The sequence below is a fragment of the Amblyraja radiata genome, chromosome 8, assembly GCF_010909765.2.
Source record: "Amblyraja radiata isolate CabotCenter1 chromosome 8, sAmbRad1.1.pri, whole genome shotgun sequence".
Taxonomy (NCBI): Eukaryota; Metazoa; Chordata; class Chondrichthyes; order Rajiformes; family Rajidae; genus Amblyraja; species Amblyraja radiata.
The window spans coordinates 57,782,258-57,854,346 of NC_045963.1; positions in this window are offsets into that span (position 1 = coordinate 57,782,258).

The window sequence follows — 72,089 nt, forward strand, 5'->3', positions numbered from 1 at the left end:
GGGTGGTGTGGGTCTTTGATGATACTGCCAGCCTTTTTGAGGCAGCGACTGCGATAAATCCCCTCGATGGAAGGAAGGTCAGAGCCGATGATGGACTGGGCAGTGTTTACTACTTTTTGTAGTCTTTTCCTCTCCAGGGCGCTCAAATTGCCGAACCAAGCCACGATGCAACCGGTCAGCATGCTCTCGACTGTGCACCTGTAGAAGTTAGAGAGAGTCTTCCTTGACAATCCGACTCTCCGTAATCTTCTCAGGAAGTAGAGGCGCTGATGTGCTTTTTTGATAATTGCGTTAGTGTTCTCGGACCAGGAAAGATCTTCAGAGATGTGCACGCCCAGGAATTTGAAGTTCTTGACCCTTTCAACCATCGACCTGTTGATATAAATGGGGCTGTGGGTCCCCCTCCTACTTCTTCCAAAGTCCACAATCAGTTCCTTGGTTTTGCTGGTGTTGAGGGCCAGGTTATTGCGCTGGCACCATATGGACAGTTGCTCGATCTCTCTTCTATATTCTGACTCATCCCTCATGTGGGAGGAAACTGAATATCTCGGGGAAAACCCAAACTCGGGGAGAATGTAAAACTACGTACAGACAGCACCCATAGTTGGGATCGAACCCAGGTCTCCGGCGCGGAGACTGACTTCCCCACCCCCCCTCCCACCCCACCTCCAGCAACTCCACCACTGAGCGACCGTGCCACCCTGCTTACTACAGCTTTTTGTTTATATCTTTGGTGTAAATCAGCATCTGCAGTTGCTTCCTACACATTAACTATTCTGAGAATGTATTCATAGATAACCACTCAGAATAATCAAGGTGAGACTCGTCGGGCCCTGTAAAGCAATAGAGTGGGCTGCTGAAGAATTGAGATAACCCCCCCATTCACCACATACCAAAGCAAATAGAATAGGTTTGATAAGATTAGTTTACTGTCATATACACATGGGTGCAATAAAATTCCTTGCTCACATGAAGCTCACAGAGTAAATAGTACACATACAGTAATGACAAATAAATACAACAATGAGTACAAAATACCAAAACGGTACAAGATTGTAGTGCAATAGCATATTAAAGTACAATAACGGAATAACCAAATGACGTACAGTTAAGAGTATGTGATAGTATCTTGGGGAATTAGATGTAAAAGAGTTGATTGATTCAGATAGCAGTGGGAAAGAAGTTGTTCTTAAACTGAGCTTTCAAGCTCCTGCATCTTCTCTCAGAAGGTAGAAGAGAGAAAAGGAAATGGCCAGGGTGGCAGGCATCCTTGGAGATAACCATATAACCATATAACCATATAACAATTACAGCACGGAAACAGGCCATCTCGACCCTTCTAGTCCGTGCCGAACACATAATCTCCCATAGTCCCATATACCTGCGCTCAGACCATAACCCTCCATTCCTTTCCCATCCATATAACTATCCAATTTATTTTTAAATGATAAAAACGAACCTGCCTCCACCACCTTCACTGGAAGCTCATTCCACACAGCTACCACTCTCTGAGTAAAGAAGTGACAATTTAGTATATTGTCACGTGTACCAAGGTACAGTGAAAGGCTTTTGGTGCATGCTGTCCAGTTAGCGGAAAGACAATACATAATCAGGAATACTTCCAGCCTTCCTGAAGCAACGCTCCATAAAGATGGACTGGGATGGAAGGCAGTGACAAGCCTTTGCTGGTTTGTGCTGTGTTCACCACTCTCTGCAAGTTCAGGTGGTGAGGTGCAGAGCAGTTGCCAGTCCAGGCTGATGCATCCCTCCAGCATATTTATATGGAGCCTCTGTGGAGAATCAAAAGAATCCCCATGGACATATTAAATCTTCCCAGACCAAAGAAAGCAAGTACGCTCATGCACTTGATCACTACTTCATTGGGAAGGAACCCGATTAGGTTGCGGGTGATATGGATGCCCAAGAACCTGAAGCTGTCGACCAATTTCTACTGAAGATAGACACAAAGTGCTGGAGTAACCTAACGGGTCAGGCAGCATCTCTGGAGAAAAGGAAGAGGTGACGTTTCAGGTCGAGACCCTTCTTCAGACAGTCATGGGAGAGAGAAACTAGAGGTATGAAAAGGTACAAAGAACAAATGAATGAAAGGTATGAAAAAAACAAATTAAAGCCAGCACTGATGGCCAAGGAAAGGTGGAGCCCACAATGGTCCATTGTTGGCTGTGGAAAAGGTGGTAACGAGGGGATATGAACAATGAAACTAAGCAGGATGACAGTGAAACTAGTGGTATGACTGGGGTGGGGGAAGGGACGGAGACAGAAGGAATACGAGGATTACATGAAATTAGAGAAATCAATATGCATACCTCTGGGTTGTAAACTGCCCAAGCAAAATATGAGGTGCTGTTCCTCCAATTTGCATTTGGCCTCACTCTGATAGTGGAAGAGGCCCAGGACAGAAAGGTCAGTATGGAATTGGAAGGGGGAGTTCCAGCAGCTCTGTCGATGAGGACAGGGTTACCTTTGCTTCCTAGAATAAAAAACAACTCTTCTGAGAGCTAGATTTTTATCCTGATGCCATGACACAAGGTGCTTGATATATTGTATTTTTTAGATAATTTAGTTTAATTTACTTTAGAGATACAGCATGGAAACAGGCCCTTCAGCCGACCGAGTCTGTGCTGACCAGCGATCCCCGCACACTAGCACTATCCTACACACTCCAGGGACAATTTACAATTTTACCGAAACCAATTAACCTACAAACTTGTATGGCTTTGGAGAGTGGGAGGAAACCAGAGCATCGGGAAAAAACCCGTGGTTGGGATTGAACCTGGGTCTCTGGCAACAACTCTGTAAGGCGACAACTCTGCCGCTGCGCCAAGTTCTCAGTTCCGTTCTATTTGAGCAGTTTATGAAACAGACGCTTTTCATCATTTAATCCTGTGTCAAACAGCGCAGCAGAGAGACCAGCGAGCTTCATCAAAGAAGCATTGAAGAAACCATAATTACAAGGATGCTTAAGTTTAACGATGAGGAATTGATTAGGAAGATGTTTCTGCTGAACTACAGAACGACAGCCACAACAGGCTACACTCCTGCTGAATTCCTAATGCACGAGAAACAAGGAGGATTGAGTTTAGCTCAGATAAATCTTATATGAGGGAGAGATGGTTGTGGGTGGGGAGGGGGCAGAGGGGAGTGAAAGAGATGCAGTTGAAACGAAACTTAAATTATTTTTCAAAGCCATGAATAGAAACGTGAAAAACCCGGTGATAGAGTTTGTGGATTAACGTCACCTTGTAAAGCTACCCTTCAGGAATGGAATGTTGGTGTGACAGTCCCAGTGGAGATGGTGGGAAAAACAACACTAAATCAAATCAAGAAGCAAATCCTTCATCAAGCCAAGGGAGAATGTCATGACAATCACTCAAGTTCCTTTGAGACCGAAACCTGTTGGTAGGATAGAACAGTATGCAAGTATGAATCAATTTTTATTTTCAAGCTGGGTTAAGCATTGTAGTGTAGGTAAATGTACTACACTTATGTATCATGAATATACTTATGGGATGCTTATAGTAGACGTTAGAGATAGAGTGTGGAAACAGGCCCTTCGATCCACTGAGGCCGCGCCGACCAGCAATCGCCCCGTACACTAGCACTATCCCACACTAGGGCCAATTTACAATTTATGGAAGCCAATTAGCCAACATATCTACGTTTTTGGAGTGTGGGAGGTAAGCAGAGCACCTGGAGAAAACCTATGCCTTCACAGTGAGAACGTACAAACTCCGTACAGAGAGCACCTGTAGTCAGGATCGAACCTGGGTCTCTGGTGCCGTCAGGCAGCAACGCCGTGCCACGGTGCCAGAATATATATTTTTTCCCTTTTATATCTTTCAGAATTCTCACCTTCCATCTGAAGAAGGGTCCCTACCCGTAACGTCACCTATCCATGTTCTCCAGGGATGTTGTCCGACCTGCCAAGTTACTCCAGCATTTGGTGTTTTTTTTTGTAAACCAGCATCTGCGGTTCCTTGTTCCTAAATATTCGTTAGGATGAATAAATTTGTTGTACAAAATCCCCTTGACATCCTGCATATGTCTGCATTTCTTGAGCTCAGAAGGGGAATGTGTTCTCACTCACATATATTGCGATCCCGCAAACAGCTTGTCAGCTCATTATCAAGTTAAGATTTATGGGATCTTACTGCATTGAGATCTGTTGGCATGTCTTCCTATATTATGTCGCTAATTCTAAAGACTTACAGGTTTGTAGGTAATATGGCTTGGTATAAATGTAAATTGTCCCTGGTGTGTGTAAAATAGTGTTAATGTGCGGGGATCGCTGGTGGGTGCGGACCAAATTTTGGTCTCCAAATTTGAGGAAGGACATTCTTGCTATTGAGGGAGTGTAGCGTAGGTTCACAAGGTTAAATCCCGGGATGGCGGGACTGTTGAAAGAATGTTGAAAGAATGGAGCAACTGGGCTTGTATACACTGGAATTTAGAAGGATGAGAGGGCATCATTGAAACATACAAGATTATTAAGGGATTGGACACACTAGAGGCAGGAAACATGTTCCCGATGTTGGGGGAGTCCAGAGCCAGTGGCCACCGTTTAAGAATGAGGGGTAGGCCATTTAGAACGGAGATGAGGAAAAACCTTTTCACCCAGAGTTGTGAATCTGTGGAATTCTCTGCCTCAGAAGGCAGTGGAGGCCGATTCTCTGGATGCTTTCAAGAGAGAGTTAGATAGAGCTCTGAAAGATAGCGGAGTCAAGGGATATGGGGAGAAGGCAAGGATGGGGTACTGATTATGGATGATCAGCCATGATCACATTGAATGGTGGTGCTGGCTCGAAGGACCGAATGGCCTACTCCTGCACCTATTGTCTATTGTCTATTGTCTATTGACTCGGTGGGCCGCGCTCTATCTCTAAACTAAACTAAACTAAATTAGATGTCAGTGCATTTATGGCTTCAGATCACAAAAGTTGCTATAAAGATGCATGGCCGTTTTCTTTCACTTTCAGTGTGGGAAACTAATTGCTGATTATGCTGAGCCTGTTCACATAATAGAGACATTAACAGCACAAACAAGGCCATTCAGCCCACTCCCGTACACATGTATGCCCATGTTCATCAGCATCTTCTCAGAAGGGTTGGGCAGCAACTGTTCATTGAGTTATACAGCACAGAAATGGGCCCTTTGGTCCATCAAGTTGACATTGACCATCAAACACCCATTCACACTCAACCCATTTTATCCAGTCTATATTCCTATTAACTCCCTCCAGATTCTACCATTTGTTCCATACTGAGGGAAATTACCAGTGGCTCATCAACCTACAAACCCGTGTGTCATCGAGAGGAAGCTAGATTACCTACGCAATCACAGGGGTAAAATGCAATCTCCAGACTGCATCCGAGGTCAGGATTGAACCAGGTCCCTGGAGTTGACGCAGCTGCTCTAAGACCTGTGCCACTCTATCACCATTTATATGCAGAGGAGGCAACTGGTACTGGAATCCTTCCTTGGCTGGTGTTTGCAAGGGATTGTGCTCGAGTGGAACGCCCCAAGGTTTTGGAGAGTGGATGTTCTTCTTGCTTCTTCCTGTTCCTTCTCTGCCCTCCCCCCTCCAACAATGGCTCCACATTTGCACGTTCCCCCTGTGGCTGCGTGGGTTTCCTCCACATACTCTGGTTCCGTCCCACATCCCAAAGATGTACCAGTTGGTAGCGCAATTGGCTGTAGTGAATTTCCCTTCATGTGTTGGTGAGCAGGAAAATAATCAGAGAGGATTTGATAGATATGTAGTGGAGAGTAAGCTGCAGAGCATAGTGAAATAAGGAGAGAAGTCATGGGACTGATGGAAATCTGCTGTTTGGAGACAGCTCAGACGAGATGGGCTGAATGGCCTTCTTCTGCACTGACAGAAGTCAATAAGCTCCGGGGATGAAGCCAACCTATTCCAGTGAAAAGGAACTGATCGATGCAACAAGAAAACCTAGGCAACCTCAATAACTTGCATTTGTGGAACGAGCTTATCCATTGTGGCAAAACGTCCTCAAAGTAGAAACATAGAAACATAGAAAAATAGGCGCAGGATTAGGCCATTCGGCCCTTCAAGCCAGCACCACCATTCAATATAATCATGGCTGTCCATCTAAAATCAGTACCTCGTTCCTGCTTTTTCTCCATATCCCTTGGTTCCTTTAGCCCTAAGAGCTAAATCTAACCCCCTCTTCAAAACTGAGAAGAAAGTACTTCTCAGAAGAGTTTGCAAAAAAATCCTCATTTGGTAATATGAGTGAAAATGTCAAATATATCATTTTGATGAGCTAGTCAATTAGGGAGTAGGAAGGGACAGGATTTGGGAGGCTTAGATAAGGGATTATTTGGAGCCAGGCATGGCCACTGGTGGAGGTGTTGTTAGATTTAGTGATGTTAAGGCTATGGTAAGAGGAATGGAAAATATCAGAGGAAACCCTACTTTTTAAATGAAGGTCTATTGATAAATTAAAAACATGAGATTAGTAGATGAAACATTGAAATCCCATGTCGATGACTACAGGCTGGTGACAACTGCAGTGAACTATTTTTTAAGAATGGTTTAGAAATGCTGCCTTCGCTGTTATAGTCATAGAGTGATACAGCGTGGAAACAAGCTCTTCGGCTCAACTTGCCCACACCGGCCAACACGTCCCAACTACACTAGTGCCACCTGCCTGCACTTTGTCCATAATCCCTCCAAACTTGTCCTATCCATGTACCTGTCTAACTGTTTTTTAAACGTTGGGATAGTCCCAGCCTCAACTATCTCCTTTGGCAGCTTGTTCCATACACCCACCAACCTTTGTCTGAAGAGAGTTCAACACAACTTGTGTGAAGCTGTGTTCTTTGCATACACGGATGGACAGCAGTGAAATGCAGGATGGCAGAAAGTGAGAGCTTCCTCCACCACCACCTCAGCCTTGGGGCAGCACACCTGGTAGAATATCTGCAGTCAGGTCTTTATATTTGCGTTTTGTGGGCCGAGGACTTCACTCGTTTGCCATCAGACATCATCTGCTTCAAGCAAAGTTAACAGAAAACAGTGTTCTCCACTCTATCATTCCAATTGCATTGAAATTAGTCATAGTCATAGAGTATACAGTGTGGAAACAGGCCCTTTAGCCCAAATTGCCCATATCGGCCAACACGTCCCAGCTACACTAGTCCCACCTGCCTGCACTTGGTCCATATCTCTCCAAACCTGTCCTATCCATGCATCTGTCTAACTGTTTCTAAAGCATTGTGGTAGTCCCAGCCTCAACTACCCCCTCTGGCAGCTAGTTCCAGACACATGAGAAATGAAAACAGTCAGCATTCTTTTATTTATTCATAGAACAGAAATGACCGTGAAAGCTGAACACTTAACAGCATTGAAGTACAAAGGAATATTGGGATGCACGATAGCTCCCTGAAAGCAGCAATTCAAGTAGATAGACTGGTAAAGAAGGCGTATGATATGCCTGCCATCATCTGTTGGGATATTGAGTTGAAGAGCCAGGAAGTCATCTTACAGCTGTATAAAACTTTGGACAGACATAAAAAGCTGGAGGAACTCAGCGGGACAGGCAGCATCTCTGGAGAGAAGGGAATGGGTGACGTTTCAGGTCAAGACCCTTCTTCAGACTGAAAGTCACAGGAAAGGGAAAGCGTGAAATATAGTAGATGATGTAGAGAGATAAAGAACAATGAATGAAAGATGTGCAAAAAAGTAGCAATGATAAAGGAAACAGACCATTGTTAGCTGTTTGTTGGGTGAAAATAAGAGGCTGGTGCGACGGGTGGGGGAAGGATAGAGAGCGTGGAAATGCCGGGGTTACTTGAAGTTAGATAAATCAATATTCATACCACTGGCTGTAAGCTGCCCATGTGAAATATGAGATGCTGTATAAAACTTTGGTTAGGCTGCATTTGGAGTATTGTGTGCAATTCTGGATGCCCCATTGCAGGGTGGATGAGGAGGCTTCGGAGAGGGTGCAGGAGGGTTTTACCAGAAAGCTGCCTGGATTAGACAGCATTCCTTATAATGGGAGGATGCACAAGCTTGGATTGTTTTCTCTAGAGTGCCAGAGGCTGAGGATCTTATAGGTTTATAGAATTATGAGAGGCATAGATAGGGTAAACAGTCAGAACCTTTTACCCAAGGTGGAAATGTCAAATACTAGATGCCATAGTTTTATAGTAAAAGGTGCAAAGTTTAAAAAAGATGTACAGGGCAAGGTTTTAGACTAAGAGTGGTGACTGCCTTGAATGTGCTGTCAGGGGAGTTGGTGGAAACATACATTGGGGGGCAGAGGAGCACAGCTAGTAGAGCTGCTGCCTCACAGTGTCGGTGACCTGGGTTTGATTCTAACCGCGAGTGCTGTCTGTGTGGAGTTTAAACACGGGAAGGGGGCGCTGCACTGCAGCAGCCTGTCGGCAGCGTGTCCGGCTGCGGCACGGCAGGTACTTTAAAACTTTGAAGCCGCGGTCTCTGGTTGGGAAGAGCCGATCCTGGACTCACCTTGACTTTGGCTTTGTCCCTTACCATCTGGACGCCCGCATCAACGGCTGTGGAGGGTGGAGGTCCCGACCACGGGGGAAAATGGAGGAGGACTGGCCAAGTTCTGTGCCTTCCACCACAGTGATGAATGCTGTGGTGGATGTTTGTGTCAAATTTTTATTGTGGTTGTGTGTTCTTCATTACTGTACCGCTGCTGGCAACCCAAATTCCACCGACCTTGGTTGTGTGGCAATTAAATTATATCTATCTATCTATCTAAACGTTCCTCCTGCGTTGTGAGATTACCCAGGTGGCTTCAGTCTACCCGCAACGTCCCAAAGACGTGCGGGATGGTAGGTTAATTGGCTGTTGTAATTTTCCCCTCGAGTGTAGATATGTCATAGTATTTGAGGGAAGTTGATGGGGATTTGGGTGGAATTAAAAAGTAGGATTAATGTAGGAATGGCGTAACTGAATGGTTGATGGTTAATGTGTATTTGCTAGGCAAAAGGGCCTGTTTCCGTGCTGCATCTCGTTTTGCCCTTTCCCGTTAGTTAGTGATATGTGTGCGGTAAAGTGATGCACCAGATAGTGCTGTTGCTTCACAGGGCACAAACCTGACCTTGGGTACTTTCTTTGTGGAGTTTGCACATTTTCCCTTTGATCACATGGGTCTCTCCCACATGCTCTGGCTTCCTTCCACATCCCCAAAATATGCGGTTTAGCAAGTTAATTGGTTACTCTTGTGCCGCTGGTGTGTATGAAGTCTGGGAGGAGAGGAGAAGGTGCAGAGAATAAATATGAGATTAATGTAGGATTAGAGTAAATGGGTGTTTGATGGCTGGCCTGTTTCTGTTCTATTTGTTTCTGTGACCCACACACCACCTTGTGTCCTTCAATTAGAGATCACGATGAAGGTAGATAAAGAGCAGGCAGTGCTCTGCCTCAACCCATCACTGAGAAACAATCTAGATTCATGGAGTCACAGAGCATGGAAACAGGGCCTTCAACCCAATCTGCCCACGCCAACCAAGATGCCCCATCTACACTATTCCCACCTGCCCGAGTATGACCCATAGCCTAAATCTTTCCTATCCTTGTACCTGTCCAAATGCCTTTTAAATGTTGTTCCTTATACATAATCTTACAGAGATGAACATTTAAAAATGACCGATTTGTATCTCTAGAATACTTTTCATCGAGACCACATACACATCCTGTGAAATAGAAGCGGGGACTAATTGCATATAACTGCAAAGTTCAAAGTCACCTTGCAACCAGAGAAAAGTGCAGCAATCCTCACCACTTTAGGCACCATTATAATGTGTTGCCCATCTGTCTGGGCTTGTTTATACCAGAACTCCATTTTTAATTCTAATTTATCTGAATCTTCCACTGCCTGGCACTTAAGGAACTATGGGGCTGCTCAAGGCTCATAGTCAGTGGTTCTACACCTGTCTGGAAATGGATATGGACATTATAATGACAGACTGTAGTGTGTGTATTCTTGAATCTATCCGAGTTCTTTTATGTCCAAGCGTGACATTAAAGCATTCATTCGGAACTCCATTTTCCAGTCGAAGTTAAATCTTAGCCAATCCCCCACCATTAGTATTGATCTATCAGTCTGGTCAATGATACCTATTGTTCATTCTATTATGAGCCATAGAGTCATACAGCATGAAAACCGGCCCTTTGGCCCTGCTCCTGCATGACGGCTGAGATGCCCCATCTGAGGCAGGTCCATTTTACTGTTTTTGGCCAATATCCCTCTAACCCTTTCCCATCCATGTAACGGTCCAAATAACTTTTAAATGTTGTTGTTGTACCTTCCGCAACTCTGCTGACCATTGAACATTTCCTTCCCCTTCCAGCTTTGGTCCAGCCACATGGGGAAGGGTCACCTATGCATGTCCTCCTGGGATGCTGCCTACTCGTTGAGTTACTCCAGCACTTTGCGTCTTTTATTGAACATTTCATCGGGTCTAAGCTCTTCTATAGTCCAGACGAACATGTTTCAAAGTTCACTCTAACCTTCGTCAATGGTACCTGACTCAATGGTAGTAAAGAAAGCAAACGCAATGCTTTTGAGAGGGCTTATATATAAAAACAGGGATGTAATGCTGAGGCTTTATAAAGCAGTGGTCAGGCCGCATTTGGGATATTGTGAGGAATTTTGGGCACCATATCTGAGGAACGATGTGCTGCATCTGGAGAGGGTCCAGAAGAGGGTTACAAGAATTATCCTAGGAATGATTAGGTTAACATATAAGGAGTGTTTGACAGCACTATGCCTATATTTGTTGGAGTTTAGAAGAATGAGGGGGGGGACCTCATTGAAATGTACAGGATAGTGAAAGGCTTGGATAGAGTGGATGTGGAGAGGATGTTTCCACTAGTTGGAGCGTCTAGGACTAGAAATCATACTCAGAATTAAATGATCTTCTTTTATGAAGGAGATGGGGAGGAATTTCTTTAGTCAGAGGGTGGTAAATTTGTGGAATTATTTGCCACAGAAGGCTGTGGAAGCAAAGTCAGTGGATATATTTAAGGCAGAGATAGATAGATTCTTGATTAGTATGGGTGTCAGAGGTTATGGGGAGAAGGCAGGAGAATGGGGTTAGGAGGGAGAGGCAGATCAGCCATGAATGAATGGCCTCATTCTACTACAATCTCTTATGTTTTTATGAGCTTATGATCAACAGACTTGGTAATACAGTACACATAAACTGTAGGAAGAACTCAGCAGTCCATGCAGCATCAGTTGAGGGAAATGAACAAACTACGTTTTGGGTTGGGACTTTCTTCATGGAGTAGAAGGGGGGGTGAGGTGAGTGGAGCTGGTAGAAGGAGGTGAGGGGGCATGGGGCAAAACTGCCGATAGCTGGATCGCGGTGAGGAGAGGTAAGTGGCAGATAAGAGTCTGGTGTGAGAGAGAATGATGGAGATCGTAACCGAGGCTGAAAGTGAAAAGAAGAGAGAAGGGTGTCGGGGTGTGGAACCTGATAAGGAAGGAAGGTGGGGAATTAAATGTTGAACCAAGGGAGGGGTAATGGGTGAAAGGGCGTGGAGGAGAGGAAAGGAAAATGGGGAGTACGGAAAGGTGAAAAATGAGTGGGTGGAGGAAGGTAAAAGGACCGGGTGATGGGGGCAAAGGAAGTGGAAAGAAAAATGTGCATGGGGGGGTGGGAACCTGGGTAGATGAGAAAGAGTGATTGTACCTGAAATGGGAACATTCAATGCCCATGTCTTTTGTTTCTGGCTATCCAAGTCGAATATGAGGCGCTGGTCTTCCTGTTTGTGTGTGGCCTCACTCAGGCAGTGGAAAACACCGAGGACAGGCAGGTTAGTATGGGAATGGGAAGGGGAATTAAAATGGCTAGCGACCAGTAGTTCCCCCCTTCCTTGAAGAAATCGCTCTATTTTGACTCTATCTTTGACTCTATCCCTTAGCCTCAGACTTGCATGCTGAAGGGATGTGTCCTTAAACTGGCAAGTTATTATATTGCTGTTTTAAATTGACACTTATGGACTGGATAGCTCTAAGCACATTTATACAACTGTTTGCTGCTGTCTGTCACCCATGCGCTTTGGATACTGAGTTAGAACTGGATACTAACACTCCATAGATAGACACAATGCTGGAGTAACTCAGCAGGTCAAGCGGCCTTTTCACGGGGCGACTTGACGCAAGAATTAACCGGAGTTTAACATCGTGGGAACCTCGTGCGATAACAGTACGGCATTCGTGGACCACCGTGGACCACCGTAGCGCTAACGGCAGGTCATCGTGTAACTTGGTCACTCGGGAGAAAATTCAAGAAAGTTTGAATTTCTCCAAGATTGACTTGTACACTTGTGGTTGAGTATTGCAACATTATATGAACGTAGTGGCCAGTGCGATATCCGTAATGACTCTTGCGGGTTTCGTGGGAACTCCTGCGAACGGTGAACCCGGAAGCTGGACAGAGGGGACAGAAGGTGAGTAAAAATGATCTTCTGTGGGATTGAATTTAAAAAATAAATAAAAATAAAGATTTGCATCCGCATATGGACATCAACTTATTCATGAGTTATGTTAATGAGATTCAAGAAAATAACTATAATCTTTAAAAGGGACTTTAAAAGGGACTTTACTGAAAGGTTACGCATTTTTATGGTCCGTGAGAAATTTTTCACATGTACTTCTTTGAGAGATACAGGTCGGAGTCCTCGGGTCCAGGGGTCCGGAACGCTACCAATCAATGTTGTACAGAGACCCGTGTAAGGAGTGAACTGCACATGCTGGTTTAAACCGAAGACAGACCCAAAAAGCTGGAGTAACTCAGCGAGTCAAGCAGCATCTCTGGAGAAAAAAAGCTGATGTTTCGGGACGAGACACATCTTCAGACTCAATTCCGATTAGGCTGTCTGAAGAAGGGCTCCGATTCGAATCGTCACCTATTCTTTTTCTCCAGAGATGCTGCCTGACCCGCTGACTTACTCCAGCTTTTTATGTTTTTCTTCCCAGATCTGACTTACCTGCTGAGTTACACCAACATTTTGTGTCCTTCTGTGCGTATTAACCAGCATTAACCAGCGTCTGCAGTTCCTTTAGACATTACCTAACTTCAGATTTTAGAGATATAGCGCATGGGAACTCCTGCGAACGGTAAACCTGGAAGCTGGACAGAGGGGACAGAAGGTGAGTAAAAAACGTGGTCTCAATATCAACAAGGGAACATGTGTCCTTCGAGGACGTCCCACCTAATTGTCATTGTTGGATAATATTTTTAACAGGAACACTTGCAGAGATGGCTCACAGAAAATCTCAAAGAAAGGGGGTAAAGCGTGTCAGAGATGTTTTTGCCATGTTGCGCTATTCAGTTTCTATATTGTTTCAGTTTCTATATCTATATTGTTGCTCTATTCAGTTTCCCAGGGGGTCGGGACGGGACTGGAGTTGGGAGGGAAAGGTGGGGGAGTCGAGGGAGAGGAGGGGGAGACAGATGGGGGTGTCTTCATTTACTGGCGGCGGGTGTCTGTCACTGAAACAGGCAGGTGAGATTTCACATCCACCTTGTGTGTGCCTCTCTCTCTCTCTCCCTCCCTCTTACACAGGCTGAGAGACTCTGCCTCTGTGAGTGTACGTCTCTTTCTCCCCCTCTCCCACACACAGTAAGACCGAGGTACTGTGCTCAGTCCATCTGTGTCTCCCACATACACAGTAAAATATGTCTCCAAATGAGCCAATTCAACCAAGGGAGGATATATATAGTGTGTGAAAAAAAAAGTTACATCATTTGTGTCAAGTGTAGTTCACGATGTTCATTCAAGATTTAACGCGAAAGCTCGGGAAACGGACAAGTCACTCGCACAAATAACAGAAATGCCGAGTACCGTGGGAACTCTTTATCTACCCCCGTTATATCGTGCGAGACTCGTGCTGGACCACGACCTCTTCACTCTGGTGACATCTTGCGTCAACTCGCCCCGTGAAAAAGCCCCATCAGGCAGCATCTCTGAAGAAAAGGAATAGGTGACGTTTCGAGTCGAGACCTTTCCTCAGACCGAGAGTCATGGTAGAGGGAAACTAGGGGCATGAAAAGGTACAGAACAAAATCACAGCCAGCACTGATGACTCAAGGTGAGGTTTCAATGTTAGTTTATTGTCACATGCACCAATAAAGGTGCAGTGAAATTCGAATTACTATACAGCCATACTAAAAAAAAAGCAACGTCACGCAACTACATAAAAGTTAACATAAACATCCACCACAGCAGATTCCCCACGTTCCTCACTGTGATGGAAGGCAATAAAATCTAATATAATTTCTCTTTATTCTCCCGTGGTCAGGGCAGTCGAACCATCCACAGTCGAGGTGATCAAAGCTCCCGCACCCGGCGGCTGAAGCCACCTCGTCGGGGTGATCGCAGCTTCTGCATCGGGTCGATCGAAGCTCCCGTGTCGGGCGATTGAAGCCCCCGCGTCAGGGTGGTCGAAGCTCCATTGGCTTGGAGTTCCCGAAGTCGGTCTCTAACCAGAAACCGCGAGCTCGGCAGGCTCCCGCGGTTGGAGCCCCAAATTCGATCCCAGACCGAGATCACTGGCTCCGTGATGTTGTCCGCAGGCTCCTGCGGGGAGCCCTCGAAGTCGGTCTCCAGCAAAGGCAGCCGTGCGGAAGGAGGTACGATACGACAATAAATCGCATCTCCGTCGAGGTAAGAGATTAGAAAAAGTTTCCTCCAAATCCCCCTCCTCCACCCCCCACATAAAAAATGCTAAAGAACACTAAACCATTCATTTAACACATACAAACAAACAACTAAGAAGGAAGGGACAGACAGACTGTTGGCGAGGCAGCCATTACTGGCGCCACCTGGCTGTTGGCTGTGGAAGAGGTGATAACAATGGGATACAAACAGTTAAACTAGAAAGATGACTGGGGTGGGGGAGAGACGGAGAGAGAGGGAATAGAAACATAGAAACATAGAAACATAGAAAATAGGTGCAGGAGTAGGCCATTCGGCCGAGCCTGCACCGCCATTCAATATGATCATGGCTGATCATCCAACTCAGTATCCTGTACATGCAAGGAATGCAAGGGCAACTTAAAATTAGACAAATCAAAATTCATACCGTTGGGTTGTAAGCTGCCCAGGCGAAATATGAGGTGCTGTTCCTCTAATTTGTGTGTGGCCTTACTCTGAGAGTGAAGGAGGTCCAGAACAAGAAAGGTCAGAGTGGGAATGGTAAGGGAAGTTGAAATGTTTGGCAACCCGGTGATGCCAGGGTGGTTCAGCGAAACGATTGCCCTGTCCGCACTTGGTCTCGCCGATATATAGGAGTCCACACCGAGAGCAATGGATACAGTAGATGAGGTTGGAGGAAGACTCTATGATGGGTTACCGTGTTACATAGAGTATGTAGAGTATGTAGCCTGCTCTAGGCTACATTCATTCGAGTCATGGTGGTCTCCATAGCAGACAGTTTTGCGCACAAGCTCAAGGGATATGGACCAAACGCAGGCAGGTGGGACTACTGTACCTGGGACATGTTGGCCGGTGTGGGCAAGTTGGGCCGAAGGGCCTGTTTCCACACTGTATCACTCTATGACTCAATGACTCTATTGCTGAATATGTTTGCTCATTGATATAATCCAAAAACAAGCTTATAGGCTCATCTATCTATACATAACTAAAACTTTGATGTTGTTATTTTCCGGTTTGTGCGGTCTTTCTAATTGCGCAAAAACATTTCGCGACAGCGCTACGATTTTTCGCCAGTTCACTCACCGTTCTCCTATGCTGCGATTGCACCAAGTTTCATTCCGATCGGTTGAATGTCGTAAAGTTAGCGAGGTTTAAAAAATCTTCAAAACCGTGTGCGCGCAGATCGATCTCTTCTCATGCCATTCAGCGCCACGCAGATTAGTCTCTTCCCATATTACTCACCGGGACTGTCCGCCCCTTTCTGCACCATTGCGGCTTTACTGGAGCTGAGGATAGCCGGCGGAGGTTTCCAACCGGACATAATGAAGCAGCCCAGCCCAGCACAGGCCCCAGCATCCCAGCCCCAAGCAGCCCAGAGTCGAAGACCCAGCGTCGGAGACCTAGCCCAGCGTCGGAGTCCAGACCCAGCCCAGCGATGGAGACCCTGCCCAGCCCAGCCCGGCGTGGGAGATCCAGCCCAGCCCAGAGTCGGAGACCCAGCCCAGCCCAACCCAGCCCAGCATCGGGGACCCAGCCCAGCCCAGCATCGGAGACCCAGCCCAGCCCAGTGTCGGAGACCCAGCCCAGCCCAGAGTCGGAGACCCAGCCCAGCCCAGTGTCGGAGACCCAGCCCAGCCCAGCCCAGCCCAGCATCGGGGACCCAGCCCAGCCCAGCATCGGAGACCCAGCCCAGCCCAGTGTCGGAGACCCAGCCCAGCCCAGAGTCGGAGACCCAGCCCAGCCCAGCCCAGCATCGGGGACCCAGCCCAGCCCAGCATTGGGGACCCAGCCCAGCCCAACCTAGTGTCGGAGATGTCACCGATGCCGCCAAATGGAAAGCGGAGACTCTGATCCCAGCAGAGGAGAATGACCAGCGACCAGCACTCGCTGTGAGTCCCCATCGCACCGCCAATTCCAGCCACCGTTCCCCCTCGTTGGCTCCTCCCCCCCTCCCCCGTGATACCCCACTGTCGCCCATGGCTCTTTCCCGTCTTTTCTCTGAGCTCACTCCCCCCCGCCCATGCACCCCTCTGCCCCCACAACTCACCCCCCCCAGTCCACACCCCCGTCCCCTTCAACTCCCCCCCCTCGCACACACACCCCCCTTCCCCCATAACTCCCCCCCTACACCTCTCCATCCAGACACACCTCTCCTCCCCTCCCACCCCACGCCCTTCCTCCCCTCCCACCCCCCCCCCCCCCCCCCCCCCCCACCACACACCCCACTTCCTTCCCCCACTCCCCTCCCACACATGAAGAGGAGGGGGACGGAGTACTCGGGGATGATGGGAAATGAGCCGCACCTGCGCAGTTAGGGGCTATGGGTGAGTGTTGGAATATTGCGTTGGGAGAACGGTTTGCGTTGGGGGAACGGTTGAGTGGTGGAATATTGCATTGGGGAATGGGTTGCGTTGGGGGACCGGGCCTCCCATGTGACTGGGTTCCAAGGGGTCCCACTGCGTCATGGATGGACACAAAATGTTGGAGTCAGCAGGACAGGCAGCATCTCTGGATAAAAGCAACGGGTTCTTCATACCCATCTGAATACCCATTCCTTCTATCCAGAGATCTTGCCTGTCCCGCTGAGTTGCTCCAGCATTTTGTTTCTTTTTTTGGTTTAAACCAGAATCTGCAGTTCCTTCCTACAACTATTTAAAACCATGACTTCTTCCAGTGGGCTGAGTCATGGTGTACAATTTTGGGGCCCATTTAATTTGGAAGGTCAACTTTGTTGTGCTCACAAAGCTTAGTTCAGTGCAGACTCATTCTCCCCATCAATTTCCACTGTTATTCGGTGTGATAAAGCATCTCTTTGTGTTCTGTGTGTAAACAGAAAGGCTCACATGCCCAATCGAACACACCAATCTAGCTCAGCTTGAGGCTGAGTAGACGTTTGTTCTGTTTGCACTCGAACATTGACAGGGTTTCTGCTTGAGGATCATTACACAACAGGTATTTGTGTCACCTCTGCCCTTTTTGTAACTGGCTGCCATTGTTTCCTGCCCTGTGATGTTTGTCATCTGTTTAAGCCGAAACTTGCAGTAAGTCAATGCTTAAACAAATCTTCACAGCCTTCCAGGTTCATCCAAAGCATTGCTCGTCAAAGGACTTGCAAACTTCACTTTGGTTTTACCTTCTCACCTTGTCACCAGTTTCTAATGCACATGCGGCCATCTGGACCTTAAACTCAGGCAGTGCGGAGAGCTGCAAAACCATTGCAACAGGTATATTCAGCTCCGTGCACCTTACTTTAAAGAGAAACAAAGCCATATGTATGGAAACAGGTCCTTTGCACCAACTCATCCATGCCGATGAAGTTGCCTCCCAGAGCTAGTACCATTTGCCTGCATTTAGTCCATATCCCTCAAGATCGTCCTATCGATGAGCCCGTCCTAATGCCTTTTAATCGTTGTAATTACACCCGTCCTTACCACATCCTCTAGCATCTCCTTCGATATAGCTAGCACTCTCTGCATGATAAAACTTGCTCTTCAGATGCCCTTTGAATCTCCCCTGCCTCAACTTAAACTTATACCCTCTAGTTTTAGAGTCCTGAAAAATAGGTATTTGACCATCCTCCTTAAGACCATGACTATCCACCTTTAGTATCAACCTACATATAGGAAGGAACAGCAGATACTGATTTACACCGAAGGTAAATGCAAATAGCTGGAGTAAAGGAGTGGGTGATGTTCCAGGTTGACTCAGATTCTGAAGAAGGGTCTTGACCCGAAACGTCACCTTTTGACCAGAGATGCTGCCTGAGCTGCTGAGTTATTCCAGCATTTTGTGTTGATCTTAAGCAGGCACCTACATTGGCATACACTGTATAGAGTCATAGAGTGATACAGTGTGGAAACTGGCCCTTCAGCACAATTTGCCCACAACGACCAATATGTCACAGCTACTCTATTCCAACCTGCCTACGCTTGGTCCATATCCCTCCAAACTATCCATGTACCTGTCTAAATGTTTCTTAAACATTGGGATAGTCCCAGCCTCAACTACCTCTTCTGGCAGCTTGTTCCATACCCCAACCACCCTTTGTGTAGCAATGTTACAATATTTTGAGATTTAAAAAATCAAGTCTGCAATTTATCCCATCAGATAAAGAAGTTTAATTTGACACCTAATTCACTTTCATATCTTCAGTATTAAAAAAGTTATGGTCATTTTCATACTCGGAAATTAGCATCTTGTTCCCTATTGCTTTTCCATTGACTTAACACAAAAGCTGTGATGGAGGACAGTCAAAAGCCCATAACTTTCTTAAAAATTAAGAGAACTGAAATAAATGTTCAGTTATTATAGATTGAAGCATTCTGAAACAAATATGAAACAATCCTACTTGGATGACCTGAAATTAAAGCATATAATTAGTTAGTTACCTAATTGTAGCTAATTACAACAGTCAATCACTAGATCTAAACATCTATCCATTTCTTAAGAAAAGATTAACATTTTTAAATAGCCTAAGTGTCCATATAACATTCACACAATAATTCATAATATAACATGATTTTAAAATCTCATTGTCATGAATTTATAGGCCAAATGGAAGGAATTTAGTGTTTAATTCCCGTAAATTAATGTCCATTTAAATCATCTTGCGAGTGGGTTTTTGTGGAACGCGATCGATTGGAACATTGCATTTGCAGTGATTTTGAACCCCATATTGGCAGGAAAAACACTGCCGGTTCGTCTGGGGCCATAATCAAATCTTCGCCAATGAAATTTGGATTCAAGTCATCCTAAGAAGCAAGTTTATATGTAAAATAGACGACTTACCTTATGTTTTGTCCCCTACGTTAGATCCGTCCCGTTGTCGGCGTTGACGGTATTAGAAGTAGCAATTTTATTTTACTCCAGCTATTAAATTGTCCCGCGATTTAAATTTTTTTTTTTTTAATTTTCTGCATCAGGAGAAAATATATATCGGACTGGCAGGAGAAAATGGCATTTTAATCCCGCACCCCCCCCCCCCCCTCAAAGGCGCCAAAGTCGCGCACACGACCAGTGGCGCCGCTGAAGGTAAGTATTGTAGCATACCTACTTTGTGTGAAAAAGTTACCCCTCAGATTCCTATTACGTCTTTTCCCCTTCTCCTTGAACCTATGTCCTCTGGTCCTCAATTCCCCCACTCTGGGGAAAAGATTCTGTATCTGGTACAATTTTTTGCCATTTTACTGGGAGCAGGAAGAAACATAGCTTAAGCACTGCTTTCAAACATGTGGCTGCTCTGATAATGCAGAACTCCCTCACTACGAATTCATGTATCCGGAGGGGACAAATCCCCAACATACAGAGATACGATTGTGATCCATTGAGCCATAGCAATAGGAGATTGCTGCCCTTTTGCATCAAGCTCCCCCAGCCCTTGTAGCATCTCTTGTCTTATCTAATCAGGTGCATAATTCACCGAGAAATAAAAAAATCTCGATGATAGACGCTACCATTTTTAAGTAGTGTCCCAACTACATGTCAAAAAAGAACTCCATTTATGCTAATGGAGATATTATCCAAATTAAATAGATTGGGTGGAAGTACAGTCTCTTGCCCAGAACTGGAGGACATAGGTTTAAGATGAATGGGGAAAGGTTTAATAGGAATCTGAGGGGTAACTTTTTCACACAAAGGGTGGTGGGTGTATGGAACAAGCTGCCAGAGGGGGTACAGTAGTTGAAGAAGGGATTATTGCAATGCTTTTGACAGGTACATGGATTGGTTAGGTTTTGAGGGATATGAGCCAAATGCAGGCAGGTGGGACTGGTTTGATGGAACATGCTGGTCAAGTTGGGCCGAGGGGCCTGTTTCCACACTGTATGACAATAAAAGGAATATAACAACTGAAAGAGAGGTCAAGACGCATAAAAGAATCCCCAAAAATGGATGTAAAGGGGAAAGTTAGGATGCCACATTAAATTAGTAGGAAATATACAGCTTCTCCAGATAAATGTGCTAAAAGTAGGGGAATTGTTCATGGGGAATGTAGAAATAGCAGAGGCATTCAACAAATACGCTTGTCTCGCCTCTAAAGATGTGCTTGTCAGATATGGGCAGAAAATGCTGAGAATATTTAGCAGCTCAGGCTGCTGCTGTAGGAAGAGAGGTAGAAAGTTAGTGCTTCAAGTGGTTTGGAATATTGGAGACTGAGGGGAGAACTGATAGAAGTGCATAAACTTATGAGAGGCTTAGATTTAGACAGTCAGAATCTTTCTCCCAGGGTGGAAATGGCAAAGACTAGTGGGCATAGCTTTAAGGTCAGAGGGTCAAAGTTTAAAGGAGGTGTTCAGGGCAAGTGGCGGCTGCCTGGAAAGTACTGTTTTGGAGGTGGAGGCAGATACAATATTTGAGGCCTTTGGATTGGGCACATAGATATGCAGGCAATATGGATTATGTGCAGGCAGAGGGGATGCTGCTTGATCCACAGAATTCCTCCAGCAGTTTATTTTCTTGTGGTAGAGGGCATCGACTTTATTTTTTTATTTAGTTTAATTTATTTAGAGGTACAGCACGGAAACAGGCCCTTCGGCCCAACGAGTCTGCGCCAATCGGCAATCCCCATACACTAACACTATCCTACACAGAAATTTACAATTTTAGCAAGCCAATTAGCCTGTCGTCTTTGGAGTGTGGCAAGAGTGTTTGCAATGCGGAGGAAACCCACGCAGGTCATGGGGAGAATGTGCGAACTTCGTATAGACAGCACCCATCGTCAGGATTGAACCTGGGTCTCTGGCACTGTAAGGTGACAACTCTACCGCTGCATCACCGTGATTAATGGGTTATCTGAAGGGGATGTTTTTACCCCGAATGTGGTGGAATCAGCATCACTGACAGCATTTATAAAAATCTCCGTTCAGGAACTTGAATAAACCAAGCATTGAGAGCTGTGGGCCAAATGCTGGGAGGTGAGATTAATGTGGATAGGTTTGCACTGATCGGCATTGATACGGTGGGCTGAATGGCCTGTTTCCATATTGGGAAATTGGCGACTGTGATTCTATGATTCAGTTGTGGAAAAACCATGTTGACGCACCAGCCTGATTTCAATCTTTATTGATGTTCCTTCATTCTGGGGCTCCCTCCCCAACAATACAGTGGGAGCAGATTCACTAAGTGAACCACCTCAGTTCCAAGGGGCCACTTACCAACTTCTCCCCAGTGTGCAGATGGATAACATTAAACGTCGACTCTGCCAATTACACCCACGTCTTGTATAAGGATAAAGGGAAGACACAGGAACTGCAGATGCTGGAATCTCGAGAAAAAAACACAAAATGCTGCAGTAACTCAGTGGGTCAGGCAGCATCTGTAGAGAACATGGACAGGCAACAATTCAGGTGGGATCCTTCTACAAGCAGAAGGGGCCCGACACAAATCCATTTCCTCCAAAGACGATCGCTGGCCCACTGAGCTACTCCAATACTTTATATTTGTAGCTAAGGATAAATGGAAATCATTCATGTTTGGCTAATCATTTCATTCAGTGAGAAAAAAGCTATGTATTGTTGTGTCAGTGTGATAAAGACTGTTAATAAAAATGTTTCACTCTTGGATTACCCAGACAAGATTAATTGTTTTTAGCATTAATGTAATATCCACCTAATCTACTGCACCTCAAGCACTTGTAGCAGGTTGTTATTAATTTGCTACCTAGGCTAACATCGATTGTCCGCTCGTAATACTGAAGTGTGAGCAGGATCAAAAATAATCTGCAAAAACGATGTGGCGCTTTGCTCCCAGTATTTATTCCAAACATTATAATTGAAATGAGGTGCAAAATACACGATAAAAGATGTTGACTTTTTCTTCTGCAAAATAAATGCAGCCCAAATTAAAATCAACTTTGAGATTAGTGAAGCATTTGTTGTTGCAGGGGCTGGATGTGCATTAAATGCATCATCGATTCAAACAGACAGTATTCCCTCAGGGTTTCCATCACCATGCTGTTCATAATAAGTGTAGACAAAGAGCACTGAAATCCCAACCCACCATGTGGTGTGCTGACAAACTGCCAGTTTAGACTCAAATAATAAGAAGCCTGCTGCAAGCACTGAGTCTCATGGATAATCTAATGACACCTTGCTCCAATCTCCTCTGGGTAATCACAGCTGCTGCTGAGGTCTTTATACTCCCACCCCCATCCCTTCCCCCTACCCCCCCTCCCCAGCCCACTCTCAGTGCATGAAACTCTACAAAGAACAACAAAAAAGGCCCCTGCAAATACCCGTGATATAATCACCAGCCTGAAATGGGAGTGCTCTTCAGCACACAGTATGATCTGACAGACCTTTGCAAGCTGAGATCTACCCTTAAAGACTTGGGGCAAGCTGAATTGAGTTTATCTTGATACAGGTTTTTTTATTATTCTCCCTCTTACTGACAAAAGCTGTTATTATTGCAACGAGGCGCATGCAATCAATCAAAACACAGTGTGATTTGCTCGTCATCCCCCCTGCCTATAGGCTTGGAATTACTGACATCACTTCCCGCTGCCATGCTTCCTACTGTGGAAGTAATGATAAGCAGATGGGTGAATGACATTACATCTCTAATGAACGTGCTTGAAGTGCACATTGTGGCTCGTACGGTGTATCTGTTTCACACTGTAGTGGTTCAGTGTTCAATTACACCAGGCAGGTTACGCAGAGACAAGTGGACTCTGGGGAGATGGGAAAAGAGAGGGTTAAATGTCAATTAACTAATTCTCTACCAAACTCCACAATTTCTTCAACATGCAGAGTTCAAATCCCCGGAATCTCATTCACAGCAGCATGGTGGTGCAGCGGTAGAATTGCAGCCTTATAGAACTGGAGACCTGGGTTCGATCCTGACTACGGGTTCTGTCTGTACGGAGTTTGTAGCTTCTCCCCGTGACCACATGGGTTTTTGCTCTGGGTGCTCCGGCTTCCTCCCACCCTCCAAAGACGTGCAGGTTTGTATACCTATTGGCTTGGTAACATTGTAAATTGTGGTGCACAGGGGAAGGCTAGATTGGGAGACAGTTTTGAGGTGACAATAAGCCAGTTCGGTATTCCGACTGCGCATGCACAGGTCACAGGTTGTTCGGCCTAAAAACTCGCGGCGGCCTCGCCACTGCATGGGGGCAGACCTGCATCTCGTCCCTATCCAGCCACCACTGGGCCGACCCCGTCCTCTCCAAAGTATCCCGTCCGGGGGCGGTCCGGGGGCGGCGGGAGCCGGACGAGTGCGGTATCTCACAAAACGCCGGTGTACGACAAGTACGGTAAGAACACTCAGTTCACTCAATGCAAACTTTAGGTCATCTGTTCCTTGTGCCCGCCGAAATCTCCAGTGCGGTCGAGACGAGGGGGTTCTGAAGTTCTCTCGATTGAGGACATTTTCTCGACACTCCTAGAAGCAACGAGCTATGGCTTTGCCAGTGGTTGTCTGTCTAACTGAAACCTCTCTACCCCACCTCTCACCGTCTCTCGCTGTCTCCCACTCACATCTACCCCCTCTCACGCTGATACACCCCGCTCTCCCCCGCTACCAGGCAACCCGTTCGCTTTTTTTATTCTCGAATGACCTCAGCCAAATCCCAATGATTCCTTGCATTTTTCGGAATACCAAACTGGCTTATTGGATCAGCCACAATGTTATCCCGATGGGTCAAGTGGCCTAGCCCCGCTCCTAATTCACAGATTCATTTGTTTGGACATAACAATCTTACCCTTCCGAAATAAAACATGCTGGAATATAAGTTCAACAGGACGAACAGCATCTGTGGAGAGACTAACCAAGTTAATGTTCCAGGCTTGATGAAGCATCCTGAACCTGAAGCATTAACTCTGTTTCTCCTTCCACAGATGCTGCCTGACCTGCTGAGTGTTTCCAGCCATTATATGGTTTTATTTTGGGTTTCAAGCATCTGCAGTTTTGGAGGTAGACAAAAATGCTGGAGAAACTCAGCGGGTGAGGCAGCATCTGTGGAGCAAAGGATATAGGCAATGTTTCGGGTCGAGACCCTTCTTCAGACTGATGTGAGTGTGGGGGGTGGGGGGGGGGGGGTTGGGAAGATGGGATTTGGAGATACAAGAGAACCATCATATCTGGAGCAAATGCATGGCTGGATTTAGATGAAGAGAGGCCCTAAGCTGTTCCACTTGTGAGGCCCCTCCCGATCCCCCACCCCCACGACTAGAGGAAGATGGTCCACCAGATTGACACCGATTTGCAACCGAGTGTGGCCAATGAGATAAGGAGCTGGATAGCTGCGCTTATTTATTTATTTATTTATCTATCTATCTATCTATTTATTTATTTATTTATTTATTTATTGCCAGTGCTAGTGTCGAGTTATTGGCTTAAAACACTGTTATTCTGAAATGGAGGGCAAGGAAAATTACTGAAGGGTTGTTTAGAGACTACAGTGCGTTGTGACAGCATATGTAAGAAAGGCCTATGACAGTGTCAAAAATATTATACACCTTGCAGGGGTCTCACTTAATTTTTTTTCTCTGTTATCAGCCGGGCAACCTTGGCAGCTTTTTAAGTTGCCAAATGACAGTTTAGGTGGTCATTTAAGATGGCTTGCATGACGTGTGCGATAATGTGCTCGGACGAAGTGCATAGTTACCAGTTGAAATTATGCTCAACCATATAACCATATAACCATATAACAATTACAGCACGGAAACAGGCCATCTCGACCCTTCTACTCCGTGCCGAACACATAATCTCCCCTAGTCCCATATACCTGCGCTCAGACCATAACCCTCCATTCCTTTCCCATCCATATAACTATCCAATTTATTTTTAAATGATAAAAACGAACCTGCCTCCACCACCTTCACTGGAAGCTCATTCCACACAGCTACCACTCTCTGAGTAAAGAAGTTCCCCCTCATGTTACCCCTAAACTTCAGTCCCTTAATTCTCAAGTCATGTCCCCTTGTTTGAAACTTCCCTACTCTCAGTGAGAAAAGCTTTTCCACGTCAACTCTGTCTATCCCTCTCATCATTTTAAAAACCTCTATCAAGTCCCCCCTTAACCTTCTGCGCTCCAAAGAATAAAGCCCTAACTTGTTCAACCTTTCTCTGTAACTTAGTTGCTGAAACCCAGGCAACATTCTAGTAAATCTCCTCTGTACTCTCTCTATTTTGTTGACATCCTTCCTATAATTAGGCGACCAAAATTGTACACCATACTCCAGAATTGGCCTCACCAATGCCTTGTACAATTTTAACATTACATCCCAACTTATGCTCAATGAAGCATTCACATATTATTTCTGCTTCAAATAAAGTCACAAACTAAACTTATTCACCAATCAAGACATGATATATACCACAATTACAATCAACAACAACAATCAGTTTTATTCGTCACTTGCACATAAAGTGCAAGAGAAATGAATTTGCCAGCAGCGATACAATGAAAAAGAACACACAAAAACACAATAAAGATTGAACACAAACTTCCACTACAGCATTCATCGCTGTGGAGGAAGGTACAAAATTTGGCCAGTCCTCGTCCATTTTCGGGACCTCAACCCTCCGCAGCCGCCGCTGCGGGCATCCAGATGAGTGAAAGACAAGGTAAATCCTGAATCGGCTCTTCTCCACCGGAGACCGCGGTTTCAGGTTGGTGTAGGCCGCAGGCCGGCGGTCGAATATTTAAAGTTCCCACCACGCCGCAGCCAGAAGCACCGCAGACCACAGGGCCGGCGGTCGAAGCTCCCCTCCAGGGGTCCCCGGCGAGGGACCCCATTCCCGATGGTAAGTCGCCACCACGCCCGCGGTAGAAGTAAGCCGCGGGCCAGCAGTGCTGGCTTCTTCTTCTCCCGGGTCCCCAACGAGGGATCCCAGGCTGCGGACGCCGTGCCGGCTGGTGCTCTGCAAACCTCGGCTTCAGGCTGCTGCGGGCCAGCGAAAAGGAGCGCTTCCCTCTGGCTCGCCCCGGCGGGGGCTCGCCCCCTCCCCCTCGAGAGTCCGCGCTGCGCCCGCGGCTGAAGCCCCAGGCGCGTCTCCGGGAAAGGCCGCACCGATCCTTGCTGTTAGGCCACGGGGGAGGCGACATGGAAAAAGTCGACTCTCCATGGAGGAGGCGACCGGAGGGGTTTCCCCCTTACCCCCCCTCACCACCCCCTACACAAGACACACAAAGAAACATTAAAAACATACATTAAAACATACTAAAAAAAAACAAAAATACTAGGGAAAAAACGGACACGCTGCTGACAGGGCTGCCGGCTTGCAGCACCCCCCACCGACCGACATGCAGCAAAATTATAATACAGTATCTCAACTCGTTTTACACATTGCAACAAATGCAATTTCTATTATTTCTTTCCACTTCCAAACAAAAATGTGGTTGGATTATTCAGCGTATGATCAACCTCGGTGAGACCAAGCGCAGGCTTGGCGATCGCTTTGCACAACACCTCCACTCAGTTCGCAATAACCAACCTGATCTCCCGGTGACTCAACACTTCAACTCCCCTTCCCATTCTGAATCCGACCTTTCTGTCCTGGGCCCCCTCCATGGCCAGAGTGAGGCCCACTGCATATTGGAGAAGCAGCATCTCATATTTGCTTGGGTAGTTTACACCCCAGCGGTATGAACATTGGCTTCTCTAATTTCAGGTAGTCCTTGCTTTCACCCTCCTTCCCCACTCATTCCCAGCTCTCCCACAGCCTACTGTCTCCGCCTCTTCCTTTCTTTTTTGTGTGTCTCACCCCCACCCCCCCCCCCCCCCGACATCAATCTGAAGAAGGGTCTCGACCCGAAACGTCATCTATTCCTTCGATCCATAGATGCTGCCTCACCCGCTGATTTTCTCCAGCTTTTTTGTCTACCAACGGAATCCCACCACTGGCCACATCGTCCCATGTCCTCCCCTGTTGGCTTTCCGCAGAGACCGCACCCTCCGTAACTCCCTTGTCAATTCGTCCCTTCCCACCCAAACCACCCCCTCTCCTGGCACTTTCCCTTGCAACCGCAGGAAATGCTAAACTTGTCGCTTTACCTCCCCCCTTGACTCCATTCAAGGACCCACGCAGTCTTTCCAAGTGCGGCAGAGGTTCACCTGCACCTCCTCCAATCTCATCTATTGCATCCACTGCTCTAGGTGTCAGCTGCTCTACATCGGTGAGACCAAGCGCAGGCTTGGCGATCGCATCGCCCAACACCTCCGCTCGGTTCGCAATAACCAACCTGATCTCCCGGTGGCTCAGCACTTTAACTCCCTCTCCCATTCCGAATCTGACCTTTCTGTCTTGGGCCTCTTCCATGGCCAGAGTGAGGCCTACCATAAATTGGAGGAGCAGCACCTCATATTTCGCTTGGGCAGTCTGCACCCCAGCGGTATGAACATTGACTTCTACAATTTCAGGTAATTTCAGGGCCTCACAAGTTGAACAGCTTAGGACCTCTCTTCATCTAAATCCGGCCCTGCATTTGCTCCAGATATGATGGTTCTCTTATATCTCCAAATCCTTTCTTCCCGCCCCCCCACCCCCCACCCTCACATCAGTCTGAAGAAGGGTCTCGACCCGAAATGTCGCCTATTTCCTTTGCTCCATAGATGCTGCCTCACCCACTGAGTTTCTCCAGCATTTTTGTCTACCCATTCACACAAGTTCTGTTATCCCACTTTCCTCACCCAGTCCCTACACATTAGGGGAAATTTTACTGAGACAAGTTAACCTACAAAGCCAATGCGTTTTTGGGATGTGGGAGAAAACCCACACGCTTGCAGGGAGAATGTGCAAATTCAACACAGACAGTGCCCGAGGACAGGATCGAACACTGGCGTGTGAGGCAGCAAGTCTACCAGCTGTACCACTATATTTTGTTTTCCAACACACAGAAAATTATACGTTGATAACTTTGCTTACTAAAAAAATGAAAATATCCATTTTCAGTTTTAAATCTCCAAGTGACGCTATGAACCCGTTTACAGCTACTGTATGCTTTAATTAAGTTCAAGACTATAGGGCAGTACATTAGCAATAAAGTTGCTGCCTAAAAGTGCCAGAGACCCCGAATTGATCCTGAATATGGGTGCTGTCTGTAATGTGTTTGCTCCTTTTCCCTTTGATCGCATGGGTTTTCTCCGGATGCTTTTGTTTCCTTCCACATTACAAAGGTGTGCAGGAACCTAATTCAGACCAAACCCAAAACGTAATATTTTCCTTTTGTTCAGAGATTCTGTCTGACCTGTTGAGTTGCTCCGGCTTTTTGTGTCTATCTTCAGTTTAAACCAGCATCTGCAGTTCCTTCCTACACACACGATACTATACGATAGAACTTTATTAATCCCAGGAGGGAAATTGTGTGTGTGTGTGTGTATGTGTAGGTATATATATTATACACACACACACACACACACACACACACACACACACACACACACACACACACACACACACACACACACACACACACACACACACACACACACACACACACATTTGTATGGTTATACACCTTTTTGTTTTCTCGTTTATAACATTGTTTACAGACTACTATGTTTACATATTCTGTAGTACTGCTGCAAGTAAGGATTTCATTGTTCTAACTGGGATGTGAGAGAATAAAACACTCTTGACTCTTGACTTACGTCGCTAATGTGTGGGGTAGAACTAGTGTACGGGTGATCGGTGGTCGGCGTCGACTCGGTGGGCCGAAGGGCCTGTTTCCACGCTGTATCTTTAAATTAGACTAAAAACACTACAACCAGAGGGAGTCTAAAAAAGGGTTTCTACCCGAAATGTCACCCAATTTCTTCTATCCAGAGTTGCTGGCTGCTCCATGGAGTTCCCCCGCACAATTAAAGCATGGAATAGTCTTCACCCTACCATAGTTACCCAACCAGACGCAACTAAATTTAAGGTACGACTTTTTTCCCCAAGAACCCTTTTTTGCTTAAGTCCAAGTCAAGAGTCAAGAGAGTTTTAGTGTCATGGGTCCCAGATAGGACAATGAAATTCTTGCTTGCTGCAGCACAACAGAATATGTAAACATAATACGGAACAGGAGCTAAAAGTTCAGTGTGATTATATACCATAGACCATATATATACACAATAAATAAACAGATAAAATGCAATAGGCTGTTATTGTTCAGCCCTCCACCACCTCCAGTTTAAATTCTATTTAGTATATTTATGGAGGACCAGGAAACCAGAAGCAAGAGTTACTCCAGGGAGTTACTCCAGATCCAGGGTCAGGGAGTGATTCTGCGTTGGTTTTCAGCTGTCGCGGCGAGGCAGCGACCGGACAGCAATGGCGGCCAGATCTCCCACAATTCAAAGCAAGGGAGAAAGTGCCCAGCGCTGACCAGTTGCCGTGGCAGTGCGCAAGCGCAGGGCGGTCAATGATGTGCTGGCCGTGGTTGTGCGCATGTGCAGGGGGGAGGATGTGCTGGCCGTAGCAGTGCACATGTGCAAGGCGGCTGGCTGTGCCGGCAGATGAGGAGCGAGCAGAGACCTGCACATGGATATGGATGGCGGGCGGAGACGGAGATTGACAGACAGAGAGAGAGAGAGATAGAGAGGGGGGCCCGCCCAGAGTTGAATGGCAGGTGAACTGCCTTGGCCGGAGGCCGCCTAGATTTCGAGGCCCTAGGCTTCAGCCTATGAAGCCTAGTGGTAAATCCGGCTCTGCGAGGCCCCCCTAGATCTCGAGGTCCTAAGCTTAAGCTTGTCAAGCTTATACGTAAATCCGGCCCTGAGCAAATGTTCTGATGAAAATGACAATTAAATTAAGCAACTATCTTGCGCCCTTCTTCCTGGGGAAAGAAATTCAGAAAACCTGCCATAAATAGCGGGTCCAGTGTGAATGAGGAACTAAAATAAATTAGTATTAGTTAAAAAAAATAGTGGAGCACACAATGGGACTAAAGGCTGATAAATCCACAGGACCAGATGACCTGAATCCTAAGTGATTTGTGAAAGGGCTATGGAGATGGTGAATACATTGGCCATCTTCTTCCAAAATTTTGTATGTTTTGGAATTGTTCCCACAGTATGGAAAGTATCAAATTGTTCCGGTCCCTGTGCATATGGCAAATAAACACTCTTGAATGGACTCTTGACCCTTGAATCAGCTCATCCAGTTTGTTTCAAGCTTAGAAATAAAAGCAGAAAACACTGAAACACCCAGTAGGTCAGGCAGCATCTATGAAGAGAGAAACAGTGTTACTAATTCTGGTCGAATACCCTTCAACAGAACTGGGGAAAAGACAAAGAAAGTTGGTTTTAAGTTATTGAGAGGGCATGTGAAGCATGGACAATGAGAATCAAGGAAAATGTAGAATAGATCACTCTGACACTCTGACCACCCGATTGCTAAACATTTTAACTCCCATTCGCAAACTGACCTTTCTGTCCTGGGCTTCCTTCACAGTCATGATGAGGGCCAGTGCAAATTGGAAGAGCAGCACCTCATATTTCGCTTGAGCAGCTTACAACTCAACGGTATGAATATTGACTTCTCCAACTTCAAGTAACCCTTGCTTTCCCTCTCTTTCCATCCCTTCTCCTTCCTAGATCTCCGACTAGTCTGACTGTCCCTCTGATTAAATTTGACCTATGTATGTTTCATCGTCACCTTCTCCCAGTTAACAATGACCCATTCTATATTTTCCTTGGTCTGCATCTCTTTTGGAATCTAATTTTTACACCTTACCCTTCCATTTCTCTGTATCTCCCTCTCCCCTGACTCTCAGTCAGAAGAAGGGTCTCAACTCTAAACATCACCCATTCCTGTCCAGAGATGCTGCCTGTTCCGCTGAGTTACTCCAGCGTTTTGTGTCTATCTTTGGTGTAAACCAGCATCTGTAATTCTTCCCTACACAGGTCAATACATGTGATAAATCAGTGCATGACAGGCATTCAGGCAGAAACCCTTTCAATAATGAACAAAGAACAGATTAATTTTTATATGGCTAAGAAACAGAGAAGGTTGGCAGTCAAATCCATTGAGTCCTCCTCTGCAATACCCTCAGCGCTCAGTTTTTAGTAAGGTTCAGCAATAAGACATGAATGATACATGACAGAAGTTTAGAGGGAAACACTTTATTGGAGTTGTGTAAGTCTGAATACTTATCTATCAATCTCTTTCATAAAGGTGAATTGGGGATAAAAGCATGTGTGGAATTGTCTGACTGCGACAATAGCTCAACACTGCCAATTGCCTTCCCTGATTCTGAATCACAGTGGTGCAGATGGAATAACTATTGGCTTACAGCTCCAGTGACCCGGGTTAGATCTCGACGTCCAATGCTGTCTGTGTGGAATTAGCACTTTCTTTTCTCAGAGTGAGGTGAATCTCGGTAATTCTTTGCACAGAGGGTGACGGAGGCCAGATAGTTAAATACATTTCAGGTGGAGATGAATAACTAGTGTCTACCCCTGCGCTATGGAGAGGCTGTGTCTCTAGATGTGCCCTAACATGAACTGCTGACAAAATTGACAAAATCTTGTTCAGGAAGGAACCGCAGATGCTAGTTTACACCAAAGGCAGACACAAAATGCTGGAGTAACTCAACATTACTGGCAGCATCTCTGGAGAAAAGGAATAGATGACGTTTCAGGTCGAGACTCTTCTTCAGACTCAAGAAGGGCCTCGGCCTGAGTTACTTCAGCTTTTTGTGTCTATCTTCTGATAAAAACTTGTTTCTTAAGCACTTTAGTTTTATTTAGTCATATTTAGTTTTTATCTTGTTAACTGTAGGAATGCTGGGGTATGCTGTATTTGAAAGTTTGTGGGATTGAGGCATACATCAACCATAATCATAGTCAATGTGAATGGGGGGGTAGGCTTGAGGGGCTGAGAGGCCGACTCCTGCTTTTATTTTCTTGTGTTCTTGTGTTTTCACTGTGACCACAGGAAAGAGATTCGGAACCTCGCATCAGAACAACAACCTAGCACTTAATGTGGTAGAAAGGAACTGCAGTTGCTGGTATATACCAAAGATAAACTGGTATATACTGGGTGAAGATCCTCAGCACCTCTTCTCCCCTCTCCACCGGCCCTCCTCCTCTTGGAGGGCCTTTTCCTACCTCCAGTTCCCTCCCCTCTACCTGCAGTCTGAAGAAGGGGCCCAACCCAAAATTTACTCCAGAGATGCTGCCTGACCCGTTGAGTTACTCCAGCATTTTGTGTCTAACCTAGCCCTGAATGGCAGCAAGTTGAAAATAACGGTTGTTGACCGAAGAGAGTGAACACAACCCTGTCCTCAACACCGGGACTCCTGCAGAGATCGCCAACAGCTTAAAGTGTGCTGGTGATTCCTATCACCAGCAACCTAAACCGATCCCCTCACACTGATGAGGTGATCACAAAAGTATATCTGCAAATCTTGGCATCTGAGAAGATTCAGAAACAGACGGCAACAGTTTCTTTTCCCTGGACTGCTATATTTCCAAGACAGCTTTTTTAATGGCATGTCAATCTCCAGAGTAACTTTGAAGTGGTGCTCTAGTTTAGTTTAGTTTAGTTTAGTTTAGTTTAGTTTAGTTTAGTTTAGTTTAGTTTAGTTTAGCTTAGAGATACAGCACAGAAATAGGCCCTTCGGCCCACCGAGTCCATGGCGACCAGCGATCCTACACATACAAGGGACAATTTGCAATTTCGCCAAACCAATTAGTGTAGAAACCAGTACTTATTTGGGGCATGGGAAGAAACCGGAGATCCCGAAGAAAACCCACGCAGGTCACGGTGAGAACATACAAACTCCATACAGACAGCACCTGTAGTCAGGATCAGGTCTCTGGAGCTGTAAGGCTACAACTCTATCGCTGCGCAACTGTAATCTTGCTCATATTTTATTGTATTGATGTGTCTTTGTGTTCTTTAGTTATAAAATCCAATACACTAACAAGGTACAGTGGTGCTGGTGCTGTAAGCAACTCTACCACTGCGCCACCGTGCCACCCTGATAGTTCCTATCTAGTTCCTGATAGAAATTGCATTATAACCAATTCAGCCTCTATAATTAAAAGACGATTATCAAACTCGTCAATCACTTTACAACTAATTAGCGTTATATAAACATGGTGCATCAAAACTACCTGTACTCTTGGGCTGGGCTGTGAGAGGCAAATAAGCCTTTGGGAGGTGGAATTTGAGGCTCTGTATTTCACTCTGCCCGACTCAACTCCAGACTGTTCTAATATTCAAGGATGTTTATAAGGAACTTAAATACATTTCAATAATAAAATACTTAATAAAAATATAAAGAAAACAATGTTTACTTGAAAACACAACTTTTAATTCATTAAAACCATTAATATATCATTAAATAACAAATAAATTGATGAGCATATTGTTTTAATATAGGCCAGTGACCACTTCAGACAAGTAGGGCTGATCTACAGACACCATTGGTGGTATAGACTTGAAAGGCCAAATACAACATCCATCCAGGCCAACATATTATACAACCATTTTGAATTCTGTGAATGTAATAACAATGAGCTGTAGATGCTGGTTTATACCAAAGATAGGCACAAAATACTGGAGTAACACAACGGGTCAGGCAGCAACCCTGGAGAACATGGGTAGGCGACGTTTCGGGTCGGAACCCTTCTTGATGTGTGCAGGAGCTGAGCAGGAGGGTGAAATACATTCTGGGCCACACAGGCGGTGCAGTGGTGCAGCTCATTAGCTCACAGCTCAGCAGCAGAGACCCTGGTTCAATTCTGACCTCTGGTACTGTCCATGTGAAGTTTGCATGATCTCCTTGGGAGCGTGTGGGTTTCATAAAGATAATAGAATACTGGGTTTTGCAGCAAGGGGTGTGCTTTGTGTACAAGTTGAGATGTGATTATAAACGTAGGAGAATCCTTCATGATAACAGAATTGGATACAACATCACCGTTAAATATCTTCACAACTGCTTCAGAGCTGCCTAAAGCAGCAAGTGATCCATCGCTGATATGTGTAAATGTAAATACATTTTAATTAAAATCATGCAACTCATCGCTGCGAAGGGTGAGTGTCAGGGCCACATCACATTCTCTTCCCACAGATGCTGAGCTATTCGCTAATTAACTGCTGGGTATTGATCAAAGCCAAATATTACTACACATCAATGCAAACAAGTTTGTTTTTCCTTCTACACAGTGCGCTGCTGCCTGCATCCATGAACACTGTTTGTTAGTGGATGGCTCATTTATAAAAACTGTGGTTATAGAGTCACAGAATCATACAGCGTGCAAACCGGCCCTGTGGCCCAACTTGCCCACACCGGCCAACATGTCCCATCTACACTAGTCCCACCTGCCTACATTCAGCCCATATCACTCCAAACCTGTCCTATCCATGTACCTGTCTTATTGCATCTTAAACATTGGGATAGTCCCTGCCTCTACTACCTCCTCTGGTAGCTCGTTCTATACACCCACCACCTTTATTGTGTGAAAAAAATTTTTCCCACTTCACTTCAAACCTATGTCCTCTGATTCTCAATTCGCCTATTCTGGGCAAGAGACTCGGTGCGTTTACCTGATTCGTTCCTCTCATGATTTTATACACCTCTATAAGATCACCCCTCACCCTCCTGCTCTCCAAGGAATAGAGTCCCAGCCTGCTCAACCTCTCCCGTAGCTCAGACCTGGCAAAATCCTTGTAAAGATATACGGTTGATATAATAATGACTTGGTATCTCCTTAATAATTGTATCATGTGACCCAATAGTTCCTCAGTGTACAGTGTACATATCAGGCATTAATACTCAAGGTAGAAAATACTGAGAGGAGGACAGTTGGTTATTTTGAAAGGCTTTTTGGTTTGGTTTATTATTGTCACATGAGTATAAAAATGAGAAAGAGAGTGAAAAAGAGTGCAAAAGAGTGAAAAAATGTGTTTGCATGCTATCCAGTCAAATCATGCTCTACATGAGTGCTATCAAGTCATACAAGAGGTAGGGCAAAGGGAAAAATACCAGAGTGCAGAATATATTCTTACAGCTTCAGAAAAAATGCAGGTAATAAAAAATGCAAGGGCCACAATGAGATAGGTTGGGAGATCAAAACTCCACCCCTAGCTTATGGGAGGACCATTCAGTAGAAGTAGCTGTTCCTGTATTTGGGGGTTCATGTTTTCAAGCCTCTGTATCCAGTGGGAGAGGAGAGAAGAGAGAATGACTGTGGAGTAAGTGGTCCTTGATCATGCTGGCTGCTTTCCCGAGGCAGCGTGCAGATAGGTAGGTTAATTGGCCACTGTAAATTGTCGGTATAGTGTCGATGGGTAGTGTGATTCTTGAGAATATCAGAAGACAAAGTCACAGCGAAAATTGATGGGGAATGGGGCTGTTCTCTGAGCCGGTATAGACTTGATGGGCCAAATGCTGCTTTGCTCAAGGTAAGATTTTGTTAGCCTTCTATGTGTATGGAAATATGGAGATTGCTTGCTGGATGGTTGTAGTAAGACTACGACAAAGAGAGGAATGGGGACGCATGGCAGAATGATAGCTCAGTGTCATTGCTCCCAACAGCTAAACAGGTTGATCAAGATTCTGCCCTCTGTGTCCAAAACTGCACTGAGACCTGTGCACACGAACCCACACAACCTGAGGTAAAGTAGCCTTGATTCTCACATTCCCACCATTGTGTCAACATCACTATCTCTTCCCTATCCTTGTACCCGTAACCTCCTTAAAAACCCCCCCAACAACTTCAAGCATCCTGATATCTGGACCAGTCTCTCCCCCACCAGAGGCTGTGCCTTCAGCTACTGCCCCAAGACTTAGGGATTCCTTCCTTCACGTTCTCTCTACCCCTCTCTCTTACTTTAAGATGCTCCTTAAAGGTTGTCTTTCTCACCGAGCTTTTGGATACCCACCTTGCATCTCCTTGTATCTCCTTGCAAAAAAAAAAGACCTGTACAAGATGGCGGCGCCTGTCGGCAGCGGCCTCCGCAGTCCATCTTTCTTTTTGTCCTGTAAAGTGAATGTCTTAGTTTTAGTTTTTATATTACTTTTAGCTGTGTATATGTGGGGGGGGGGGGGGGGACTTTTTAATCTCTTCCATGTACGGGGACCTGACTTTTCCTTGTCAAGAATCCGTTGTCGTTGGGCCTAACATCGTGGAGCCGGCAGCCTCCAACCGGAATCGACCAGGGGCTCCAGTCGTGGAGCCTGCGGACTCACCATCGCGGAGCTGGCCGACTTCGGAGTGCGGAGCGCTGTGGTGGCGCGCGGCTGCGACCTGACTTCGGAGCTCGGAGGCTTCATCTGCAGGCCCTGTGGACGGCAACATCCGGAGCTCGCGGGTCCCTAGTGGGAGACCGCTTTTCGGAGCTCCCGCAACGGCAAACTTTCCCGCCCGAATCGAGTGGGTTAAATCGACCCGGAGCGGTGCCATATATCGCCCGGCGCGGCTTAAACGGCCGCGGGACTTACCATTGCCCGCCGGGGGGGGGCTCTAACATCTAATATCATGAGCCTCGATCGGCTCGATGCAGCAGTTTGGCTGCTTGACTGTGGGAGAGGAATGGGCACAGAGAACGGCGAAGAGATAAGACTCTTGCCTTCCATCACAGTGAGGAGGTGTTTGCGGAATCACTGTGATGGATGTTTGTGTGTAATTGTGTGTGTTTTTTTGTTGTTGTTGTTATGACTGCAGAAACGTAATTTCGTTTGAACTTATGTTCAAATGACAATAAAACGATTCTGATTCTGATTCTAATGGTTTGTTATCAATTAACGGGGATAGGTGGGACTGTGGAGTTGTGTTGCAATCACATCAGGCCGAGACTTCGCAAATGGCAAAGCTGGCCTGAGGTGGTGTTGCCTTTTCCTGTCCCTTATTTGCATATTTATAACATAGAAACATAGAAATAGAGCAGGAATAGGACTTTGAACCTATGAGCCCACATCAGCCTTCAGTCAAATCAAGAATGATCTTCTATCCTAACAATAAATCACACTCTCTCCTCAAGTCTCCATTTTTCCTTTGTAGCTGCCACACTATATTCTGCACTCTGCTTCCATTCTCTTTTTGCACCACCTTTTACACTTAAATATCTTCTTCTTCGGCCCCCTTCAGTCATGGCTGACCATAGGTGTCTCCAGGGTGCTATTCCCTATATGGAGGACGACTGTGTGTGACTTTGTTTAATGTGGGGAGACTGGTACACAGACAGCCACCCCATGGTCCTTGACAGTTCTGGGTCGGGATCCAGTGGCATGGAGTCCAAGATGACCGGAGACCCTTTTTTGCTGCAGCCTTCATCCGCCTTCCCAGCCGTTGAGACACTCCATTAAGGTCAGCCATCGTCCTCCGCCTGTTCCACCGTTGAGGTCTTGGTTGGATTGTTCTTTGTCAGAGACCTCCCCCTCGACCTTACCGCCATGGGTGGCCCTATCAGGAGCATAGCTCCAGACGGCGTCGCTCTCAGGATCTCAGGTCGTGTTGGTTTGGAGTCCTTGTAATAATAAAGACTTCACATCATGTCAGGTTATACACTGCTTATTTAGAATAAACAACTACAAGCTCTCACTTGAGAGTTCACTTCAGACTGTGGAGTGCAGTAGACCGCGACACTAATAAGCAAGTGGGCATAACTACAAAAACATGACTCATAACATGAGCCACTAATCTGCATCCCCCCTCTTAAAGAATCAAAAACACTGTATACCCATAATAATAATAATAATAATAATAATGGATGGGATTTATATAGCGCCTTTCTAATACTCAAGGCGCTTTACATCTTCTGTAGCCACAGCTGCCCTGGGGCAGACTGACGGAAGCGTGGCTGCCATTCTGCGCCTACGGCCCCTCCGACCACCACCAATCACTCACACACATTCACACCCATAACTAAGCAAAGCAAAAATCACAACCGATGACAGATGAATGTAAAGTCAAACATAGTCCGGATATTTCACGACCGGCCTGCTAACACGACCGGCACGTGTACGATAGAGGCCATCGCCATTCCTCTTCTCTGGGGACAGAATTGGTGATTTCACCACCATGGGGGAGTGGACCAAAGCCTCTTGGGTCGAAGCAGGAGACTGTGGTGCAGGCGAAGATGGGACAGACAGAGGAACTGTCGCAGGCATGGATTGTTGTGCTGGCAAGAGCACGCGAGGACCACAAGATGCAGAATTAACTTGTACAATCCGGATAATAAGGAGGAGGGATTGGCTCCTTCACAGGCAGAAGATGTTGTCTATTTCGTCGGTAGGTGCCGCCATCGGCTCTAACAATGTACGAGCGTGGCTCCGAAGCTAGATCAGAAATCACCCCAACACGGTCAAGGCTTTTGTCAGTCTGTAAGCGGACCACCTGTCCTTTGGTCAATGGCGGCAGAGGCCTGCACGTCTTGTCGAACCACTTTTTTTTAATGTCACGCTTCTGTCGTAACCTGGTTAGAATATCCTCAGGTGGAAATACATGTGGGATTAACGTTCGGTCTGCGACGGGAAATGGGGTACGGATCTGCCTTGACAATAATCGTTGAGCAGGGGAACCCAAGGCAGGGTCACGGGAAATGTTGCGTAAGTTGAGCAAATCCAGGAATACGTCAGACTTGGCCCTGTGAGAGCGCTCCATGAGTTGTTTCGCACTTCGGTCAGCCCGTTCAGCCAGCCCATTAGACTGTGGATACTCAGGGCTGCTGGTGATGTGGTGAAAATCCTAGCGTCTGGCAAACTCTCTGAATTGTTGGCTGATGAACTGGCTGCCATTGTCCGTCAACAGCTTGCCTGGAGATCCATGGATTGAAAAATCACGAGATAATTTCGAAATCACGCCGCTGGAAGTGGGGCTGCTGAGAAAATCAATGTCGAACCACCCTGAATGCGAATCCACGAGCACCTAGTACTGCTTGCTGTGCCACTCAAATAAATCAGCTGCCACTGTAGACCATGGGAGCGCAGGTACAGGATGTGGCAGAAGTGGTCGCTTTTGTTCATGAGGTGCCATGCTATTGCACACAGCACAAGCTGCCACATTGTCGTTGATGTATTTGGCCATGCCAGGCCAGTAAAACATGCTTTTCACCCGTGAAACAGTGGCTTCAGCGCCTGGGTATCCAGCATGTACAGTGTCAAAATACCGGTGATGCAACAAAGCAGGAACCACAGCCTTGTGTCCTTTTAAAACAGTCCTGTCTACATGGTGCAACACAACTCTGGAATTAAACTGATTCACGCACAGGGTGATGGGTGTGGTGAGAAATGAAGCAGGTATATCAACACGTAAGGGTCCCTTTTTTCTTTTTCTTTTTTCTTTTTGGTTTTTGTCTTCATACTCTTCTATAGGCTTTTAATCGTTCACTCCTGGACTGCACTATTGTATTCTTGTATTGTATTCACATTTATTGTCATTGTCTCAGTTAGAGACAACGAAATGAATTTCCCTTACAGGCAGTATCATAAAAATAAAAATAAATAAATAATAATAAATAATAAAACATATTAAAAATAAAATAGAATTAAAAAAAAAGCACAAACACTGAAAGTCCACGACACAACATAACACAGTGGCACCAAGGTGAGGAAGGCACCATAGTCCAGCCAGCCTCCCCTCCGTTCTTCCCAGATGTACACTCGTGGTCGAGGCCTTCCTAGCACCCGCAGTCGCCGCCCCGGGTGGGCCTCACGCCGGGCCGGTGGAACGCCGACGCCGAACTATTCGGTAGTCTAGGGGTTTACACATCACTATTTCTTTCACTTTCTCTCTTTCTCGCTCTTTCTCTCTTGTTCTACTTCTTTCTTGTTAAATTTAAAATTTAAATGTACATTAAATGTATTTTGTTATATGCCACAGTTTATACTACTGTACATTGCTTCTAATAATTTTTTTAAACAATCCCGTCTTGTAGCACTAATTCGTCCCGAACAGGGAAGAAAGGTTGGACTGGCAAAGGAACGTTTAAGTGCTTGTCTGGCCAGCCACGCTTAATGACAGAGGCTAGGGACTATAGGGTCTTGTCGGTGACAGTGTGGGCAACTAAGTCCTCCATCCATGATGAAGGGATGAAGGATACGGACATCACGATAAAGTCATCATCCTGCGAGGGCAGATCCTCGCAGGTTTTCCGAGGTGCACGTGAAAGAGTGTCTGCCAGGTGCATATCCTTTCCACGTTTGTCGATGAGGACGATGTCATATTTTTGAAGTTGCTGTAGCATCCGTTGTAGGCACGCTGGAGAGTTATAGATAGGTTTATTGAAAATGCTGATAAGAGGTTGGTGGTCGGTTTCAACTGTAACTGTGCAACCAAAGATGAAATCGTTGAACTTTTTGCAGGCAAAAACAACCGCTAGTAATTCCTTTTCGATTTGGGCGTATCGTTGTTCTGTGTCAGACATGGTGCGCAAGGCATAGGTGACAGGCTTATTGCCATGGCCATCATACTGAAGGCATGCAACACCCAGGCCATGTTGTGAGGTGTCACATGTAAGTGTAACAGGCACCCATGATCAGACGTAGCAGGCAAAAATCACAACCGATGACAGATGAATGTAAAGTCAAACATAGTCCGGATACTTCACAACCGGCCTGCTAACTCGAACGGCACGGGTACGATAGAGGCCATCTCCATTCCTCTTCTCTGGGGACAGAGTTGGTGATTTCTCCACCGTGGGGGAGTGGACAAACGCCTCTGGGGTTGAAGCAGGAGACTGTGGCACAGGCGAAAATGGGACAGATAGAGGAACTGTCACAGGCATGGATTGTTGTGCTGGCAAGAGCATGCGAGGGTCACCAGATGCAGAATTAACTTGTACAATCCGGATAATAAGGAGGAGGGATTGGCTTCTCCACCACGACAAGCTTCTCCACCACGACAAGGTGACAATCCACAGAGAAAACTTAAGTATGGTTTGATTGTATTCATGTCTGGTATGATTTTCATGAATTGTATCACTGTAACTAATAGTACGCAAACTGAAGAAACAAAGATTTTCATTATATCTCAATACACCTGACATTAATAAACCAACACCAATGCAAAATTGATGTGTTTTGCATGGAAAAACCTATCTAATTCCTTCTTAAGTATATTCAGTAACTTGGTTTCCACTTCATTCTGTGAGAGAGAATTCTCCAGATTCATCCCATTCTAAGTGAAGAACTTGCTCTTCATTTCATTTCTATATCTCTTGTCCTGTCAGCCTGTCCATTTCCCAAGCCCTAGCCGAGAGATGCATCTCACTTACATCTAGTAGGTTCATCTGTTGAAGGTCTACATAAAAACCTTTGGTGCGATCATAAGATAAGAAGATCAGAAGTGATAGGAGTAGAATTAGGCCATTCTGCCCATCAAGTCTACTCTGCCATTCAATCATGGCTGATCTATCTTTCCCTCCTAACCCCATTCTCCTGCCTTCTCCCCAGAGCCTCGGACACCCGTACTAATCAAGAATCTATCTATCTCTGCCTTAAATATCTATATTACTAAAAGTCTGATCTTGACCACTTCCTGTTGTTCTGTATATTGATTTTAGAAAAAAACGCTGCCACTTACGGCTGTGATATTTGGCCATCTTATTCAGAGTCCCCCTCCGCTATGCAGGACAAGAGGATTTTTCACATCTATGAAAAGTAAAAGAGTTATTAGTGTTTAAAAAATGTTGAGATTCTCTCTCCTGAGGGACTAAAACCCGAAGTGTTGAGTGCCACAGGCAGTCTCTGCGAGATGGGGGAGCGAGAGGGTCATGTCTCTCAGTCTGAGCTGTGAATAACACTGAACACATGTCTACTAAACTGTGAGTGTGGTTTTACTGACCTTGAGTGCCCTTAATATGGTTCAAAAATGAAAATGTGGTTGGCTTGAAGTGAAGCACTGCAAATGGCTGTTGGTGGTGGTTGCTTTGAAGCAAAGCGCTGCAAATGGCTGTTGGTGGTGGTTGCTTTGAAGCAAAGCGCTGCAAATGGCTGTTGGTGGTGGTAATTTGACTGTATATTTATTTTAGATAAGTAAGTAAGTAAGTAAGTAAGTAAGTAAGTAAGTAAGTAAGTAAGTAAGTAAGTAAGTAAGTAAGTAAGTTTATTGGCCAAGTATTCACATACAAGGAATTTGCCTTGGTGATCTGCCCACAAGTAACAACATGACATACAGTGACAGTTACAAATGACTCAGAAAACACTAAACATTAATAATAATAAAACATTAATGATAAAACATCACTGATCAAGCATGTGAACCAACAAAATACCAGATCAAAGAGAGGCTACAGATTTCTGGCTGTTGAGTAGAGCAACTACTCGTGGATAAAAACTGTTTCTATGTCTGGCTGTGGCAGCTTTGACAATCCGGAGTCGCCTTACAGAGGGAAGTGATTCTAAGAGTTTGTGGCCAGGGTGAGAGGAGTCAGAGATGATCTTGCCCGCTCGCTTCCTGGTCCTTGCAGTGTGCAGTTCATCAATGGAGGGAAGGTTGCAGCCAATAACCTTCTCTGCTGATCGGACGATTCGCTGCAGCCTCCAGGTATCGTGCTTGGTGGCTGAGCCAAATCAGACCATGATGGAGAAGGTGAGAACAGACTCTACGATGGCCGTGTAGAATTGGACCATCATTGCCTGTGGCAGATTGTGCTTCCTCAGCTGCTGTAGGAAGTACATCCTCTGTTGTGCCTTTTTGACTGTGGAGTCGATGGTAGCCCCCCACTGAAGGTCCACATTAGCAAATTTGCAGATGACACAAAGCCGGGTGGCAGTGTGAACTGTGAGGAGGATGCTATGAGAATGCAGGGTGACTTGGACAGGTTGGGGAGAGTGCGCAGATGCATGGCAGATGAAGTTTAATGCGGATAAATGTGAGGTTATCCACTTTGGTAGCAAAAACAGGAAGGCAGATTACTATCTAAATGGCGTCAAGTTGGGAAAAGGGGAAGTACAACGGGATCTGGGGGTCCTTGTACATCAGTCTATGAAAGTAAGCATGCAGGTACAGCAGGCAGTGAAGAAAGCGAATGGCATGATGGCCTTTATAGCAAGAGGAATCGAGTATAGGAGCAAAGAGGTCCTTCTGCAGTTGTACAGAGCCCTAGTGAGACCACACCTGGAGTATTGTGTGCAGTTTTGGCCCCCTAATTTGAGGATGGGCATTATTGCTATTGAGGGAGTGCAGCGTAGGTTTACAAGGTTAATTCCCGGGATGGCGGGACTGTCATATGCTGAAAGAATGGAGCAGCTGGGCTTGTGCACTCTGGAGTTTAGAAGAATGAGAGGATATCTCATTGAAACATATAAGATTGTTAAGGGCTTGGACACGCTAGAGGCAGGAAACATGTTCCCGATGTTGGGGGAGTCCAGAACCAGGGGCCACAGTTTAAGAATAAGGAGTAAGCCATTTAGTATGGAGACGAGGAAACACCTTTTCTCACAGTGAGTGGTGAGTCTGTGGAATTCTCTGCCTCAGAGGGTGATGGAGGCAGGTTCTCTGGATGGTTTCAAGAGAGAGCTAAATAGGGCTCTTAAAAATAGTGGAGTCAGGGGATATGGGGCGAAGGCAGGAACGGGGTACTGATTGGGGATGATCAGCCATGATCACATTGAATGGCGGTGCTGGCTACTCCTGAACCTATTGTCTATTGTCTATTGTCTATTGTCCTTGGAGATGATAGTTCCCAGGAATTTAAAAGACTCCACAGATGTGACTGTGGTGTTGTTGATGGTGAGTGGGATGAGGGGAGGGGGAGCTCTCCTAAAGTCTACAATCAATTCCTCTGTCTTAAGAGCATTGAGCTCTAAGTTGTTGCTACGGCACCAGGATGCCAGCTGTGACACTTCCTGTCTGAAGGCAGGTTCCTCCCCATCCTGGATCAGACCAATCAGGGTTGTGTCGTCCGCAAACTTGAGAAGCTTGACAGAGGTGTCTGTGGAGGTGCAGTCGTTGGTGTAGAGAGAGTAGAGGGGAGGAGAGAGTACGCAGCCTTGCGGTGCTCCTATGCTGAGTGTTTTGTGGGTCCGAGATGTGCTTTCCCAGCCTCACATGCTGCTTCCTGTCTGTCAGGAAGTTGGTGATCCACTGACAGAGGGGTTCAGGAACAGTCATAGAAACATAGAAACATAGAAAATAGGTGCAGGAGGAGGCCATTTGACCCTTCGAGCCAGCACCGCCATTCATTGTGATAATGGCTGATCGTCCGCTATCAATAACCTGTGCCCCCCCCCCCCCACTGGCCACCAATATTGCGTTGGGGACCTGCCCACCCGTGAGAACATGGGACCCAAGGGGTCCCACTTAGTCTAGTATCCACAAACCTTGCCTCCTCAGCTTTCTGTGGCAAAGAATTCCACAGATTCATCACCCTCTGACTAAAGAAATTCCTTCTTATCTCCTTCCTAAAAGAACAGCCTTTACTTCTGAGGCTATGACCTCTAGTCCTAAACTCTCCCACAGTTGTTGTAGATTTATGAACACCTTGGCCAATACATAACATTGATGCACTATTATTTTCCAATTTACTGCAAATTAAAATAATAATTTGCACACAAGCATAAAGAAAGCAATAACTCTTCCCCAAGGATTTGAAGGAGTCTTCAGATATCCTCTATTTGGACCAGATAGAGAGTAAAAACAAGGAACTGCAAATGGGTACACAAAATTGCTGGGGAAACTCAGCGGGTGCAGCAGCATCTATGGAGCGAAGGAAATAGGCGACGTTTCGGGCCGAAACCCTTCTTCAGACCGCAAGGAACTGCAAATGCTGGTTTATAAAAAAAAGTCCCAATGTGCTGGAATAACTCCAGACAGCATAATTGGAAAACATGGATAGCCAACATTTTGGGTTGGGACCCTTCTTCGTACTCAACAGATAATCTTAAGAAGAGTTTCCCTGAATAGATGCCATCTACGTGGCTGAAAGTCCTCTTGAATTATTTAAATTGAAATTTTGCTGAAAAACTTGGACAATGGTATTTATTTTTCTTTGAAGAAACATGGAGGTTAATTGTTATAGATGCAAAGATTATCTGTTGGCAATCTTTTTGAAGGAAGTTGGGTCAGAACTGGTAATTTCAACTAAACGTTAACTCCAAACTACCAACAGGAGTAATGGTAGAGTTGCTGCCTCACATCGGCAGAGACTGCAGGTTCTCCAAGTGTCCGGGTTCTCCCCGTGTCTGCGTGGGTTTTTCCTCAGTGCTCAGTTCTCTCCAACACTCCAAAGACGTACAGGTTTGTAGGTTTATTGGCTTCGGTAAATATTGTAAATTGTCCCTAGTGTGTAGGATAGTTCTTGTGGATGGGCATCGCTGTTCAGCGTGAACTCGGTGGGACGAAGGGCCTGTTTCTGTGCCGTTTCTCTCAAATAAATTAACTATAAAATCAATGTCGTTTAATATTTTTGCATCTTCAGAGCTTTTGTTAAAATGACCAAGCCTATGAAGTGAAGAGCTACTGATGTTGGAACAACCTTCCGTGTTGCCCCCCTCTGCGCTTTGCTCACTTGGCACTTTTAGTACTGTCTACTCTTTGAGAGGAATGGGCAGCATGGAAGCAGAGGAACAGGATGTCATGTAGGCCATCGAGTCTGAGGGCTAATCTGAATTTCAACTCAATCTGTTTGCCTCTGTCCTTTATGGTTTAATGCCCTTATTTAATACATTTTCAAACACCAATTTTCTTCCAGCATCCATGTTTTTTTGGCGGATAGAATTCCAGATATCTGGCATGCCTTGTGATTTTCCTACTAAATGCCCTTTGCTCTAATATTGCTTCAAAGTCCTTGAGTTCCCCTGACGGAAATAGTTTATAATCTTTTGAATCTTTCAATGTTTTAAATGACTCCATCAAGTTTACCGACCTTGTGAACACAATGTGATGCCACCTGGATGACCATCGAAGGGTTCTACAGGTGGAGGGTTGTCAACTAGGATCATTGTCCTGGCTATGCTCTCATCTCGCTGCTACCATCGGGAAGAAGGTACACAAACTTGAAAACTGTGATCTTCAGGTTCAAGAATAGCTTCTTCCCAGCAACCATCAGACTCTTGTGCACTACACTACAATTGTAATCCTACCTCAACAACTATGACCTACGACAGATTCTCTTTTGGTTGCACTATGTATTTCACTTTTGCACTATTGTGGATTGGTTACCGAGTACTACTGATTATTAATTTATAGTATTATTGAGAAATGTTCTCTCATCATTCAATAATCTGCTAAAAGGAATAGCTTCCTTCACTTCAAACTTTTGTAATCCCACTTGGATGGCTTCCAAGTTGTGTTCGCACTGACTAGAGCCAAAGAGCCTTACATCATGAAAACATGCCCTTTGGCCCATCATGTCTATGTTGACAATCGAGTACCCATCTGCAATAATCCCATTTACCAGCATTAGGTGAAAGAACGAATAAATGAATTAATTCTTTATTGAATGAATGAACACTTTATTGTCACATGTGACAAGTCACAGTGAAACACTTCGCTTGCATAGCCAAGGTATGCAATAGTCGCTACATAAAGGGCGCTGGCAAAGTTACAAAGTATACACAGTGAGGAGGAGATTCACTGTGATGGATGTTTGTGTAAATTGTGTTGTGTCTTGGTTCTATTTCTTGTGTGTATGACTGCAGAAACCAAATTTCGTTTGAACCTCAAGAGGTTCAAATTATAACAAATAAATTGTATTGTATTGTATTGTATTGTAGAATCCGTACCAGGTCCTCTTTTGTTCCCCCCCATCCCCCAACCCCACCCCCTCATGGCAGTCCCCCCACGCCGGGTCTACATTGTCCATTGTTCTCCCCCTCCCCCACAGCGGTCCCCCCCCATGTCAGGGCCTCCATTGTCCCCCCCCTCCCCCCGCCCCCTCATGGTGGTCCCATCACACCGAGTTGCCGTTGGTCCGTAGTCTATTACGCCTTGGTGACTTATATGCTTGTCTAGCTGCATCTTAACTTCTGTGAGAGTACTTGCCTCCACTGCCCAGTCAGGCAGTGTGTTCCAGTTTCCAAACACATTCTGATTGTTATGGATTCATAGAGATACATACCACCAAAACAGTCCCTTTGGACCAACATGTCCATGTTTTTTTTCCCATCTCCGCTAACTCTCAATCTGAAAAGGGTCTCGACCCGAAACGTCACCTATTTTTTCTGTCCAGAGATGCCACCTGACCCGTTGAGTTACTCCAGCATTTTGTGTCTTTCTTCCATGCTGACTATGTTGCCTAATCGAGCCAGTCCCACTAACCCATGCCTGGCCCATATCACTCTGAACCTTACCTATCCGTGTCTTTTTAAATATCATAATTATACGCAACAACCACTTCCTTTGAATTAGAATTAGAATTAGAATTAGAATTTCCTTTATTGTCATTCAGACCTTACGGTCTGAACGAAATTTAGTTCCTGCAGTCATACATACAATAATACAATAATAAACAACAATAAACACAAATTAACATCCACCACAGTGTATCCTCCAAGCACCTCCTCACTGTGGTGGAGGCAAAAATCTTAGGGCTGCAGTCTCTTCCCTCCTCTTCTCCCTCTGCGCTGAGGCGATACCCCACCGGGCGATGGTACAAACAGTCCCGCGGCTCACCGAACCCCGCAAACAGGCCGGCTCAAACACCGCGGCCCGGGGTGGTCGAAGCTGCCGCCCTCCAGTCCAGCGGACGCAGCCGCTGGGCCGCGGCTGAACCACGGACTCAGGTCACCGCCACCAGAACGCCGTCCCAGCCACCGGAGCACCGTTCCAGCCCCTAGCCGGATCGCCCTCACGTGAGTGCCATTCCTCCCTCGAGCTGGGCCGCCCCAACGGGAGCGCCGTTCCTCCCTCAAGCTGGGCCGCCCCGACGGGAGCGCCGTTCCACCCTCGGGCTGGGCCGCCCCAACGGGAGCGCCGTACCTCCCTAGAGCTGGGCCACTCCGACGGGAGCGCCGTTCCACCCTCGGGCTGGGCCGCCCCAACGGGAGCGCCGTACCTCCCTCGAGCTGGTCCGCTCCGACGGGAGCGCCACATTTTTGGCATCTCTTTCCATACAGGCACTGCTTTCTGTGTGAAAAAATTGCCCCTCAGGTCCCTTATAAATCTTTCTCCTTTCACCTAAAACCTATGGCCTCTTGTTTTTGACTCCCCTACCCTGGGAAAAAGACTGTCACTTTTCCTTGTCTATGCCCTTCACGATTTTACGATTCTCTGCAAGGTCACCCCTGTGCCTCCTACACTCCAGGGTAAAACATCCTGACCTATCCACTGTGGTCCCACCAATGCCTTGCACATTGTATTGGGAATCCTTATCAATCACATGGTTACTCCACTTGCAAGATATTTTTTTCAATTCCCTATTATATATGGAACTGGAAAATAATTCTCTCAGTGTTAATGCCAGTGGATGAGACAGATTGTTATTCTGAGCAGGCAACTCCATACATTCTTATTCAGTTCTTTAGTCTGTTTCAGCAGTATTTGCACCACAGAGAATTCTGCTCGACACCCTTTCCTTGCAGCTAGACTTCACAAAATAAAAATCCGATCTGAGTTTCTGAGCCAAAACTGCGAGTGTTGCTGGCATTATCCAGGGTCCTGCCACTGATAACACAAGGGAGCTCTGTTACTTGATGAGTTAAATCAAGGTTGATTCGGCTCAGCATGCTGCGTCTGTTGGCTTTGAGCCAGTTCTCCCAAATGCATCATCAGCACACTCATGCCCGGTTAACACATTCATAGACTTTCCCTCCTCCCACCCACACCATCACCAGTCTCTCAAACAGCATCACAATCTTCCCTCTGTTACCCTGCCCAGTGATCCATTCACACTGTGATCACTCTGCGTGAAGAATCTGGATGATATTTGACCATTTATGAGAACTATCAATAATAAAAATAAGGAAACATAGGCATTAGGAAATGTGTAGGAATGCTGCAGATGATGGTTCAAACCAAAGATGGACACAAAATGCTGGAGTAACTCAGGCAGCCTCTCTGGAGAGAAGGGATGGGTGATGTTTCGAGTCGAGTCCGAAGAAGGGTCTCAACCCGAAACGTCAACATTTCCTTCTCTCCAGAGAGGCTGCCTTCCTTGCTGAGTTACTCCAGCATTTTGTATCTAACATAGGCAACAGGAGCAGGAAGAGGCCATTCGGCCCTTCAAGCTGGCTCCAACCATGCACAATGACAGTTAATCTTCCAAAATCAGTGCCCTCTTGCTTAATCTCTATATTCTTTGATGCCTTAAGTGTTAAGAAGTACATTCAAGTTTTTCTTGAATACATTTATTGATTTGGTCTCAAATGAATTCTGTGGTGGAGAATTCCGAAGGTTAACCACTCTTTGGATAAAAAAATCTCTCGTCATCACAGTCCTAACCTATTCCTTATTCTGACTTAATCCCTGATTCTGGACTCCTCATCTGGAGCAGGTTGATCCGTGTAAGAATTTTGTAGGTTTCAATGCTTTCTTCTATTGCTTTTTTGATGATAATAATAATAACATCTCAGATGACCTGCCCTGGGTCCAGTACGTGAATGCAATTATGAAGATAGACACAAAAAGCTGGAGTAATTCAGTGGGACAGGCAGCATCTCTGGAGAGAAGGAATGGGTGACGTTTCGGGCCAAGACCCTTCTTCAGACTCGACCCGAAACGTCACCCATTCCTTCTCTCCAGAGATGCTGCCTGTCCCGTTGAGTTACTCTAGCATTTGGTGTCTATCTTTGGTATAAACCTGCATCTTCTTCAGTTCCTTCCTACACATTTCCTAAATGCCTATGTTTCCTTATTTTTATTGCTGATAGATCCCATAAATGAAAACAATGCAATGTTGAAGATGTGTTGCAAGAACTGTTTGGATGTGTGATGTGTTTGGGAGAACTGGCTTGAAGCCAGCAGATGCGGCATACGGAGCTGAATCAACCTTGATTTAACTCATCAAGTCACATAGCTCCTCAGCGCAGGATCAACCTTGATTTAACTCATCGAGTAACATGGCTCCCTTGTGCTATCAGTCAGTTTGCAGCCCGGAGGCGGAGCAGAACAGAGCAGCAACGGGACTTTTTAAACAGGACCCGTTGGTGCAGCTGAGGGAGTAGGTTTCCAGCCCGGAGGCAGAGCAGGACAGAGCAGCAATGGGTCATTTGTAAAGGAGTCATTTTCTTGACTCTTTGAGAGGCACAGCAGCCATTAAGAAGAAAGGGAGGCAGAGCATGGGTGTTGGGAGAGCCTGTGTGTTGGTGTGAAGAGCTGTCTTTGAGAGGACATTTGAAGGTGAGTACTGAGGCTGTGGCTTGTGAGGCTTTGGTGTGGAGACTGAGGTTGAAATAAGGTGAAGATAGAGACACAATGCAGGAGTAACTCAGCGGGGGGACAGGCAGCATCTCTGGATAGAGCGGCACGGTGGCGTAGCGGTAGAGTTGCTGCCTTGAAGCGCTTGCAACGGCAGAGGCGCGGGTTCTATCCCGACTATGGAAGCTGTCTGTATGGAGTTTGTACGTTCTCCCCGTGACCGCGTGGGTTTTCTCCGAGATCTTCGGTTTCCTCCCACAATCCAAAGACGTAATTTGTAGGGTAATTGGCCAGTGTGTATTTAGTGTGTAGGGACAATTTGGACCGATGGTGCATCTCGAAACTAAACTAAAACATCACCCATTCCTTCTATCCATAGACGCTCCAGCATTTGTGTCTATCTTCAGTTTAAACCAGCATCTGCAGTTGAAATAAGGTGAGGTATGTCCCTTTCACAAGCTCCTCTTGGCATTCAGGGGCATTGGTGGGAGGTCAGGGAGGATTTCCAGCGACCCGGAAATGAATCCAGATTCCCTAAGGATTACACCTGTGTTCAGTTGTAGCTACGGACTGACCATGTGAGGGAAGTGGAGCTGGGGCTGGACGACATCATGATCGTCTTCAGGAGAGAATGAGAGCCTCATAGGTAGGAGTTACAGTGAGGTGGTCATGCACAAACACTTTTCACTGTAACTCGGTTTCCATGTAGATGTAGTTAGATATAGCTCTTTGGGCTAATGGAATCAAGGGATATGGGGAAAAAGAAGGAACAGGGTACTGATTCTGGATGATCAGCCAGGGGCTGGGGCTGGCTCGAAGGGTCGAATGGCCTACTCCTGCACTACTTTCTATATTTCTGTGACAATAAATTAAACTAAACTAGTTAAACTAAGGTGTGTAAAGAACTTCACTATCTCAGTACATGCGTTAATAAAGAACCATTGAACCATGGTACAGACAGAAAATAGATGAATGAGCACCAAGAAAGGGAGCAGGCAGTGAGCAGAAGAACCCCCTGTGGCAATTCCCCAGCAAAACAATGATACCGTTTTGAATACTGCTGGGGGGGATGTCTTACTCAGAGTCCTCCTCCGCTGTGCAGGACAAGAGGATTTTTCCCATCGATGAAAAATAAAAGAGTTATTAGTGTTTTAAAAATGTTGAGATTCTCTCTCCTGAAGGCCATGCCTCTTCCGGAGGGACTGTAAAACCCGGAAGTGTTGAGTGCCTCAGTCAGTCTCCCCAAGATGGGGGAGCGAGAGGGTCAAGCCTCTCAGGCTCAGCTATGAATAACACTGAACACATGTCTACTAAACTGTGAGTGTGGTTTTACTGACGTTGAGTGCCCTTAATGTGGTTTGAAAATGAAAATGTGGTTGGTTTGGAAATAAAGCACTGCAAACGGTGGTTGGTTTGAAATAAAGCACTGCAAATGGTGGTTGGTGGTGAATGGTTTGAAATAAAGCACTGCAAATGGTTGTTGGTGGTGGTTGGTTTGAAATGGCAAATGATTAAAAGTCTAAACTTGACAACTTCCTGTTTGCACTGTATATTGATTTTAGATAAAACGCTACCACTTATGGCTGTTATTTTTGGCCATCTTACACAGTCCCCCTCCACTCATCATGTGCAGAGGATTCTTCCCATGAATGAAAAATAAAAATGTTATTAGTGTTGAAAAAATGAAGAGAATCTCTCTCCTGTCAATCATGCCATGAAGGCCACGCTCCTTCCGGTGGGTGGGGGGAGGGATTATCAAAACCGGAAGTGTGGGTGTGGCTCAGCCTCTGCAAGATGGGGGAAGGAGAGGTCATGACTCTTTCTGAGCTGTGAATCAACTGAACACACTGAATGTCTAGTGAACTGTGAGTGTGGTGTTTTGCGATGGTTTTATGGTGGTCTTGCACCCTGCTTGAAACGGTATGAAACTGCACTTAAATTTGGTGGCCTTGCACCCTGCTTGAAGTGGTATGAAACTGCACTTGAATTTGGTGGCCTTGCACCCTGCTTGAAATGGTACGAAACTGCACTTGAATTTGGTGGCCTTGCACCCTGTTTGAAGTGGTACGAAACTGCACTTGAATTTGGTGGCCTTGCACCCTGCTTGAAGTGGTACGAAACTGCACTTGAATTTGGTGGCCTTGCACCCTGCTTGAAGTGGTCAGAAACTGCACGAATTTGGTGGCCTTGCACCCTGCTTGAAATGGCATGAAACTGCACTTGAAATTGGTGGCCTTGCACCCTGCTTGAAATGGTAGGAAACTAGTCCCTTCAGCCCACAAAAAACAAGAAGAGGGAGAAAAAAAAAGGGAGAAGGAGAGACGAGGGAGCAGGGGCGGAGAGGAAGAAGGAGAGAGTGGGAGAGAGAGAGAGAGGGGGGGAGAGAGAGGGGATAGAGGGGAGAGAGAGAAAGGGGGAGAGAGAGGGGAGAGAGAGGGAGAGAGAGAGGGGAGGGAGAGGGGATAGAGAGAAGAGAGAGAGGGTGAGAGAGAGAGAGAGAGGGGAGAGAGGGGAGAGAGAGAGGGGGGAGAGAGAGAGAGAGAGGGGAGAGAGAGAGAGAGAGAGAGAGAGAGAGAGAAGGGGGAGAGAGAGAGAGAGAGAGAGAGAGAGAGAGCAGCAAGAGAGAGAAGAGAGGAGAGAGGGAGAGAGAGAGAGAGGAGAGAGAGAGGGGGGAGAGAGAGAGAGAGAGAGAGAGAGCGAGAGAGAGAGTGAGGGAGAGAGAGCGAGAGAGAGAGAGAGAGAGACAGAGAGAGAGAGCGAGAGAGAGAGAGCGGCGAGAGCGAGAGATCTCTCCCTCTATACTCTTCTCATCTCGAATCTCTCTCTCTCTCTCTCTCTCTCTCTCTCTCTCTCTCTCTCTCTCTCTCTCTCCATCAGTGAGTACCATAAATCATAACATCATTGAAGCCTGTAATAAGAAGATATGGCCCTGGGAGGAATGAGACACTTTTCATCGCCATAAATCAATGGTACAATGTAATGATTTGCGGCCAACTGGGATGGAAGATTAAGCCACTTACAGCTGGCAGTTCACTTATAGCTGGCACCGAACAGATATTTTAGAATCTCTTGAACGTGAATAAGAAAACTACTTGTATTGCTATAGCGCCTTTCCAGTCCACATAGTGACATGCCCACATCATTGAAGTCCAGTCCATGCCAGGAAACACCACGGGCACTGCGTGTACAGCACAGTCCCACAAACATCCTATGGAACTTTCTACTGTGACACTAATTGATGGGGTATGCATCAGCTGGGACACCAAGGATAATTTGCAACAAACCTCCCACAGGACGCAAAGGTTTCTTCCGGAGAGCAAAGATAAGGCCTTGATTTAACCGCTCATCTGAAAGGTGGCACCTCTGCCAGCCCAGTGCTCCCCAGCGCTCTCTCAGCATTGCTCTGGACTTTCAGCTGAGATTGTCGTGTTTAATTCTTTGCCCACGACCAGGGATGGTGGTTTTCTGGAATGTCTGGTGGCCTGACATTTTCTGGAATGTCTGGTGTCGCAAGGGTAGAGTTGCTGGATTACAGCGCCAAATACCTGGGTTTAATCCTGAATATGGGTGCTGTCTGTATGGAGTTTGTATATTCTCGCTGTGACCATAGATATTCTTAAGGCAGATTCTTGATTAGTACGGGTGTCAGAGGTTATGGGGAGAAGGCAGGAAAATTGGGTTAGGAGGGAGAGATAGATTAGCCATGATTGAATGGTGGAGTAGACTAGATGGGCTGAATGGCCTATTTCTGCTCCTTTCACTTATGACCTTATTACCGCATGGGTTTTCTCAGGGTGCTCCGGTTTCCTCCCATATTGTAATGACGTGCAGGTTTGTAGTTTAATTGGCTTCTGTAAATTGTTCTGAGTGTGTAGGATAGAATCAGTGTACAGGTGATCGCTGGTCAGTGCAGACTCGATAAGTCGAAGTGCCTGTTTCCACGCTGTATCTCCAAACTAAACTAAACTAAACTTACACTGTCAACCGAAAAAAAGAGGTTGCACAATTGTGTGCCGTTCATATCGACAGGACGTTCCAAAGTTTATTGAGTTCAATGACATTCTCTTCCTATAATGATGGGGAGCTGTTACAATTGAAGAAGAATACCATTTACATAGCACCCTTGCTGGATAAAATTAAAGAATTGCTCCAATCACCTTCGGAGATTGAGTATTGAAGTTGGGAGGTCATGTTGCAGTTGTATAAGACATTTGTGGGTCCGCATTCAGAGTATTGTGTTAACTTCTGGGCTCCATGTTATGGGAAAGATGTCAAGTTGGAAGGGTACAGAGAAGATTTACAGGATGTCGCCAAAAATAGAGGGTCTGGGCTATTGGGAGAGGTTGAGTAGGCTGGGACTCTGTTCCTTGGATCGCAGGAAGGAAGGCTAGAGAATGGGGTTGAGAGGGAAAGATAGATCAACCACGATTGAATGGTGTAGATTTGATGGGCCAAATGGCCTGATTCTGCTCCTATAACTTATGAACATTATACAGTCCTAGCCTGCCAAACCTCTCCCTGTAATTCAGGCCGAGTCCTGGTAACAATCGTAAATCTTTTCTGCACTCTTTCCAGTTTAATGGCATCTTTCGAACAACAGGGTGACCAAAACTGAAACCAATAGTGCAGGTGCTTTAGAAGAATATTATATATGATTTACAACATTCCTTTAAGGCACAGAAGCATGATAATGGTCCAACTGGAGACAGCAGGAGATATTAAAAATTGTATTGAAACTAACTCATGATGTGGCCAGAGAAAGCAATTTGCCTGAGGAGTGGGAGTATTTAAAATTCAACAAAGGGTGACCAAAAAATGCTAAGGACAGGGAAAATGAAAACATAAAAAACATAAAAACATTGTGAAAGCGTTCATAGGTGTATAAAATAGTGGGAAACACTAACAAGAGCAAATGCAAGCTTATTACAGATAGAAATGGGAGTATTTATAATGGGGAATACAGAAATAGCGGAGAAATTAAATAAATATTTTATTTTCTTCTAAAAAACAGACTGCTGGAGGTACTTAGCAGGTCAGGTATCATCTATATCATCTATGGCAGGAAGTGGACAGATGACTTTTGGGGCTGGGACCCTTCTTCAGTTGAGGGAGAAGGCTGGAGGTGACAAGTGGAGCAGACACATTATGGAATCTGATACGCAAGGGAGGGGAAGTAAATTGGAAAACCAGGAGGAAAGGTTCAAAGGTTCATTTATTGTCACATGCACCAATTGGTGTAGTGAAATTCAAATTACCATTGCAGCACATTAAAAAGAATACAAACATAACAATAGTAAAGAAATTTAAACATAAAAACAACTCCCCACAATGGCTCCCACTGTGGGGGAAGGCACAAAGTCCAGTCCCCTTCCACTTATCCACCCATAGTCGGGCCTATTGAGGCCTCCGCAGTTGCCGCTACGGGAGCCGGTGTTTCAGGCCCTACTCGCCGGATGATGGTGCTCCGGCGTCGGCAGATCCCTCTCAGTGGCTTGGGATGCCTGGAACGGTCGCATCCTTACCGGAGACCATGGCTTCCGAAGCCAACAGGCCGCCCTGGACGGAGCTCCACTGGCGATCCCGGCAAGAGATCCCAGGCTCCGCGATGTTTAAGGTCAGCGCCGCCGCCCGCAGCTGGCCGCTCCACAAACCCGCAGCTCTGCGATGTTTTTATTGGCCGTCCCAGCACACCGGAGCTCCAGCGCGGCGGCCCGGGCAAGGCATCGCCCGCTCTGCTCCGCGATAGCGCTCCAGCGCTATGCCACCGCCGAAGCCGTGGTTCTGACCGGTCCCGTCAGGAAACGCCGCTCCAGACCCCGATGGAAGGCGGCGAGGACAGTTCGAAGATGCTGCTCGGAGGAAAGCCGCCCCCCGACCAGGTAGGGACTGAGAAATGCAGTTTCCCCCTTCCCCCCACCCCCTACCCCCCACATAAAAAAGACTAAAATCTCCAACACAAAAAACTTTAACTCACTAAAACTAAAAAAAAGAAGATGAAAAAACGGATAGCTGCAGGCTGGGCAGCCATACCATACAGGATGGCAGGAACGGTGGGTAGATGGAAATAAGGAGGGGAGGGAAAGAAAACTGGGGACCTGGTGTAGGGAGGGGTGGGGGATGAACAGATGGAGGGAGTGGAGGACGGGAAAGGGTGGGGGGGGGGGGGGTGGAAAGAAGATATGCACAAGAGGCTGGGTAGATGAGAAGGAGACTGGGGAAAAGGGGTTGTTATCTGAAATTGGAGAATTCAATGTTTATACTGTTAGGTTGAAGGCTACGCAAGTGGAATAGGAGGTGCAGTGTGTGTGTGGCTTCATTCTGACAAAGGAGGAGGCTGAGAACAGACAGGTCACTATGGAGATTCTATTTACGGGGATGTTGAAGATTCTATTTACGGGGATGTTGACAGGGCTAGAGGGTCTGAGCTATGGGCAGAGGTTGAGCAGGCTGGTACTCTATTCCTTGGAGCGCAGGAGGATGAGGGGTGATCTTATAGAGGTGTATAAGATCAGAAGAGGAATAGTTGGGTGGATGCACAGAGTCTCTTGCCCAGAGTAGGTTAATTGAGGACCAGAGGACATAGGTTTAAGGAAAGAATTTAATAGGAATCTGAGGGGTAGCTTTTTTACACAAAGTGTGGTTATTGTATGAAACAAGCTGCCAGAGGAGTTAATTGAGGCAAGGACTATTCCAACATGTAAGAAAGAGTTAGACAAGTACATGGATAGGACAGGTTTGGAAGGATATGGACCAAATGCTGGCAGGTGGGATGAGTGTAGCTGAGACATGTTGGCTGGTGTGGGCAAGTTGGGCTGAAGGACCTGCTTGCACACTGTATCACTCTATGACTCAATTAATTGCTGGTGAAGTTCGTGAGACTGGAAATCAATTGGGGGAGTCCAGAACCAGGGGGTCACAGTTTAAGAATAAGGGGTAAGCCATTTAGAACGGAGATGAGGAAACACTTTTTCACACACAGAGTTGTGTGTTTGTGGAGTTCTCTGTCTCAGGGGGTGGTGGAGGCCGGTTCTCTGGATACTTCCAAGAGAGAGCTATATAGGGCTCTTAAAGATAGCGGAGTCAGGGTATATGGGGAGAAGGCAGGAATGGGGTACTAATTGGGGATGATCACCCATGATCACATTGAATGGCGGTGCTGGCTCGAAGGGCCGAATGGCCTACTCCTGCACTTATTGTCTATTGTCTATTAACATCATAGAGGTTTGCGGTTACTGCTTATTATCTACTAAAATCCAAAGGTTCTTCCATGATAACTGCAGAGTGAAGGGCAATGAATTTGACACAACTATTCAAGAAAGAAGGGAAAGATATCAATTTACTGAGCCATAATACTCAAGAGTCAACAGTGTTTATCATAAGCACTGAATATGATCTTGAATAATGAAATTCTTACTTGCTGCAGCTTTACCGGCACATTAGATGCAACAACTATAAATCTACAACACATTTTCAATTATTCTCAGTAGACCAGACGATGACAGTGTAAAAAAACAAAGTATCTAGAGCAATTATAGAAGTGCAAAGGCCAGAGTGGTTTTGTAGAGTGATTGTCATGGTTGGGGTTGTGCAGTGTGGTTCAATATTCATATCAACGATAGTTGATATGAAGAAGTTGTAATTGAATCTGGGGTAATGATTGTCTGACTCGTGTACCTTCTTCCCAATGGTAACAGTGACAATAGAGCATGGCTAGAGTGGTGTGAGTCTTTGATGACATCAGCTGTCTTCTTGAAGCAGCACTTCCTGTAGATCCCTTTGATGGTGGAGAGGTCAATGTTTGTGAGGGACCGAGCAATGTCCACCACTTTCTGCAGTTTCCTTTTTTCTATAGAGTTTGAATTTCTGAAGTGGCACAAACAATCAATATGCTCTCTACTATACTCTTGTAGAAGGTCAATAGAGCTTTCAGTGACTTGCCGAGTCTCCTCAAAACTCAGAGGAAGTAGGTGTTGATGAGCTTTCTTTTGTATGCATCAATGTGCTGGACCCAGGACAGATCATCAGAGAAAGTAACCATAAAGGTGGATGAAGGCAGGAGCATATATGTTGTCTATATCAAATTCAGCAAGGCCTTTGACAAGTTTCCAAATGGCTAGCTGCACTGTGCTCATCAGGTGATCTGTTTATAAAACTTGCCCTGCATCTTTCAATATAAATTTTCCCCATCCAACCGTAAAGCTGTGCCCTCTCATATTTGTCATTTACATCATGGGAAAAAGACTCGGTCTACTTTATCTACACCTCTCAAAATTTTATCAACCTCTCTCAGGTCACCCTTCAGTCTCTGACGCTTCAGAGAAAACAATTCAAGTTCATTCAGCCACTCCACCTCAACCAATATTAATTGAGATGAGGTCCCCAATGAATATTCCTCCCTTGCTTTTACCATGGTGAAAGACATGACCAGTAGTGAACTTGATAAGTTAATGGGGATGTCTTGTGGCCTGGCTGCACTACAGTTGAGGAATACTGGACATCTTAAAACTTATGAAGGTGGATAAATCTCTGCAGCCTGGTCATATATTTCAAGGAACACTGTGAAAAGCTGGAGATGAAATTATAGCAATCCTGCTGAGATATATACATCATTTTTAGCTACATGTAAGATGCCACGAGACTGGGAGGTGCCTAATGTTGTGCCTTTATTAAAGGGCTGCAAAGAAAAACCTGGGAACTATAGACCACCATGCATTTCATCTGTGGCAGGTAAATTGCTGAATTCTGCTGGATATGTGTGCCTTTGGAAAGACAGCAAGGATTAGGGATAGTCAGCACAGCTTTGAGTGATAAATCTTGTCTCACGAATCTGATTGAGTGTGAAGTAACCAAAAAGCTTGATGAGGGCAGAGCTGTAGACATATGGTATGATTTGCCTTGATAACACACAAAACAAAGCCTTTCACTGTATCGCAGTACATATGAAAATAATAAACCAAATCCAATGCCATTTCCAATCTGTAACATGTCCGATGTCTGACAAACCACGAGCATTCTGAGACATTAATGCTGTTTCTTTCTCCATAGATACTGACAATGTACATATGCGGCAGACTACCTGGATGAGGCATTTCTCAAATTAGACCTCTTGTGTGACAAATATGGTCAACATTTTGCAAAACCATCATGAGTGAATTTGTTTTAGGAGAACTTAAGAGGAACTCTTCAGGAATGCTGGCAGAACTCCCAGCTGTTAATGTAACTGAGTATCTCCTGTGTTTCATGAAGTCAGAGAAAGATTCAGCACAGGCCCTTCTCCCACTTATTCAGTTCTGACTATCAACTACCTGTTTTCACTGATCCTATATTGATCCATTTTTTTCATTCTCCCCACAATCCCATCCACTCACAGCTCTTATGGTCAAACGGCATGGAAACATAAAAACATAGAAAATAGGTGCAGGAGCAGGCCATTTGACCCTTCGAGCCATTCAATATGATCATGGCTGATCATCCAAAATCAGTACCCCAATCTTGCTTTCTCCCCAAATCCCTTGATTCCATTAGCCCTAAGAGCTATATGTTTCTATAAGATCCCCTCTCATCTTTGTAAATTCCAGTGAATATAAACCCAGTCGACCCATTCTTTCATCATATGTTAGTCCCGCCATCCTGGGAATTAACCTGGTAAACCTACGCTGCATTCCCTCAATAGCAAGAATGTCCTTCCTCAAATTAGGAGACCAAAACTGCACACAATACTCAAGGTGTGGTCTCACCAAGGCCCTGTACAACTTCAGTAGGATCTCCTTGCTCTTATTCTCAAATCCTTTTGCTATGAAGGCCAGCATGCCATTTGCTTTCTTCACTGCCTGCTGTACCTACATGCTTGCTTTCGATGACTGATGTACAAGGACACCCAGGTCTCATTGCACCTCCCCTTTTCCTAATCTGACACCATTCAGATAATAATCTGCCTTCTTGTTCTTGCCACCAAAGTGAATAACCTCACATTTATCCACATTATACTTCATCTGCCATGCATCGGCCCATTCACCCAACCTATCCAAGTCACTCTGCAGCCTCATAGCATCCTCCTCGCAGCTCGCACTTCCACCCAGCTTTGTGTCAGCAGCAAACTTGGAGATGTTACATTTAATTCCTTTGTCTAAATCGTTAATATATATTGTAAATAACTGGGATCCCAGCACTGATCCTTGCGGCACGTCACTAGTCACTAATCATTATGCCATTCGACCCAACATGTCCACATTGACCAGTGGACATTCTTCCATATCAAGTGCATCTATCAGCATTTGGCCAATACATTTCTGTGGCTAGGTAATTCAAATGTTTGTATTTTAGATACTCAGCATTTGACACATTTAATTTTCTTTTTTTTGTTTTATGATCCACTCTCCATCACTGAACTAGCTCATATATAAGATTCACTATTTCTAAATAGGAAAGGTTATACAATATGCTAGGTAATTGTTGGTTCCCCACTCAGAAAAACCTTCTCTACAAAGCCATCCATTACTATTGCTAAGCCAAAAGGAAAATATATTGAGTCAATCTGTTATTACCAAGCTGTTCTGGTCAAAGATTGTTCTGAAGCATTTTACAAGTAGGGAGTTCTCCCGATATAATAGTCCTTATTATCAATCTTATCTAGTTTTGTAACATGGTTTCAAGCCAACAACCCCTTCCTCAATGTCAACTAAATGAAAGAGCTTCTCAAAGACTGGTGCACGGATCTTGTCAAAAACTGGGAAGCGGCGTGGAGTAAATGACCCAATCTAGATCAACGGTGCTGAAGTGGAAATGGTTGAGAGCTTCAAGTTCCGAGTCATAAATATCATCAATTTGTCATGATTCAACTACATTGACACAATGACCAAGAAAGCACACCTCTACTTCACGAGAAAACAAAGAAAATTCAACGTCTCAAGTGATCTTACCAATTTCTACAGATGCACCTTAGAAAGCATCCTATCCAGATGCATTGTAGCGTGGGATGGCAATTACTCTGACCAAGACTGCAAGAAGTTGCAGAGAGCTGTGGACACAGCCCAATCTATCAGGCAAACCAGCCTCCCTCCCATTTACTCTATCTATATTTCACGCTGCCTCGGGAAAACAAACATAATCAAGGATCACTCACACTCTGGTCATCAACATTTCTCTCCTCTCACGTCGCTAGAAGATAATAAAACCCTCGAGCGCGTACCACCAGATTCAGGAACAGGTTCTTCCCTGCTATATCAGTCTCTTGAACAGACCTCTCATATGCCAAGGGTGTATTCCCAATCTCCCAGCCTACCTTGTTACAGTTCTTGCACTTTTTAAAATCAACACTTTCTGTGTGGCTGTCACACTATATTCTGCCCTCTGTTTTCTTTCCCTCTTTGCACTATCTGTTGTACACATGCATGGTATGATTTGACTGGATAACACGCAAAACAACGTTTTTTTGCAATATCTTAATACATGTGACAATAATAAACAATACCCAAAAAGAGATTCACATATTTCCAGTGTAAATTGGCAGCCATATTTACCTAATGGATAATATTTCTTGTGTTGAATTGGGAGACAGTGTCGCCAACATGAGTTTGCTGCCCATAAAACTGGAAGCTACTCTTCAGAACTGAAATGGGCAGAGTCCTCACCTCTGGCTTTGACAGTGAACAAAGAGGTAAAGGAATAACATGCATGTGTTTTGGGAAGTGCGCTACTTTTAGCTGGGCAGGAGTTCAGAATCAGATAGAAATTAATCCAACTGGGGACAGTTGCTATTCGCAATGAAGGTACCAGCCTTTTTTAATGCGGCTTGGGTTAGATCTGGCATGGAAAGGCAGCCAGAAGCCACCCATGATGGCATTGAAGGACCAGCTTGGCTGAATCAAATTTCTTCAGCAAATTGCTTTAGTCCTGTCAAGGAGGGTAAGCAACTTTGGCTCTATATTCTCTGATGTCTAGAGGATTGAGGGGTGACCTTATTAAACCATATAATATCTTGAGAGTACTTAACAGGTTCAATGAGATGTTTCACAAGTAGGGGGGTCTCAAGGTTTAGGATGAGGCACTGAGACATTCTAGTTCTGAGGTGGAACTGGACAGGCCAAGCTTGTTTTCCCTGAAATGGAGTACGCAAAAGGGGAACTTTATCAAGAGACATCAAAAATTAAGAGTGGCATATAGATAGATAGTGTGAAACCTCTTCTTATGTTATCTATATAACTAAAAGTCTAATTCCTGTCTGCGCTGTGTATTGATTAAATAAAAAACGCTACCCTATATCGCAATGATTTTTGGCCATCTTACTCACTGTCCTCCACTGCTGAGGCAGCCCTGAGGATTTTTCCGATCGATGAAAAATAAAAAAGTTATGAGTGTTTAAAAAATCTTGAGATCAGCTGATTGGTCCTCTCAACATGATGAAGGTAATGCCCCCCTTTCCGGGGGTGGGGGGGGTGAGGGAGGGTGGTGGGGGCAGGACTATAAAACCCTGGATGCCTGGACATGAGTCAGTCACTCTGGAAGATAGCGAGGGAGAGACCACATCTGTGAGTCTAAGCTGTGAATCAACTGAACTGTGAACCTGCAATGTACTTGCAATAAATGATTTGTTAGCCCTTAATGAAAATGAAATTAGTTGTTTGGCCTGCCCGGTGCTTGAAACTGTAATGGAAATGGAAATGAAATGAAAATGCAATGAGCTGTTTGGCCTGCTCTGTGCTTGAAACTGCAATGGAAATGGAAATGAAATGAAAATGCACTGAGTTTTTTGGCATGCCCTGTGCTTGAAACTACAATGGAAATGAAAATTAATTGGAAATGAAATGAGTTGTTTGGCCTGCCCTGTGCTTGAAACTGTAATGGAAATGGAAATGAAGTGAAATGAAAATGATAGAAGTTGTTTGCCCTGCCCTGTGCTTGAAACTGCAATGGAAATGGAAATAGAAATGAAATGAAAATGAAAATGAATTGAGTTGTTTGGCCTGCCCTGTGCTTGAAATTGAAATGGAAATGGAAATGAAATGAGTTGTTTGGCCTGCCCTGTGCTTGAGATTGAAATGGAAATGAAATGAAATGAAATGAATTGTTTGGCCTGCCTGAAACCACTAATTTCAGCCCACAAGGCCCCTATTAGCCAAGAAACCAGTCCCTTTTCCCCAAAATGCCCATATTAGCCCAGGAGGAGCATTTTGGCCTAAAAGGCCTGTGCCAGGCCAGGAAAAGTCCAGAAAAAGTGCCTTTCATTGAGATTTTTTTTAAAGAGACCCTTCGGCCCGTCAGGCCTGTACTAGGTCAGGAGGAGTCCCTTTGGCCCATCAGTAAGTATTCCCCCTACAAGTATTAAACCTCATCCCAGTATTTTTCTCACTCTCTTTACTGGCTCCCTATGAGATCCAGGCCAGGATAGACTTTCCTCCTTCATTGCTGTGATCTGCAGGAAAAGATGAAAAATGTCTAAAATTCTCCACCCTCTCCCCCTTCTCTCTCACTAGTTTTGGGCAGAATTTCTGGCAGTTTCTGAGCTGCCAGCCCACCAGCCCTGAGTGACTGAGCTGCCAGCCCACCAGGCCAGAGTGACTGTGCTTCCAGCCCATCAGGCCTGAGTGACTGAGCTGCCAGCCCACCAGGCCTGAGTGACTGAGCTGCCAGCCCACCAGGACTGAGTGACTGAGCTGCCAGCCCACCAGGCCTGAGTGACTGAGCTGCCAGCCCACCAGCCCTGGGTGACTGAGCTGCCAGCCCACCAGGTCTGAGTGACTGAGCTGCCAGCCCACCAGGCCTGAGTGACTGAGCTGCCAGCCCACCAGGCCTGAGTGACTGAGCTGCCAGCCCACCAGGCCTGAGTGACTGAGCTGCCAGCCCTAGAATCCATTCGGCCCACAATTTATATACTAGCCAATACAATACCGTTTATTGTCATTTGCATCTCAAATGAAGTTCAAACAAAATTTGGTTTCTGCAGTCATACTACAAGAAAAGAACCAAGACACACCCAACACAATTTACACAAATATCTATCACAGTGAATCTCCTCCTCACTGTGATGGAAGGTAAAGACTTGTCTCTCCCCTGCTCTCCATTCTTCTCCCGATGTCAAAGTCAAAGACCCCGGCGGGCGATGGTAAGCCCTGCGGCAATTAAGGCCGCGCCGGGTGAAGTAAGGCCGCGCTCCGGGTCTTGATGTTAGAGCCCTCGGCGAGTGCTAGCAAGTCCCGCGGCCTTTAAAGCCGCGCTGGACGATGTAAGGCCCCGCTCCAGGTCATTTTCAAACCCGCAACTCAGGTGGGAGAAATTGCCGTTGCGGGAGCTCTGAAAAGCAGTCTCCCACCAGGGACCCGCAAGCTCCCGATGTCACCGTCAACCAGACCTGCAGCTGGAGCCCCCGAGCTCCGGAGTCGGGCCGCGGCAGCGCGCCACCACAGCTGTCCACGCTCCGAAGCTGGCCAGCTCCACGATGGTAGGTCCGCAGGCTCCGCGACTGAAGACCCCAGGTCGTTCCGGCTGGAGGCTGCTCCACGGTGCTAGGCTCCAACGACAACGGAGACCCGACAGGGAAAATATCAGGTCTCCCGTACAGGGAAGAGATTTAAAAGTCCCCCCCCCCCCCCCCCCCCCCCCCCCCCCCCCCCCACACAAACACAGTTGAAAACCATTTAAAAAAACACTATAAACTATACACTCAACGGGACAAAAAAAATTAGAGGCCGTTGCAACATCGGTCGCGCCGCCCAGATCTAGACTTCTGGAAACCAGTCCCTTCGGCCCACAACACCCATACTAGCGCTCCAGAAAGCCACGCCCCCCCCCCCACACTGGCCACCAATATTGGAATTGGTGGAGAGGTGGAATATTGCGTTTGGGGACCAGCCCTCCCGTGTGAACATGAGACCCACGAGTCCCACTTAGTCTAGTACGCAACCAAAGGGCATTGTTTAGAATGAGGATCGAAATAGATGAAGAGGTGTGGTGAAAAGCTTTTACCTAGAGGATGGTTACAATTTGGAATGAACTACCTGATGAGATTCCCTAAGTTATGTACTGTTTAGTTTAGTTTAGTTAGAGATACAGCGAGAAACAGGCCCTTCGGCCCACCTAGTCCATGCCAACCAACGATCACCATACATTAGCACTATCCTACAAACTAGGGTCAATTTACAATCTTTTCCAAAGCTAATTAACCTACTAACCTGTACAACTTTGAGGTGTGGGAGGAAACTGGAGCACCCGGAGAAGATCCACGCAGGTCACAGAGAGAACGTACAAACTCTGTACTGACAGCACCCATAGTTAGCATCGAACCCGGATCTCTGGCAGTGTAAGGCAGCAACTGCGCCACTGTGCTGCACCTGTTAGGTACTGGGATTTCACTTTTAGTTGCGATTACCTGCACTGATGTAGATGGATATGATGGATGGCATGGGCACGAAGGGCTGAAGGGCCTGTTTACGTGCTGTATGACCCTATGACTGCATGGGTCTAAAAATAAGTAATTCTGTGGATGATTGTTGTGTCTGACCCTTTTAAGCCAATGAACCCATCCCTAGTCTTAGAGCAGGGATGAAATTCATTCTCCTGACAGGACAACTGGCTGAGCATCGAGATCCTGAATGGTTCCTGAATAACCATGCGTGTTGAAGCCAATGTTCTCAAATGCATTTGGGCCTACAACTCATTAGCCCTTGACCATCTCTCAGTTCTACTTCATATCAAGGCTGCTGTGTAGGTGTTGGTGAGGCCAAGTTATTTGTACCAGCAACAACTTACCCAGACCAGGATCAGATGCAGCTTCTGCGCTGGATTAGCCTGGCTAAACAAAGCCAGCTCAATGTGCTCCTGTCAACAGTCCCATGACTGTAGATAGGCACCAAAGGCTGGAGTAACTCAGCGGTTCAGACAGTATCTCTGGAGAAAAGGAATAGGTGACCTATTCTACATTTTCCATGATCGCCATTCCCTTTGTCCTGTTTTCACACCTTACACTCCCTTATCTATGTATCTCCCTCTCCCCTGACGTCAATCTGAAGAAGGGTCTCGACTCAAACATCACCTATTCCTTTTGTCCAGAAATGCTGTCTGACCCGCTGAATTACTCCAGCTTTTTGTGTCTATCTTTGGTTTAAACCAGCATCTGCAGTACCTTCCTACACAGTCCCATGACTGTACTTGGCTATAACCCCTGAAGTTTGGCTTTACTGGAATTTCTTGCCCTCTCCCACAATTGCTGTTCGAAAATTATGCTTTCCAGCTGAAGCAAAATGTTGAAGCCAGACAATTAAGCAAATATTTGCAAAGTTGTGCAACCATTGCTGGAAGCCACTCAGGCCGTGCAAAGGTCGTGAAAGCTGCAAGTGTCAAGCCAGCTTGCACGCACAGTGGCTTCAGGCTGCTCATTTACGAGGATTAAAGAGGTCACCTCCACAACCAGCTGAAGCATGTGGACCCTGTAAGAACCAGGATGCAGAATTGTCTGTACTGCAGTGAGTAAGTGGAAGGGGAGAGAGTGAATCTGGAATCAAAACCATTGAGTGGATTTTAATTAAAATTTTTTTTATAATTTCAAAATAGACATTATTCAGGTAATAAATATATACAATACATGAACTGTGCGAAAAATTCATCCAACATTTTCGAAGGCTATACAAATTGTTCAATACAATCTATATACATTGCTCAAATTTCACGAATCTGTCCCCCACCCGTGCCACTCATGTGGCCCCTGGCGTGGGATACCGTCCCTTATTTTGAGGGGCGTCTCCACCACACCCTGCCCCCCATGTCCAGCAGCGGAGGGACCCTAGACTGTGGTCCTCTCCCACCGAGCCTTGGCATTGGCTGCACCGAACTTCAATGCGTCCCTCAGCACGTACTCCTGCAGTCAGCAGCGGGCCAGTCGGCAACATTCCCTGACGGACATCTCGCTCTGCTGGGTGGTGAACAACGCTCGGGCAGACCAAAGGGCGTCTTTCACCGAGTTGATGACCTTCCAGCAGCACTCGATGTCAGTCTCTGGATGTGTCCCTGTGAACAGTCCGTAAATCACAGAGTCCTCTGTGACAGAGCTGTTCGGGATAAAGCGTGCCAGGGATCCCTTGCAAACTTCTCCAGACTCTCTTTGCAAATCCACATTCTGCAAAGAGATGGGCAACCGTCTCCTCTCCATAGCAGCCGTCCCGAGGGCAGCGTGCGCTGGTAGTAAAAACCCGATGGTGCAGGAAGGATCTGACTGGGGAAGGCACCCCTCACCGCCAGCCAAGCCAGGTCTTGGTGCTTGTTGAAGAGTTCTGGTGATGAGGCATTTTGCCAGACAAACTGGCCATTCTGCTCCGGGAACCACGCCACTGGATTAATCGAGTCCTTTCCATGCAGTGCCTGCAGGACGTTCCGTGCTGACCACTGCCCGATGGACATGTGGTAAAAGGTGCTGGTCCGGAAGAACCTTTCTACAAACGACAGATGGGGTGGCAATGTCCAGCTGACTGGCACATTGCGTGGCATCTGCGCCAGGCCCATCCTTCGCAACACCGGGGACAGGTAGAACCTCAGCAGGTAGTGACACTTGGTGCCCACGTGCCTTGGCTCTGGTACAGACGAAGGTGGCCATCAGGGTGAGGGCGACGTTGGGCACGCTTTTACCCCCATGTCTGCTGACTTGTGCATTGTGGCCCGTCACACCCGGTCCATCCTTGACCCCCAGATAAACTGGAAGACGGCCCTGGTGATCCCTGTGGCGTAGGAGGGAGGGACAGGCCACAATTGCGCCAAGTACAGCAGCCCCAAGAGTACCTCACACCTGATGACCAAATGTTTTCCCGTTATGGAGAGGGAGCGTTGCCTCCACAGCTCCAGTTACTTCCCCACCTTGGCTATCCGCTCCAGCCAGTTCTTGTTACACGCCTCAGACCCCCTGAACCAGATCCTCAGCACCTTCAAGAAGTCAGGCTTGATGGTGAAGGGGACGGAAGTTCGGTCGGGCCAGTTGCCAAAGAGCATGGCCTCGCTCTTCCTGCGGTTCACCCTGGCTCCCGTGGCCGACTCAAACTGGTCGCAGATGCTGATCAATCTGCGGACCGACCCTGGATCCGAGCAGAAGACGGCGACATTGTCTATGTACAGGGAGGTTTTGACTTGAATGCCCCCACTGCCTGGCAATGTCACTCCTCTTGTACTCGCATCCTTCCTGATGGACTCTGAGTGGATTTTAATGTCAGAAGCACAGGTCATGGGAGAAGATGGCTTGTTACATTATCATGACAGGTTACAGAGTCATGCAGACCTTCCACATGTCATAGTCATAGAGTGCAGAAACAGGCCCTTCGGCCCAACCTTCCCAGGCCGACCATATGCTAAGGGTGTATTCTTGATACCCCAGCCTACCTCGTTATGGTTCTTGCATTTTTTTTGATCTTCACTTTCTGTGTAGCTGTAACACTATATTATAGCGTCACAGAGTCTAACAGTGTGGAAAACAGGTCCTTCGGCCCACCTTGCCTACGCCGCCCAACATGCCCCATCGACACTAGTCCCACCTGCCTGCATTTGGCCCATATCCTTCTAAACCTATCCTAACCAATCATGTGTAAATGTTTCTTAAACATTGTGTTGTACTTGCCTCAACTACCTCCTCCAGCAGCTCATTCCATTTCGCTACCACCCTTCGTGTGAAAAAGTTGCCCCTCGGATTCCTATTAAATCTTTCCCCTTCACCTTAAATGTATGTTCTCTAGTTCCTGATTTCCCTATTCTGAGTATTTACCCTATCCATTCCTCTCATGATGTATACACCTCTATAAGATCACCCCTCATCCTCCTACGCTCCAAGGAATAAAGTCCTAGCCTGCTCAACCTCTTCCTATAGCTCTTACCAATGTGTCCTGGCAACATCCTTGTAAATCTTCCCCTCACCCTTTACAGTATAACAACATCCAATACCATTCTATTCTCCCCACATTCCCATAAACTGCCCCAGGTGCTATCATTCACTTAGGGATAACTGAGTGACAATTTAACCTGGTGAAACACGCAGTCATTGAGAACATCCAAACTCTGCAAGGACTACATCGGAGGGCAGGATCGTATCTGTAGTTCACCCAGAATAGAGAGCTGTAGATAACTGTGGAGGCTGTCAAGTCTTATATTAAAGGTCAAGATATATTTTTGAATGATTGAAGGTTTTGGGTTCACACTGAGCCTCGGACCATCCATGATCTCATTGTATTTAGGTGTGGGCTCGAATGCCAAATCGCTGCTCCCGATCTTTTTTTTTTTAACCTGCAGAGGTTGGTGCCATTGTAGATTGGCTGACTAACTGCTACCTTGCTGAGTCCAGGCAACAGTTCGTGGACATCTCGTTAAACCTACCCCTTGACCATGACCCCAACAGCGAACACCAGGTCTCTCATATTGTCATAGATCTCATCACATCAGGAGATCTCCTTTGCACAACTAATAACCTGCTAGTTCCAATCCCGTATTGTTTGTTTTTTTGTTTTTGTTTTTTTTTTCTTTTTATTTATATAGCACATTTTTAGTCAACTTGCATTGACCCCAAAGTGCTTCACATAATTACATCCACACACACAGGCAAAGGTGGGTGAAGTGTCTTGCCCAAGGACACACACAGGCAAAGGTGGGTGAAGTGTCTTGCCCAAGGACACAACGATAGTATGTACTCCAAGCGGGATTCGAACCAGCTACCTTCCGGTTGCCAGCCGAACACTTAGCCCATTGTGCCATCTGTCGTCCCTATGTTTCCATATTCTGCCAAGTTTTACAAACAGGCCTGCCCTGGAAGGCCCATTGCTCCCACCTGGTCTTGACCCATTGAACTTACGACTTCTCATCTGAACTCTATCTTATCTCCCCTTGTCTAGTCCCTTCTTACATCCATTCAGGATTAGTAAATGCTCTCCCTCTTTAAATGCTCCCATTGACCCATCAACCAGACACATTTGTTTATAATTAATCCACAGGGCAACTCTAGCCTTGTGCTATCAGTGTTATTCTAGTTGTATAATCAAATCCCCCCCTACCCCTTCCTCCACACTCTCCCTTCAGCTTGAACACTACTCAGCCCATTACGAGTACTGACCTGCCCACCATCGAAGGGATCTACAAGAGTTGTTGCCTCAAAAAGGCAGCCAGCATCATCAGAGACCCACACCACCCTGGCCACATTCTCATTTCACTCCTGCCATTGGGAAGAAGGTATAGGAGCCTGAAAACTATATTGTCCAGGTTCAGGAGCAGCTTCTTCCTTACAACCATCAGGCTATTAATCATTACAATCTACAAATAGGCTTAAAACTATATAGACTTGGAGACATTATTTTAGCACTATTGTTATCTACAGTATTTATATATATTGAACTTGTTTTAATTGTTTATTATGGGTTTTACAACATTCTATGTTTACATATATGCTGTGCTGCAAGTAATAAAACACTCTTGACTCAAGACTCTTGAATCTTGATACTTGCATTTGCCCCTTCTCAGTTATGACAAAGGGTCTTCAACCTTTTTCTCTCTTCACATATGCTGCCTGATCTGCTGACCATTCAGCATGTTCTGATTTTTATTTCAGATCTCCAGCCTCTGCATACTTCTGAATTTCATTGATGAATAAAAGTTCAACTTGATCTCCTTGTGATGAAACATTCTCCTCAGGAATCGTCCTACTGCGGTGCCTCCATCCGCAAACATCAATTGTTCCTCAAATAAGGAGGACAAAACCATGCAGTTTCCCAGGAGTGGCCTCAGCACCACCCTGCACTGTGGTAGCAAGACGTTAATACTTACATTGGACCACATTGCCATAGTTTGAATAAACACAGTACATATCACTTTCTAAAGGGTATTAGTGAACCAGATGGGTTTTAACAGCGATATAGCAGCTTCATGGCTGCCATTAATGACACTAGTCTTTTAATTCCAGGTTCATTTAATTAACTAAATTTAAATTCCATCTGCTGTGGTGGGATTTGAACCAAATGCCGCCAAACCCTTAGTCCAGGCTCCTGGGTTACTTGCATAGAAGCATTAGCAGTGCTTCATCAGGAAGCCGTGAATTAATTGTTCTGCAGAGAAGCAATGTTACTAATGGCTCCGTGGACAATACACACCAATGAGACAGGCCATTACAGTTTCACAGTGCAACAGGATTTTCTCTCAGACACAACGGGTCTCCCTCTTCTTCAAACCATCTGCCTTTGAAACCCAGGGCCAAGGCAGCTTGGTGAGCAGGATTCCC